We start from the raw sequence: 59,030 nt of genomic DNA on the forward strand, positions 1-59,030 counted from the left end.
CCACACCTGGGAACGAAGCCGGACTGGGCAGGGGCGAAGCTGGGCTGCTGAGCTGTCTCCAGGGACACCTCCCTCCCCAGCCCTGCAGGGGGTTCTGATGGGCCTTCAGGGTCCTCAGGAGATGCAGCACTGGGCGAGGGGGCGGGGCTCGGTGTGGGCAGCTCCCACTCCCACAGCACGCCCAGCCCCGGGCTGGTTGACACTGAAGAAGGTGCCTGTGGCTGCTTCGTGGGAAGATCACGGGAGGCCAGAGAGGATCTAGGCAGGCAGGCGTCAGTGCCAACCTGGGCAGGGAGAGAAGTGGGCGGGTCCCGGGCAGGTGGGGAGGTGGAATCCAGAGCTCTGGAAGGGAGGAATCCGGGCGTGTCCGAGCCTCTCTAAGCAACTGAGGGAATCGTGATGCCAGGTGCTGGGTGGGAGAGCCCTGAGGCAGACCCAGGTGGAAACAGCATGTCGTTCTGGGTAGGTCAGAGAGCCAGGAGCTGGCGGCAGGAAGCGCAGAGGCCAGATCATTTTTAGCTGCACGCAGATTAGATTGAGCTGCTTTTCACGCAGTGATACCAAGTCCTCCTCTGGCCCTGCCTCCTTGACCCCGGCCATAATGAGCTATTTAGGGTGTCCCAGGCCTGGCGGACGCTTGGGAATGTGCAGGCCCGGGCCTCACCAGCGCCACCGTGTGCCAAAGAGAAGTCATAACAGCAGTGAGCTCCCAGACCAACTCAAACGCTGCGAATTCTGAAAAATTTCAAGGCAGGAAGGAGAGGAGGAGCCTCAGAAGAAAGATATGGCGAGGCCCTGGAGCCTGAGAAAATTATTTCAGGAGAATAAAATGGCGTTATTATACGAAGATGCTGCAGAAAGTTCACGGAAAATGGAACTGAAAGATGTTTATTTTGGCAGCAAAAATCCATGTATAGTTTTTACACAGTGTGCTTTTTTCAAAAGTCTATTTTATTTATTTGAAAGGCAGAGTGGGGGTCGATGCTGTTGTGTAGCGGGTAAAGCTGCCACCTGTAGTGCTGGCATCCCATATGGGCACCTGTTCCAGTCCCGGCTGCTCCTCTTCCAATCCAGCTCTCTGCTATGGCCTGGGATAGCAGTGGAAGATGGCCCAAGTCCTTGGGCCCCCACACCCATGTGGGAGACCCGGAAGAAGCTCCTGGCTCCTGGCTTTGGATCAGCGCAGCCCTGATTGTTGCAGCTATTTAGAGAGTGAACCAGAAGATGGAAGACCTTTCTCTCTCTCTCTCTCTCTCTCTCTCTCTCTCTGTAACTCTGCCCTTCAAATATATAAATGACAATCTTAAACAAAAAAGAACAAGAAAGGCAGAATGACATAAAGGAAGAGAGAGAGAAAGAGATCTTCCATCCGCTGGTTCACTCTCCAAATGTCTGTAGCAGCCAGGGCTGGGCTAGGCCAAAGCCAGGAGCCAGGAGCTCCACGGGGTCTCCCATGTGGGTGTCAGGGACTCAACGAACTGGGCCATCACTGCTGCCTCCCAGGGTCACGTTAGCAGGAAGCTGATGGGAACCTGAGCGGCTGGGACTTGAACTAGGCCCTCATATAGAATTTGAGTGTCTCAAATTATGGCTTAACCTGCTGTGCTACAATACCCACTAATAGTGTGCATTTTCATGAACTTCATTTTATTTTATTTTTTAAAATTTATTTGAAAGGCAGAGTTACAGAGAGAGGCAGAGAGAGAGGTCTTCCATCTCCTGGTCCACTCCCCAGATGGCCGCAATGGCCAGAGCTGTGCCAATCCAAAGCCAGGAGCTTCTTCCAGGTCTCCCACCTGGGTGGCAGGAGCCCAAGGACTTGGGCCATCTTCTGCTGCTTTCCTAGGCATATTAGCAGAGAGCTGGATCAGCAGTGGTGAAGCTGGGACTTGAACTGGTGCCCATATAGGATGGCAGCACCACAGGTGGAGGCTTAACCTACTATGCCACAGCACCAGTCCTTCAATCTCTCTCTCTCTCTCTCTCTTTTTTTTTTTTTTTTTTTTTTTTGCAGTAGGAGCCAAGAACTCAATGCAGGTGTCCCACGTAGGTGGCAGGAACCCAGTCACTTGAGCCATCACCACTGCCACCCAGGGTCTGTGTTAGTAGGAAGATGGGACTAGGAGCAGACCTGGGATTAGAACCCAGGAACTCCTATTTGGGATGTGGGCATTCCAAACAGTGTCATTGGGGGGAAAAAAAAGCTTTATTTATTTATTTGAAAGTCACAGAGAGAGAGAAAGAGAGAGAGGATAGCTTCCATTTGCTGGTTCACTCCCCCAAATGGCCACAATGACCAGAGCTTGGCCAGGGCCAGGTCCAAGGCAGGAGCCCAGAATTCCCTCTGGGTCTCCCATGTGGGCGGCAAGGGCCCAAGCACCTGAGTCATCTTCAGCTGCTTTCCCAGGCAACATTAGCAGGCAACTGGATTGGAAGTGGAGCAGCTGGGACCCAAACTAGTGCTCATATGGGATGCCAGCATCGCAGGCAGCAGCTTAACCCACGGTGCCAACTACACCGGCCCCCCAAGCAGCGTCTAAATCCCTGCCCACCCCCAGAACCATTCTGAATTCAGCCGGATGCAGCATATTGCCTTCAGGGACCCCATCTTCTGAAACGGTAAATAACCCTTCCAAGATCCAAGCTTATACAAGGAAAACTCTTCCCTTGAGTTTTCCATTAGTAGCATTTCTGGAATAGTGCACGTAATATTATGTGCTTACACGAACAACAGAGTTCAAGTTATTGGCTTAGATTACTGTGACCAGGGTTTCCACTTCCGTAAGAACCAGTAGGACATTGGAAAGTCACGTAGACAGGAAACAGCTCTCTGTTCAATGGGGCTGTTGCAAGAACTGAAGGACTGGCCGCACCCCAGGCCCCATCCACTATAAAGACCAGAGAGCCCTGATCAATGTGATAACCAAAGGCACCAGCGCACATCCCAGTCCAAATTCCCAGGGACGGCAGATCTCCGTAGCAGCTGCCGCGTGGTTAACCGTCGGCCACCTAACCTCTGCTTGTTGTTCTTTCTGGGCACTTCCACAGAGACCTGGGCTTCCACACCTTCCTCTTTTTTTTTTTTTTTACAGGCAGAGTTAGACAGAGAGAGAGACAGACAGAGAAAAAGGTCTTCCTTCCATTGGTTCACCCCCTAAATGGCCTCTATGGCCAGGGTGCAGCACCAATCCGAAGCCAGGAGCCAGGTGCCTCCTCCTGGTCTCCCATGGGGTGCAGGGCCCAAGGATGTGGGCTATCCTCCACTGTACTCCTGGGCCATAGCAGAGAGCTGGACTGGAAGAGGAGCAACTGGGACAGAATCCGGCGCCCCGACCGGGACTAGAACCTGGGGTGCCGGCGCCGCAGGCAGAGGATTAGCCTAGTGAGCCACGGCGCTGGCCTTCTTCTTCTTCTTTTTCTTCTTCTTCTTCTTCCTCTTCCTCTTCCTCCTCTTCCTCCTCCTCTTCCTCTTCTTCTTTTTTTTTTTTAAGATTTATTTTATTTATTTGAAAGACAGAGTTACAGAGAGAGGGAGAGACAGAGAGAAAGGTTTCCCATCCACTGGTTCACTCCCAAAAGGACCACAACGACCAGAGCTGGACTGATCCAAAGCCAGGAGCCAGGAGCTTCTTCCGGGTCTCCCACGTGGGTGCAGGGGCCTAAGCACTTGGGCCATCTTCTACTTTCTCAGGCCATAGCAGAGAGCTGGATCGGAAGTGGAGCAGCCAGGACTCAAACCGGTGCCCATACAGAATGCCAGCACAAGTGGTGGCTTTACCCGCTACACCACAGCGCCGGCCCCCTGAGTAGGATTTTGGAGAGCTGCCTGCTGTTCTCGAAGGGCAGGAGATGTGTGCAGAGGTGCCTGGAATGGATCAGACCATACACTTGTGAACGGAGACCTCCATACATCAGGTGACCATTCCCGAAGCAGAAACCCTGCTGTTTGCCCTGATACCAGGAAGGTCAGTGCCGCCTGGCCAACTGGGGCATCGGCCACCAGTTTCTACCCAAGGGCAACATTGCCTCTCTGTAACTAGGACAGACCTGAACCCTCGTGGCAAAAGTGCTTGTCCCCCCTGACTCAGGGGTTCCATCCCCAACATCTTACGTGAAAGATACCACGAAGGTAGAAACTGCATCCAGTTGTGGGGTTTGGAGGAGGGGCCCCTGGAATGGGAGTGGATTGGACAGCGTTGTTAGGGCGGGCCCCTGGAATGGGAGTGGATTGGATGGCGTCGTTAGGGCGGAGCCCCGTGATTAAATCCTGACCACACAGACACAGACAGACACACACCCTCCCTGTCTCTGGCCCTGTGATGCCCCCTGCCTCCTAGAAACGGCAGGCAAGAATGCCCTGACCAGAGGCCAAGCCGAGGGGCCCTGCCCGACCTCAGACTGCGAACCTCCAGGATATGAGCAAAGAAACTTTTTCCTTGTCGGCTGCCTCAGGCACTGAGTTCTAGTGATGCCAAGCCGGCCGATTAAGAAGGTTGGATTCAATCCCTAAGGAGCCTGGGCCCCTGCACCCACGTGCGAGACCTGGAAGAAGCTCCTGGCTGCTCTCTTCGGCCTGGTCCAGCCCCAGCTGTTGCGGCCATCTGGGGAGTGAACCAGCAATGGAAGACCTCTTTCTCTCCCCCCTCTCTCTGTAACTTTGAGTTTCAAATAAATAAATAAATCTTTAAAGGGGTGCGGGGCGGGATCGGGGTGGCAGCAGCCAACCCACCCCTAGTCACCCCCTGGGCCCTGAGGGCTGGAGATGATGTGAAAGGGAGGGAGGCCGGGTGCTGGCTGTGCCTCCCTTAGCTGAGGGGCCTAAAACAATTGAACAGAAGCAGACGGCCGAATGGCGGCTACCAGGAGGGGAGAGGAGGTAGGGGAGAGGAGGAACGGGAGGTTCAAAGGGAGCAAAGATTCAGACAGGAGAAACACATTTGATTTTCCCTTTGAGACGTGCCGCAGGATGTGAGGACAGGAAATTCAGCGCCGTGCACGCCAATGGCGCTGAGAGGACAGACCTCACCGGCTCTTAGCGCTTGGAAGCCAAGTATTCGAGGTGCCAGGTAGGTTAACTGGATTTAATCATTGCACAATCATATCATTTTGCAGCCCGTAAATGGACCCAGCGGCCATGTGTCAGGATATCACCTGGGAAAGGCCCCTGGGAGTTAGGCAGGCTGAGGGGACGGCCAGGGAGAGGGTCCCAAGGTGTGCGAGCACCAAGCATCTGAGCAGATGCGGGGACCGAGGCTGGGGTGTGCAGTGCACGGGGCGGAGAGAGGACCTGCTGGCCTGGGACTGGCTCCTGTCGGGCAGACGAGGGCAGCCCCAAAGAGCTCAAACCAGGGCCGGGCACAGCAGGGTAAGAACAGCATCTGCAGGACCCCTCCTGCACAGGCCTGGCCCTCAGCCGGCAGCGCCACCCAGGCTCCCGCACCGCTCTCCTCTCCAGACCTCTGCTCCTGGGAAGGTCGGATCTGGACTAGATGATTTTTTTTTTTTTTGAAAGGCAGAGTTACAGAGAGAGAGGAAGAGAGAGAGAGAGAGAGAGAGAGAGAGAGAGAGAGAGGTCTTCCATCCACTGGTTCACACCCTAGACAGCCGCAGTGGCCAGGGCTGTGCCAGGCCAAACCTAGGACCCTGGAGCTTCTTCCTGGTCTCCCACGTGGGTACAGGGCCCAAGCACGTGGGCCATCTTCTACTGCTTTCCCAGGCATATTATCTGGGAGGGGATGCACAGCGGTGCCCATATGGGACTCTGGTGTGGCAGGTGGCGGCTTATATCCACCAGGCGGCAACGCCGGCGCTGGTGCGGGACGGTCATTCCCTGTTCCCCCAGCCCCATCTGGGAGTCTGAGTCTAACTCCCTTGAACTCCCGGTCCCTGCTTCCTCTTCCTCGCTGAGAGCATCCTGCCGGAAAACATCCTTTTCTCAGACCGCGAGCTGCCAGCATCCAGCACCGGTGGATGCACCTGCGCCTGCCCCGCATCAGGACCGTTCCCACCCAGACGGAGTCACTCTTGTCTGACCCAGCCCACACTCGCGGCCGGGAAGGCTCCTAGTCCGCCCAAGATGAGAGCTGTCTCAAGTCCGCCCCACGCGTCCCACGCGTCCCACGCCTCACACGGACGCATGGATAGCTGTAGCAAAGTCTGTCAATATTCTCTAAAACTGCGTTCAGAGCGGACGCCGGCTCAGCAACAGCCCCTCCACCAATGAGCTGCGGCCGACGCCCGCCTGCAGCCCCCAGGACCAATGGGCTTCCGATCCCTTTTCATGGGAAAAGCTTCCCTCCCCCATTCCTCTCGGGTGCACCTGTGGTTTGCCGTAGCGTGCCCCATGATGGTCCTTTTGTTCATTCCTTAATAAATTAGACTTGGAGATTTTTTTCCCCTCTCTCTGCTGTTTCTTTTCTCCTTTGCCACTCTCCCCAGTAGGACACAGCTGGGGAGCATTAAAAGAACAGTGGCAGAGGGCTACCGGATGCTTGACCTTGGCGCCGCGGCCTCAGGCTGTCACCAGCCCCCTCGCGGAGGACAAGAGAGGCCTCCAGGGGCGCGTCCAGCCGCGCGCGCACCCAGGCTCTGGAGCCACCTGCTTGGGTCCGAGTTCGCTCCATCCCTTCCATGTCCGGCAAGCCACAGCCTCTCCAAGCCTCAGCTTGAAACGGGACGGCACCTGCCTCCCCGGGCGCCTCAGGGAGCTGGCACAGTGCCCCCCGCACTGCAAGCCGGCAGTAGCCGGTCCAGCCCCCAGGCCACCTGCCCTCCGCTGCCCACGCCCCCGCGCGCCCCCACGTGCCTCGCGTAAATAAGCGAGCGCGCAGGCGCCCCGGACCGGCGCCCATTGGCCGGCACCCGGGCGCCCCGGAGCCGGAGACAGCGACGCAGCCCCCCCGGCCGCGGGGGCAGCCGCCGGGTCAGTTGGTCCGCACGTCTGCCGCTCGGTGCGCCCGGGGCCGCCGGCTTCGTCCGCGCCATGGCGCCCTGGCTGCGGCTGCTGTGGCTGCTGTGGCTGCTGCCGAGCGCGGCCCCCGCCGCCGCCGCTCCGGCCTGGGGGCCGCCGGCCCCGGAGCTGCTGGGGCCCGCCCGCTTCGCCCTGAAGATGTACAACCGCGGCCGGGCTCCGGGCGCGCGGGCCGTGCTGGGGGCCGTTCGCGGGCGCGTCCGCCGGGTGAGGAGAGCGGACTGGCCGGGGGACGGGGCGGCGCCGGGAGCGGGGGGCCCAGACCGGCGAGTGACCCTGCCCGCCCCACCCGCCCCTCCACCCAGGCGGGCCAGGGGTCGCTGTACTCCCTGGAGGCCACCCTGGAGGAGCCGCGCTGCCACGAACCCACCGTGTGCCAGCTCCCCGTGTCCAGAAAAACCCTGGTGAGTGTTGGGGCTTCTGCGGTTCCCTGGGCGCGTTGCCTCTGGGTGCTCGGTGGGGTGCCTGTCTCGGGAGCCGTCCTTACCCGTGGGGCCTCTGGCTCCCATCTCGGCTGCTTCTCCCTTCAGCTCTGCAGCCGTGGCCCACAGGGGTTGGGGTGAAGGGTCAGGTCAAGAGGCTGCTCCGCTTAGGATCCGGCTCCCTGCCGAGGGCCCAGGTGCTGGGCCCCTGCCATCCACAAGGGACACTGGGAGGAAGCTCCTGGCTCCTGCTTTTGGTCTGGACCAGCCCTGGCTGTTGGGCGCTCTCTCTCTCCCTCTCTCTCTCTCTCTGTTTCTCTGTCTCTAATTCTGCCTTAAAAATAAATAAATACATCTTTAAAAGGGGGGTGGGGTGCAGCAGGATCTGTGGTGGCAGCCACCACTCCACCCTGAGTCACCTCCCAGGCCCTGAGGGCTGGCGATGTTGTGACAGGGAGGCCTGGGCTGGGCGGTGGCTTTGCCTCTGGGTGCTCGGTGGGGGTGCCTGTCTCGGGAGCCGTCCTTACCCGTCCTTACCCGTGGGGCCTCTGGCTCCCATCTCGGCTGCTTCTCCCTTCAGCTCTGCAGCTTCGAGGTCCTGGACGAGCTGGGCAAGCACATGCTGTTGAGGCGGGACTGTGGCCCGGTGGACACCAGGACGACAGGTGCCGGGAGAGCCCCCTCCCCTCCCCCCATCAGACCTCCTTCAGGACTCAGCCTTGGTTTTCTCTCTGTTCCAACCTCCTCCTCCAGAGGACAAAAATGAGACTTTGAAATCCACGCTCCCGGTGCTGGACAGGGACGCCCTGCCGCAGGTGAGGGGTGGGGCCTGCTGCCTTGTTCCCCTCTCTTCCCCGCGCCCTGCTGCGGGGCCCCCGGGCGGGCTGAACTCCTCTTAAAGACCCTCTGTCTGTCCAGGACTTCTCCGTGAAGATGGCTTCGATCTTCAAGAAGTTTGTCAGAACCTATAACCGGACGTACGAGTCGAAGGAAGGTGAGGGCCGTGGCTGTGCCTGGCCCGTCGTCAGGTCAGCTGGGCATCGGCGAGGGGGGCGGACAGGAAAGGCAAAGCAGCCCTCCAAGAACCCCCGCACCCCGAGCTCGCGTCCAGGCTTTCGGGACTGGGCGGCCACCCCAAGGACCTGGTCCTTGCCTCGCCTCGCAGAGGCCGGGTGTGCTCTGTGGCAGGACCCCGGCACCAAGGCCTTTGCCCCCAAGTCCCCGTGGGGCGGTGTCCTCTGCACCCCGTTTTGGTTACTGCTTTCGCCCCTGCGAAGCCCACCCTGCCTCCCGCTCCCAGCTGCCCGGAGTTCCGGTCTCTGGGCCCAGCTGCCCACCCGTCTTCACGCTCTGCCTGGGGCGAGAGCCTCCTCTCCTGCCCTTTGATCCTCAGAAGCCCAGTGGCGCCTGTCCGTCTTTGCCAGTAACGTGGTGCGGGCGCAGAAGATCCAGTCCCTGGACCGAGGCACAGCTCAGTATGGGATCACCAAGTTCAGCGACCTCACAGGTGGGAGTCCCGGCCAGAGCCCCGAGGGAGCCTGCGCCCCAGGGCCTCGCTCAGGCCCGGCCGGACATCCTCTTCCTCCACATGCCCCACCCCCGCGTGCCTACAGAGGAGGAGTTCCGCACCATCTACCTGAATCCCCTCCTGCGCTCGGAGCCTGGCAAGAAGATGCAACTGGCCAAGCCCGTGGAGGACCCCGCGCCCCCTCAGTGGGACTGGAGGAGTAAGGGGGCCGTCACCGACGTCAAGGACCAGGTTGGCCCCCTGAGAAGTGAGAGCGGGCCGTGGACGCTGCGCGGGGCCTGGGGGAGGCGACGCAGCCCTGACCCCGCCCGTCTCTTGCAGGGCATGTGTGGCTCCTGCTGGGCCTTCTCCGTCACGGGCAACGTGGAGGGCCAGTGGTTCCTCAAGAGGGGGACCCTGCTGTCCCTGTCAGAGCAGGGTGAGCCTCCCGTCCGCTCCCCTGTCCCCAGCCCGGCCCCTGCAAGAGGGCGCTTCGGGACCGGCCTTCTGTCTCCTAGAGCTCTTGGACTGTGACAAGCTGGACAAGGCCTGCCTGGGCGGCTTGCCCTCCAACGCCTACGCGGCCATAAAGAATCTGGGTATGCGTGGGTGGGGGCGGCGGGGCGGCAGGTGCCGCTTCTGCTCTGTGCGAAGTCCGTCCGTGAGGGGGAGACAGGAGCGTGGAGTTATGGTGGGGGGGCTGGGGGGATGGAGAGAGAGAGATCCACCCACTGGGTTACTTCTCAAGTGGCTGCAACAGCTGAGACTGGAACAGGCTGAAGCCAGGAGCCTGGAACTCCATCCACGTGGGTGCAGGGCCCCCCCGCCGTGCTCAGGCCATCTTCTGCTGCCTTCCCAGGCGCGGTAGCAGGGAACCGGGTGGGAAGTGGAGCAGCCGGGACTCAGCCGGTACTCTGATGGGATGCTGGTGTCACAGGCGGCGGCTTCACCCGCTGCGCCACACCAAAACCCTTGCCTTCTTAATGCCGCCCTCGATTGACCGAAGGCCTTGGGCAAGTCAGCCCTTTGAGGACTCGGTTTTCTCCTCTGTGAAATGGCGTTGGGCTGCAGTGACAGAAGGGGGACCGGTGCAGGAGCCTGTCGGGGTCTGGGCGGCGGGAGGAGCAGACGGGTCAGGGCAGCACAAGAGCGCCAAGGTCGGGAGACCCAGGGCTGTGCAGCCAGCCTCAGTGAGGAGGCAGAGGCAGGGTTTGAGTTCCGTCTCCGCCGCCTCTCCTGCTGGTCTCCCCACCCCCGCAACCTCAGTAGCACCAGCTCTAGAATGGTTATATTTCTCAGAGAAGTCGGTAAGGAACCCGAGACGTCACTTCTCCTGGCTGGGAGGTGGCAGTGAGTGACTGGTGGACAGAAGCCCGCCTTTCTTTGCCTACCCCACCCTGTAGGAGGTCTGGAGACGGAGGAGGACTACACCTACCAGGGCCACATGCAGGCCTGCAACTTCTCAGCACAGAAGGCCAAGGTCTACATCAATGACTCGGTGGAGCTGAGCCAGAATGAGCAAAGTGAGTAGGGGGCCGGTGCGGGGGATGGGGGGTCCCGGCCGGCTGGGGCTGTGGCCTGCGAGCCCACCGACGCTCGCCCTCCTTCTCAGAGCTGGCGGCCTGGCTGGCCAAGAGGGGCCCCATCTCCGTCGCCATCAATGCCTTTGGCATGCAGGTGAGCCCCTGGCCCCGCTGCCTGGCCCCGCCTCCTGCAGGCCCCTCCCCCACCTCCCCTTGGAGTCGGCCCCCACTCCTTACGCTCCTCTACATACAGTTCTACCGCCGCGGGATCGCCCACCCGCTCCGGCCCCTCTGCAGCCCTTGGCTCATCGACCACGCCGTGCTGCTGGTGGGCTACGGCAACCGTGAGTTCCACCGACCGTGTCTGTCCATCTGCCCCAGGCCATAGCATCTCTGGCCCTCTGGAGGGGGGGTGGAGGGGACGCCTAGGAGCGCTGTCCTCAGCCCCTGGCCCTGGCTCTGGGCCAGCAAGAGCCATGCACCCCCTCTCCATGGGAATGTTGAGGCCACAGGCGTGTGCATGGCTAGGGACCAGTCACCGGCTGGATGGGGCGCCCTGCCCGTGCCCGGAGCCATGCCGGGCGTCCATGGGGGGCAGGCGGGCCTCTGGCTTTCTGCACTTTGCCTGGTGCCCCCGTGGGTGTTTGACGGTGCCGAGTGCTTGGAGACCCTGAGCCCTCGTGCCCTGCAGGTTCCGCCACTCCCTTCTGGGCCATCAAGAACAGCTGGGGCGCCGACTGGGGTGAGGAGGTGAGTCTCGGCAGCACGGCCCCGCCCACCGGCGCCCCCAGCCCGCCGGAGCGCCCCCACCAAGCCGCCTCCCCCCGCAGGGCTACTACTACTTGTACCGGGGGTCCGGGGTGTGCGGCGTGAACACCATGGCCAGCTCGGCGGTGGTGGACTGAGGGGCCTGCCAGCACGGGACCTGGTGCTGCCCGGAGCAACCCTTCAGCTTGACCACGTCCAGGCCCCCCCGCCCCAGGCACTGCTGGTGAGGAACGGGCGCTGGGTGGGAGCCTCAGGGTGAGCGGAGGGCACTGGGCTGGGGCACCGCCCCCTCCCCTCGGCCCGCTCCCACCCTGAAGCTCCCCCAACTGCGCCTTCGTTGAATTGTGGACATGAGGAGGACCGGCTGGAGGTGGACGTGCCGGCAGCTGGGGCCAGGGCCAGGACCCGGGGCTCGGGTAGGGAGCAGGAGGGAGATGCTCTGACCTTGAGCCCAGCCCTGTCCTGCCTCCCCCAGCTTTCCTCTGTGTGATCTAGAAGTTTTCGGGTCCCCCTGGATTTGGGGACAGTGCCCCCTTCCCCACCTAGGAAACTCGTAACCCCCCTCTCCTAACTGCAATAAAGAGGCGTGCCGGTGGCCAGTGTGGTGTGCGTGCCCGGTCCCCGAGGGCAGGAGGGAGGGCGGGGACCCCTGGCTGGTCAAGGTGAGGGAGCCGATCCTGCCCAGTAGCCACAAGGAGACAGGGAGAGGCCCCCAGATGAATCTTTATTCAGAGCCACGCGGCTGGCCGTTCTCTGGGGTCCTCGCTCCCAGGGATGGATGGGATCGGCCACAGAAAGTGTTCTTTCTGTCTGGAGTCAAGAGCCCCAGGGGTCGGAGTCAGAGGTCGGAGATCAGAGGTCACTCTCCCCGTAGAGGGCGCTGGAGAAGGCCACGTAGTCCAGGGCTCCGGCTGGAGCGCCGGCACCCTTGTAGGGCGCCATGCGGCGGATGCAATATTCAGCCTGCTCGGCCGGCAGCTCCCGCCTCAGCTCCTCGGGGGTGATGTAGTTCTGGGGGACAGGGAGGAGGCAGTGAGGCCCCCCCAGGTCCTGCTCCCTGACCCAGGCCGCCAGCTCCTCCCCCGCCCCGGGCCCACCTTGTCTCCCGCCAGGATCTTGAAGGAGGCCACCACTTGCTCGGCCGTGTCGGTCTCGGCCGTCTCCCGGGTCATGAAGTCGATGAAGGCCTGGAAGGTCACGACCCCGGCTGCGTTGGGGTCCACCATGGTCATGATGCGTGCAAACTCCACTTCTCCCTGCAGACACAGAGGCCGGGCGCCGGGCCCATGGGTGCTGGAGCCAGGCGGGCCCCCGGGGTCCCTGCTGAGCACCGCCCAGGTGCTCCCGTCCTCCACACGCCGCAGTCAGTCCTGGCTTTGGGAAGCCTTGGGTGCTGGGCCCCAGGTCTGCTTCCTGCCTGGCAGAGCCCCAGCGGCTTGCGGGTCCCGATGTCTTCCCGGGGCCACGCTGCTCTCTATGCAAGCTCAGACCTTAGGGTCACCCAGAACGAGGCCCGAGGTCCTTTGCGTCTCTGAGTCTGCGGTGGCCGGGGCGGGGGGTGGCACTCAGGACGGACTCACCAGGTCGTAGCCCATGGAGATGAGGCACGCGCGGAAGTCGTCCGGCTCCATCATCCCGTTCCGCTTCTGTCGGGGGCGAGTGGGTGTCAGGCAGGGTCCCCAAAACCTCCCGGCCCCCGTGTCGCTCACCCGCGGGGCTGGGCCCCTGCTGACCCGGTCGAAGTGGTTGAAGGATGCCCGGAACTCGTTGAGCTGCTCCTGGCTCAGGCCCTTGGCGTCCCGGGTCAGCACCTGGTTCTCCACCTCGTTGATGGTGCGGGCGATGGAGGTGAGCAGCTGCTCCCAGCCCACACGGATGTGCTGGACAGAGGGGACAGGCCAGTGAGCGGGCGGGCAGCCGGAGCCAGGCCACCAACCCAGCTCCACTCCCAAACCACCGCGCGACCCTGGGCCTCTGTCCCCAGCTGGACACCGCGCTGCGTGGCCCCCAGCAGCCCTCCCTGCCTTGAAGCTTGACGATGTATCATACATAGATGGAGCGCGCTGGTCGACCAGCAGCGGCCAAGCTTGGCCTGGCTTTAGACTGCTTTGTGCCTCGGCACAGGCCACTTCCTGTCGCTGGGTGGCAGTGTCTTCAGGGGTACACTGGGGGGCTTGGCCAGGCTGGGCTGGGCCCCTCTGAGCAGGCGCGCACGCACCTCCATGCTGTAGACGGTGTGCTTGTTGTCGAAGACCAGGCTCTCCTGCAGCAGCTGGTGGTCGCCCTCCAGCCGGTCGATGTTGCTCTTGTAGTTGATGATGTTCTGCTCCTGCTGCCGCAGCCCAGCCATCTGCTCCTCCAGGGAGCCGGCCAGCCCTGCCGCCAGCCGCCCCACCTCCTGCAGGGGGTGCCCAGGCAGAGAGCATGAGGCCTCCGACACACTCTGACCCAGTCCCGACCCCACAGCCCTGCTCGGTTCCCTGCCCGAGCCCGTACCTCCACCTTCGCCTGGATCCAGGGCCCCACGGCGTTGGCCTGGGCTGCAAACTGTCGCCGCAGCCTCTCGTTCATCTGCTGCCGGGCCAGCTCCTCCTGCAGCATCTGGTCACGGCTGGGCACCAGCTTCCGCACCTGGGGAGGAGAGTGGTCGTGCCAGGGCCGGCTCCAGGGGCTGGAAGATCACCGGGAGCAGAGGTGGGCTTGAGCCCCTCACACTCCAGCCCCAGCTGCCGTGAGCCAAACTGTTGGGGCCCTATGGGTGATGTACGGTCGAGTCACTCAACCTCAGACCAGGCCACAGTATCCTTATCTGTACTGTGGGGCCACGGCATCACTCGTAACTAACACGGGTGGCTTTATGAACTATGTCCACACATGAGACTTCATTCGGCCCAGAAGTCGCCTGGGAAGATCTTACAGCCCGTGTAGCCACTCTCCGGGCGAGGCGGCCTATCCAACACCACTCGGAGCCCGGGGCAGACCCAGATCTGAAGGTGGGGGCACTGCTCTCCCTGATCTTGGGACACCTGAGGTTTCTGGGCCCTTGCGAGTGTGTGGCGGAGGGTGGCCAGGCCCAGGGTGACACTGACCGTGTCCCACTTGCTGTTGATGTCCTGCGGGCTGAGGCTGATGTAGGGGTTGGTGGAGCTGGGCCGCAGCCCGTACGTCTGGCAGATCTTCTGGATCTCGCCCTGGATGCCCAGGATGGCGCCTCGCTCCCGGTCGGCCTCCGGCAATGTGGCTTTGAACTGATCGTGTGCGGTCAGCAGGCTCTGGAGGCCACAGGCAGGAAGCATCTGTCAGGCCGTGGAAGGGGCAGCAGCAACCCAGGCAGGGCTGGCCCAGCGGCAGCCCAGGCCTTCCTACCTCTCTGGAACTGGGGTTCTCCCCCCCCCTTCCCCAGGAGCCCAGCGGAGTGGGTGGCAGGGTCCCAGGCACAGCCTGCCACGCCCCGGCGCCTGGGCGCCCACCTGGGTCTCCTCCACCGAGTGCACCAGCCACACGTCCTGCAGGTCCTCTATGGCGCCATCCAGCCAGTTGTTGAAGGGCGCTGCCCGCCGGGCGAACTCCAGCTGCAGCTGGTCGATGGTCTCCAGGAGCTTCTCCATCCGCTAGGGCCAGGCCAGGGCGGGGGCCAGGGTCAGCGTGTGGCCTGCCCAGGAGGCCTGGCCTCCCCGCACTCCGCCCAGCTCCCCAGCCCACGCCCCACCTCCAGTGCATCCCGCCTCTTCTGGGTCAGCGTGCCCAGGTTGTCCCACTGGTCGCAGATGGCCTGGCAGCGGCTGTTCACCGAGGCCGCCTCGTGATAGTCCAGTTCACTGGGGGTAGCAAGACGGGGGCAGGCGTGGGCCCAGAGCCCCGCCAGACTGCCTCCTGCCCGCCCTCGGGGACGGGAACCCGCGCTCCGGGTGGTGCTGAAGGCAGAGGGAGCCTGGGCAGGTGTGGGGTCGAGCGGGGTTTCCTAGAGGGCGGCGCTGCGTTTTCCTGGGGGGGGGTCCTCAGCGCTGGTTCCTAGGAGGGGCTCGGTGGAGAGGTGGGGCCTGGGGCTTCGGGGGCGGGGCAGTGAGAGAAAGAGCAGGTTGACAGGAGAAAGTGGCCGGGGGTAGCAGACCCAGGCCCGGAGGTGAAGGGAGAGGCCAGGCCGGAAGACTGTGGTGGGCAGAGCGGGGTCCGAGAGACGGGGTGACTCGGGCACCCCCGCGGGTGCTGGCAAGGGGGAGCATCGGGGAGCAGGGCGGGGCCCCGCGCGAGGTGGGGGCGGGCCACGCCTACTTGAGCTCCTGGGCCAGCGCGGCGATGTGCTCCACGCGGTCCTGGTGCGCAGCCAGGTCACTCTCAAAGGCCTCGTGGCGCCGCAGCAGCGCCCGCACCTCCTGCAGCGAGGCCGACTCGTAGTCGCGCTGGGTCAGCATGTCCTCCTTGCCTGCTCGGAGACGGCGCCGTCCGGTCAGGCGCAGGGGGATCGGCCCGGCTCTGAGCGCAGGTGACCACACCTGTCCGGCCCACCCTGGGGGTGGGGTCGCTCGGGGGCGCCAGCGGGGTGGGGTTAAGTGGCGCTCGGTTCTGTGGCAATGAACGCAGCACCGCGCCCCCTGACCCAGCACCGCCCGTGCTGGCCCTTGGTACTGTCCAGGAGTTAGTGGTCCCCGGCGACCTCACTCACCTCAACGGCTGCCCAAGCCCCGCGAGCCCCTGCCTCAGTTTTCCTCGCTCACCCCCACTTCCTCAACTCCTGGCACAGTGAAGATGGTTTGGACGAGCGAATGATGACAAGGTGCTTGCAAGTGACCGTCACCATGAGTATGCAGATAAAACCCAACAGCACAGGAGCGACAGGGACAGAGGAGAACTGAGGTTTCCAAGCTCCGAGACCACCCGGGTCACACAGCAGTAATGACTCCTTACGCCCATAATCCATCACTAGTGTTGCTTGCTGTTTCTAAGCGGGAATCGTTCACGTGCAGGACTAAAATCCCGGCCAGAATACGAGCCTACGTTTGGCCTCGTGGTTGAGACACCTGAGCCCCTTACCAGAGTTCTGTTCCCAGCTTCGTGATCATAAAGACCCCAAGAGGCAGCCGGCGATGGCGCAGGTTCCCAGCTAGGGACCCTGGCCCAGGCTGTGGGCATCTGAGGAGTGGACTATGGGATAGGAGCTCTCTCTCTGTCTCTCAAATAAGTAAATACTTATACAGAGTGATATACAAGGTTCTTCAAACATTTCATGGAAAATGAAAGATAAGTTTATTTTGGTACAAAAATTTTGAAATTCAGGAATAGAAGGGGTATTCAAAAAGTTCATGAAAAACATATTATGAAAAAATTATGCATGGATTCCAAATTTTTTCTTGCACCAAAACAAATCAATCTTTTAATTCCACTTCCCACAAACTTTTTGAAATTCCCTCCTATCTGACTCAAGCAATATTTCATGTGTCAATGTAGTTTGAATATCAGATAAGTGGTGTTAGGGTCAGGGCTGGGCTCCACTGTGGACACCTGCTACATACATACATAAAATGCTAAAAGACAGACTTGTCACAGCAGGCTTCTAGATGGCCAGAGCCAGGAAGGCGGTGGGGGTGGGGTGGAGTTTGTGCAGAAAGAAACCGGGCGCCCAGAGAGGACAGGGGGACCAGAGCAAGGACGACCACTCGGGCCTGCAGCTTGCCCGCACCCACTCCTTCCGGGTGCAGGTGGCACGGGGGGACCTACCCCGGGTCCAGGTTTCGTGCAGGGAGGCCTTCTGCTGGAACTTCTCGGCCAGGTGCTGCAGCCTCTGCAGGCGCCGGATCTCCGAGAGCAGCCAGTCCTCGTAGCCCTTCTCCACCTGCTCCAGCCCCCGCCACGCGTTGGCGATGTCCTGTGGGGCAGGCAGAGGCGCCCTCCGTCACGGCTGACCCATTGCACAGACGGGGACGCGGAGGCCAGGGCGCCCAGGGCTCACCGACACCAGCTTGCCCTCGGAGGGCATGAAGGCGGGCCGGTGGCTGAGGCGCAGCTTGGTCTGCAGCGTGTTGAAGTTGATCTCCAGCTGACACTTCTCCTGCACACGGGGCGGCTTGTGCAGGCGCCGGTAGTCCCGGAAGTCCTCCAGCTTGCGCTGCATGGCGCTCATGCTGGGCTCGCCCACTCGGTTCTCCAGCCATGGGACCGTGCGGCGGATCCACTCCAGCAGCTGCAGGGCCAGGCGGAGGCAAAGCGGGGCGCTCTGAGCCGCCTGCGCCCCTCATGCACCCCTCTCCACCCACACTCGGGCTGTGGTGGGGAGGTGATTGTCACCGCCATGGAGGGCAGGAGGGGGTGGTCCGCACCGGTCTGGGAAGGTTAGCTTCTGAGACCAGGGCCAAGTCTAGCACAGGGCCAGGTGACTGCCTACTAAGGAGGGAGTGAACGGATGCGTGACTCCGTAATCGGTGAGTGAGGAGCAGTGTCGATCAGCAGCCCGGATGGGCAGACGGACAGCGGACGGTGGAGGTGGGCAGGAGGAAGCTGGGGACAGCCAAGGAGGCTCTGCAGGCCCACGCGGGGGCTGGCAGGCTTGGGAGGGACTTCGGGGCCGGGGCGGGGGTCTCACCTCGCTGGCCAGCTTCTCATACTCCTCCATCAGCTTCTCGTTTTCCTGGTTCACAGCCAGCACCTTGCAGATCCTGTTGGCGGCTGTCTCTGCCTGTGGTGGGTGTGGGCAGGCCTGGTGGTGAACAGACTGCCCCGGAGCCCCTAGCCCAGCTCTCTGGGAGAGCCCTGGAAAACCGGGGGTCCGGCCAAAAGGGGGAGGAGGGGCTGCCTGGCTTCCAGGTCAGGGGTCTCTGCTCCCTCAGTGCCCCCCACCAAGGGCCAGCCCCTCCAAACTCTTCGCCACCACCACCGTGGGCCCTACCTGCTCGGCCCCAGCAAAGGCGTGGTAAAAGCAGGACACGTAGGTCATGATGGCCTTCTCGTCTGGCTTTGGGGTGTTCACGATGTCTGGGGGGGGGCAGCGAGGTGTAGGATGGCCAAAGCCAGGGGCAGGGAGTGAGCTCAAGCGTCTGCCCACCCCCCGGAAGGAGAGGCTAAAGACCTCCAGTCTTGGCCACCAGCTACCACCTATGCACACCTGTGTCTTCCTCTTCCCTGATTACCCAAGGGCCCAGCAACCTGCTCCTTTGGGGTTGAGCCCGGTGGAAGGGATGGGTGAGTGAGTTGAGCCTGTGGCCCCGGGAGGGACAGTCCACACGTGCCTGGTGCCTGTAACTCCACCTGTGTATCTGTCCCTCTTGTCCCCATGCCCATGGGCTCCTTAGGGCCAAGACAAGTTCTCTTCCACCTGTGGCCACACAGCCAGGGCCATGTCCAGAGAACATTTGCTGCTTCAATTAACTAAACACCTCACTTGGGCACAGGGGCCAGAGGCAGGATGGGCTTGGGGGAGCTGCAGTCTTGGGCACCAACACAATGCCAGGCCACGTGTGGGATGGGGCAATGAGGCAGAGACGGGAGGAGGACGAGAGAGGGGGTGATGGCAGGAAGACTGGGACCAGGGAGTGGGGTGGAGGCCGAGCATTCTGGGAGGAGGGAGGAGCAAGCACAGGTGTGGAGGTGGGGCCGGGCCCCCTGCCAAGGCAGCGAACTCCTCGTCTGGATCAGGCTGGCTCTCACCTTCCGCATCCAGCATCTTGGGGATGTCCAGGTATTTCTCCGCCACCTCGAAGGCCGTGTTCAGGTTGCCGATGGGGTCATCCTAGACGGGCGTGGCGGGGAGAGGTCAGAGGGCAGCTGAAGGCAGAGCGCGGGGTGCTGGGGCTGGAGGGGGCAGAGGCCCACCTTGCGCAGCTTGGCATAGTCGATGAGGTCGGGGCGATGTCGGTGGATGAGGGCACAGAGGGCCAAGCCATCCTTCCAGCTGCACAGAGAGAAGTGGGGTCAGGCCTGGGGGCCAGCAGAGGCCCTGCCCCCTCCGCCCAGGAGCACCCGCTGCAAGGCCGCAGGAAGTGCAAGCCCCCCGGCTGCTGCGTGGACCACCTCCTCCAGGTTCACCATGGTTCCTTCACAGCCCTGCACTTAGGCCAGGCCAGTTTCTGGATGTCGTTGGCCTCCAGGTTCCCTCTGGCTGCAATGTACCCTTCTGGGGAGGTCACCAGTGCTCCTGCCACCAGGAATTCTCTTGTCACCCCCCTCACCCCTGGACTCGATTCTGTTAAACATTTACTGAGTCCTTCCACTTTCACACACTGTTTCGAGAGCCGTGGGAGCCGAAGTTGTGGTGCAGCAGGTTCAGCTGCCACCTGCGACGCTGGCATCCCACAGGGGCGCCGGTTCAAATCCCCAATGCTACCACTTCCCATCCGGCTCCCTGCTAATGTGCCTGGGAAGGCAGCGGAGGATGGCCCAAGTGCTTGGGCCTCTGCCACCCACGTGGGAGACCCGGATGAAGCTCCTGGCTTTGGCCTGGCCCGCCTGTTGCAGCTATTTGGGGAGTGAACCAGTGGATGGAAGATTTCTCTCTCTCTTCCTCTTGTGTTCTCTCTCCCTAACTCTACCTTTCAAATAAATAATCTGAATAGTAATAAAGAACTTGGCTATGACCTCTTCCCTCGCTGCAGGCTGTGACAGGTGTCAGCCCCGTGGCCCTCGTGGGCCTGGGAGGGCTCTTCCTGTGCCCCAGTGCCCGGCAGAGGCCTGGGCAGCTGCCCGACCTGGTGTGGAAGTTCTGCACGTTGACGTTGCGGTACGGTGCCGTCTTGCGCTGGCACCACAGGAGCAAGCCTTCCTTGGCCGAGGTTTCTGGTGGGAACGGGGCAGGGGCGTGAGCTGGGCGGGGTCTGGTGAGCTGGGCGGGGTCTGGTGAGCTGGGCGGGGTCTGGGCCGGCCCTCCCCCCCCTCCTCCTCCTCAGCGCTCACCCTCCACCGAGATGTCCTGGATGGCGAAGCGCAGGATGATGGTCCAGATCATGCCCAGGGTCATCTTCAGGTTCCCGTCTACGATCTCTGCAGGGCACGGAGGGGGCGGATGCCGGCTGCCTCGGCTCCCCCGCCCCGGCTCAGCCCCCGGGCCCTCGCGCCCACCCCACGGCTGGCACCACAGAGCGGCCACTGTTACTTAACGATTCAGCAACCCCGGCTGGGTGCTGGACTTGGGGTTCACTTGCTCTGTTCAGTGCCCATTACGGAGGTGACGAAACAGAGGCTGGTGCAAGCGTGCAGCTGATGTCCAGAGAGCCCCCCTCCTCCCCTCACCTTCAGCCCCAATGGACACCAGCTTAACCCCTTTGCTGGCGATGAAGTCCAGGGCCTTGTTGACGTTGGCGATCTTGTGGAAGCGCATCTTGCCTTTGTCTGGCCTGGGCAGCCTCTCTCCTGGGTGTAAGAGGGCAGGCCAGAGGTCAGAGGTCATGCAAAGCAGCTGAAGGCATTGTCCCCAAACTCCTTCTAGCCCCTCCCCTCTGGATGGAGTCCCCTCCAGCACACTGAGGTCACCACTCCCCCAGCAACCCAGCGATGGCTCCCCCAGTGACCACTCCTCCAGCGATGGCTCCCCCAGCGATGGCTCCCCCAGCGATGGCTCCCCCAGTGACCACTCCTCCAGCCATGGCTCCCCCCGCAATGGCTCCCCCGGTGACCACTCCTCCAGCGACGGCTCCCCCAGCGATGGCTCCCCAGCGACGGCTCCCCCAGTGACCACTCCTCCCGCGATGGCTCCCCCAGCCATGGCTCCTCCAGCAATGGCTCCCCCAGCAATGGCTCCCCCAGCAATGGCTCCCCCAGTGACCACTCCTCCCACGATGGCCCCCCCCAGCCATGGCTCCTCCAGCAATGGCTCCCCCAGCAACCGCTCCCCCAGTGACCGCTTCCCCAGCGACCGCTCCCCCAGCCACAGCTCCGCACCTGAAATGACCTCCAGCAGCAGCATGAGCTTGAGGCCGTTGCGGAAGTCCTCCTCGATGTTCTCGATCTGGGTGCCCGCCTTGCGCAGGTGCGAGTTGCACCAGGCGGTGAAGGTCTGGGGGCAGAGGGCGATGCTCAGACCCGCAAACTGGGGCTGAGGGACGTGGGGCGCAGCTCTGTCTCCCTGCTCAGGGCCCGTCTCAGAGCCTGCAGGCCTGGATTCAGGTCCCGGCTGAGCCGCAGACCTGCCGCGCTTTCCCTCCCTGGGCTTTGGCTCTGCCAGAAGGGGAGAGCTGGGGTCCGGGGCCCATGCAGGACTCAGCTCAGACTTGGTCCCAGGGTGCCGGTCTTAGAAGACTTGAACAACCTCGCAGGCAGGGGGCCAGTGCAGGTGACACTGCCTTTGTAAAATCTAGAGAATTCTGCCGGCGCCGTGGCTCAACAGGCTAATCCTCCGCCTTGCGGCGCCGGCACACCGGGTTCTAGTCCCGGTTGGGGCACCGATCCTGTCCCGGTTGCCCCTCTTCCAGGCCAGCTCTCTGCTGTGGCTAGGGAGTGCAGTGGAGGATGGCCCAAGTCCTTGGGTCCTGCACCCCATGGGAGACCAGGAGAAGCACCTGGCTCCTGCCATCGGAACAGCGCGGTGCGCTGGCCGCAGCGCGCTACCACGGCGGCCATTGGAGGGTGAACCAACGGCAAAAGGAAGACCTTTCTCTCTGTCTCTCTCTCTCACTGTCCACTCTGCCTGTCAAAAAAAAAAAAAAAAAAAAAAAGAAAAGAAAAAAAAAATCTAGAGAATTCTGGGTAGAAGCGCATCTGGCCCTGAGGGCTCTGCCTGACTGTGCACCTGTGCTATTCTGATCCCAGCTGGAGACCTCCCGGGGCCCGCAGGAGTCTGGCCATGCAGGCGCTAGCAGGCTTCAGCCTGGCCTGGTTTCTGGAGGTGAGGGCCTGCTCCTTCCCTGAGAGCTGGGCGCGGCCTCAGGCTCCAGCTGGGACAGCAGGGGTGGCACAGGGTGCCGGTAGGGAGGGGGCGTGACCTGAAGCCGGGTGCAGAGGCTTCTGGCCGCCTGCTGGGCCTCGGCCCCTGAACCCTGCCATTAGCCGGAGAGCCCTTGGCTAAGCCCACAGCTGGACTCTCACTCTTCATGATCTGGAGTCAGCCCCTGCCCTCTCTGGGGCTCGGTCTCCCCAGCCGGACAATGGAGGGGGCAGACTCCGTGACGTCCCGGGTCTTCTTCCTCTGGCTGGCAGGATTCTAGGATTCAGGGCCCTCCTCCTCTGGGAGGGGGCCCTGGAAGCCACCTGGAACGCTCCCTCCGCCGGACATGGAAGTTCATGCTGTGAATGCTTGAGAGGCTGTCATTGCTAAGGGCAGGGAGTGACCCTCCTGTCACTGGAGGCATGTAACTGGATCCCGCACACCACTCCGCCTGAGCACCGGACGGGGCAGCTGGATTCTCTAGTTTCTTCCAACTCTGGGGTCTGAGTGCTCTGGACTCGGATAGAGCAGGGACGCCCAGGACACAGGCTGAGTGGGGCCGAACATGACTCTTGATGAGGGGGGGACCCTGCCAGTCAGAGTCGCGTTGGTCTGAGACGTGCTGGAAGAGGCTTGGCAGGGAAGGAGGCGTGCCGTCCAAGCCATGCAGGGAGCTCCCAGGGAAAGCTGACGGTGGCCAGCACAGCCATGGAACAGCGGGAACCGCACAGGCAGGGCAGGGCAGGCGAGGTCATTCCCAGCAGGCGCGGCCCCACGGGCAAGTGCTCAGTGGTGAGAGACGGTTGCTGTGTTTGGGGCGACAGCTCTCCAGGCCCTGCCGGGATGAAGCTGGGGCGCGGAGGAGGTGTCAGTGGTGAGAGGCAGGCCGGAGGGGCGGCAGGGGCCAGGTCATGCACCACCTTGGGTGCTAAGCTGCGGACTTGGGACTGGAGCCTGAGGGCAAAACAAGGATTCGGGGCCCAGGAGAGACAGCGGGGTTTGGGGGAGGAGGCTGCCGAAGCTCCTTCTGGTTGCAGAGCGGCTCGGCAGGACCAAGGACGGGGGCGAGGCCAGATCTGGGGGCGAGATAGGGGCTCCTTCTGAATCCTGGCACCTACGATGGTGTTGGCATGGTAAGATCGCCTTACCAAATATCCATTAAGTGAATGAGTGCTTTGGGGTGAGGGTGAATAGAGGACCCAGGTGGGAGACACCGGGCCACGGGGTGCCCTTGCGTGGAGGAGTCCCTGGTGAGAAAGAGAACCCAGCAGCAGGACTGGGCGGGGCTCAAGCTGAGCCCAAGGGCATTCACTAAATAACCAGTCTTGGGCGCTCCAGGGGCTGCTGGCTGGAGCTCGGATGCCGCGCCCCTGCGGAATGAGTGGAGGTGGTGGGCGGCTGTAAGCTGGGAAGGGAGGCTGGCCCAGAGGTTTTAAGTGACAAAGGCAAGCTGCAGACTGTCCTGTGTCCTGCGAGGGGCGAGCAGACCTGGACCTGGGAGAGGCCTGGGTGGCTGGGGGTGGGGATTGGAGCTGTCGCAGGACAGGTGGCAGCTGGAGCCGGGGCAGGGATGACATCACCAGGAGATTGCCGGAGCCACAGCCATGCTCAGAGACAGGTGCAGAGGGAGCCTGGGGGGAGGTGTGAAAGCCGGGGCGCCCCAGCCAAGCCAGCTGAAGCTCCCAGCCCCTGGGGTCATCTCCTGCCAGCCCACCAGGCGGAAGGGTGCGAGGGCTCTGATTGTCAGGTGTGGGATCCTCGGCCAGCACCGAGCACCCTGCCTTTCCTGGACTCACACATGACGAGGAGCAGGCTCCATGGCCCTGCGGTGCCCTCCCTGCCCCTGCCTGCCTGGCCTGCCACGCCCCAGCAGTAGTTTGCTCTCTCGGGAACCCAGGTGTCCTGCCTTCTCCACTTGGGACAGCCTGGGAGTGAAGACGGCCCAGGGAGGGGCGCCTGACCGCCCTACAAGGCAGGGCCCAGGCAGCAGCTGCCCCTGTGCGCCTGGCCAGCTCCCACAAGGTGCTGCCTCAGCACCAAAGTGCCCATCTGGCCAGAGAGTCGGGTTACTGGTAAGGGGACCCGGGACTCCCCCCCACCCACACCTTGTGGCCTTTTCAGCAGATTCAGGGCCCCCAGGGTATCTTGGGAAGCAGTGGGGGTGGGGCAAAGAGCAAAGATCTCACTGGGGATATATATGACTTGGGACCTTTCTCTGTCCCCTTGCAGACCTCAGTTTGCTCAATTGGCACATGAAATAGAGCGACGGCAGCCCCCCCCCGCCCCGAGAGAACACACAGGGGAGGGTGGGCTGGCTCTGACATGGGTCCCCCCCCCCCCCCCCGTTCATTTCTAGCCTGGCCGCCAGCCCTGGGTGAGGTCTGGGACTATCTGGGGAGTGGGGTGGGTGCCGGGAGAAAGAATGTTCTTGTGGATGACCACCCCACCCCAGAGCGGGTTCCTGGGCTCTGGCCAACCCTTCTCACCAGCAGAACTGGGGCGGGGGGCCCCGCGGTGGGGGGAGAAGAATGCTGGACTGGGGACCCCAGGAGCGCTCCTAACCCCTTCTGCGAGATCCCAGCCCTCTCTTCAAGCCCTGGGGGACAGCAGAGGGCCGCCAGCAGCGTCCAGGACTGCTGAGACGACCCGGGCACAGTGCGGGCCTCGGTTGTGTTGCCACGAAATGGGTGGGCACTCACTTTCCGCTGCTGCTTCTCCCAGGCCGGGTCCAGCAGCAGGTCGCGGTCCCAGTCCTCCTCCTGCTCCATGTACTCGCCGCCCCCGCCGCCGCCCGCGAAGGGCCCCTCCCGGGCCCCCAGACCCTCGGGCTGCATCACCATCATCATCCTCTCGTTCGTTCGGGCTCCTGGCTCCGCGCGCTGCGGGGCACGCGGGCCGCGTTAAGTAGGGCCCGGCCCAGCCCAGGATCGGATTCGCACTAAATATGGGGGCGGAGGGAGGGGCCGGATGGGGGCGAGGGCGCTCGGGTCGGGGCCAGGCAGGAGGCAGCCCTGGGGCCGGAGACAGCGGAGCCGGGAGGAGCCGGGGTGGAGCTCTTGGCTGAGACCCGGGGTTCGCGTCCCGGCTCGGCCACCAGGGCGCTGTGCGGCCTTGGGAAAGCCGCCGGCCTCCTCTGTTTCCCCCTCGGTCCGATGGTGATCTGTCTCAGCTGCTGCTGCCCTCTGGGCCTCCCCCGGCGCCGCGCTGGTTGGAAACGGAGCCCTCTCCCCATTTCACAGTCAGAATCACGGAGGCCAACGCTTTCTGGGGTGACGGAGGGAGACACCGAGCACGGCGCGCGGCTCGCAGCCAGCTGGATGCGCCGCGGCCGGGCTATTAATACCGGGGCGGCTGTAGGGCGGGGGGAATGTGCTGAGCCGGGAAACCCCGACGCCGCCGAGGCTGCAACTCAATCCTCCCGGCGCGCCCGCAGCGGCCCGGGCTTGCGGCCCCTGCGCGGGCGCGCGGCGCGGCGACTCGGCGGTGCCCCCAGCTCCCGAGCCCGCGGGGCGGCGGGCGGCGCCTGCCCGCTCGGCTGCCCAATCACCTCCCGGCATCCGCGGCCGCTGCCTTTGATTGGAGCGCGCCGCATCCGTTACGCGCTCCTATTGGTCGGGGTAGACGTCTGCCTGCCGCCTTCCCCGCCCCAATACGGAAGCGGCGGGGTTCTCGGGGTCCCGAAGCGGGTGGGTCCGGGCCATGGGGCTGCCGTGGGCGGCTGGGCGCGCCGAGGGGGCGCCCGCGCGGCTACCGCTCGTGCTCACGGCGCTGTGGGCCGCGGCCGTGGGCCTGGAGCTGGCTTACGTGCTGGTGCTGGGTCCCGGGCCTCCGCCGCTGGGACCCCTGGCCAGGGCCCTGCAGCTGGCGCTGGCCGCCTTCCAGCTGCTTAACCTGCTGGGCAACGTGGGGCTCTTCCTGCGCTCGGATCCTAGCATCCGCGGCGTGATGCTGGCCGGCCGCGGCCTGGGCCAGGGCTGGGCGTGAGTGGGGCGCGGGGTCGGCGGGGAGCCTCGGGCAGGAGGGAGGGGACCGCGGGGCCCGGAGACCCCAGGACCCGGTTGCGGTAGCATCCGGGTTTGTTAGCCAGAGGCCGCCTTTAGAGCCGGGGGAGGGAGAGCCGGGGTGAATGCTACTCGCTCACTCGCGGATATTCGCCGGGCACCTGCTGCAGGCGCGGGGTCCTGAGCCCCCGGCTCATTCCAGGCCAGGCGAGCCGAGCAGGGGGCCGGCGGGGGCGGGCAGACGGAAAGGAGGTTCGGTTTTAAACAGGTGACCAGTCAGTGCAGGTCCTGCGTACGTCGGATCAGTGTCACTGAAGTCAATTTCTCTGTGCTGGTGAACGCCTAGAGCTTTGTCCATCTGTGGTTAGGAATAGCAAAGATATTTTAGGCTTCAAATAACAAATAAAAACAGACGGTCAAGGTGGGCCTCCCGGAGGAGGCGTCTGAGCAAACGCTGGGAGGAAGTGGGGGGGGGGTTGCCAGGTGCGGACAGAGGATGTAAAGGCAGGTGGGGGCCAAGTGGCCTGAGGGCTTTGGTGGGCGCTGCAGGGCCTTGCCCCAAGGAGGGGCGTGTCTTAGACTGCAAGCCAGTCTGGCTGCGGGGTGAGGCTACGCTAGGAGGGGACCAGTGCGGGGGCCAAGGTGGTGGGTGGCGGGAGCCGCTGAGGCCAGCAGAGCTGCCCCCGGGGAAGCCGGTTCAGCCTGCGGTTACCTGCAAACAACCAGCGGCTTGGCGAGGCGGGCGAACGGCCGTGCCCTGCTCCCCCGGGTGGGCTCGGGGTGGGCTCGGGCCTGAGTCTGGGTCATTGTCCGCAGGTACTGCCACCAGTGCCAGAGCCAGGTGCCGCCGCGCAGCGGGCACTGCCCTGCCTGCCGCGTCTGCGTCCTGCGCCGGGACCACCACTGCCGCCTGCTGGACCGCTGCGTGGGCTTCCACAACTACCGGCCCTTCCTGTGCCTGCTGCTCCACGCCGCGGGCGTCCTGCTCCACGTCTCCGTGCTGCTGGGCCCCGCGCTGGCAGCGCTGCTGCACGCCCAGGCGCCCCTGCACACGGCCGCGCTCCTGCTGCTGCCCTGGCTCATGCTGCTCACAGGTGGGGCGCCCCCTGCGGTGGGAGGTGGGGTCTGCAGCCCTGGGGAGCCAGCCTGTGTGGGGTGTGGGAGGGGAGGATAGCCAGGGTGCCCAGGACAGGAAACCCAGTGCCCAAAGACAAGTGCAGGTGGACTTCAGCAAGGTGGTTAGGGAGGCCCGGCGCTGTGACACAGTGGGTTAAGCCACCGCCTGCAGCACCAGCATCCCATATGGGCGCTGGTTCGAGTCCCGGCTGCTCCACTTCTGATGCAGCTCCCTGCTAATGCGCCTGGGAAAGCAGCAGAAGCTGGCCCGGAGTGCTTGGGCCCCTGCATTCGAATAGGCGACCTGGCTCCTGGCTCTGGCTTGGCCCAGCCCTGGCTGTCACTGCCATTTGGGGAGTGAACCAGCGGAGGGGAAATCTCTCTTTCTGCCTCTCCATCCGTCTCTAGAACGCTGCCTTTCAATAAATAAACAAATCTTTAAAACAAACAAGCTTCCGTGGGGGCGCTAGCGGGGTGCCAGCTGACCCCAGCCTCTGGAATCGGAGCAGCGGTTCTGGTCCCTGTGGTTCTGACCCAGCTTTCCTGCTGGTGCCCTGGCAGGCAGCGGAAGGCGGTCCAGGTACCGGGTCCCTGCAGCCACTGGGAGTCCTGCGTGGAGTTCCGGGCTCCCGGCTTTGGCCCGGCTGTCTGCGGTGACCATCTGGGGAGTGGACCAGAGGGTGGGAGATCAGAACCCCTCTGTCTCTCCCTCTCTCTGTTGGTCTGCCTTTCAAATAAATAATAAAACTTTTGAAATGTTTGTGGAGACTGAGATGGAAAGATAAGTGTATTTGGTGCGAAGCATTTGGAAACCCATGGTTTCTTCTCACAATCCACGCCTCCCATAAACTTTTTTTTTTTTTTTTGACAGGCAGAGTGGACAGTGAGAGAGAGACAGAGAGAAAGGTCTTCCTTTGCCATTGGTTCACCCTCCAATGGCTGCTGCAGCCGGCGCACCGCGCTGATCCAAAGGCAGGAGCCAGGTGCTTCTCCTGGTCTCCCATGGGGTGCAGGGCCCAAGCACCTGGGCCATCCTCCACTGCACTCCTGGGCCACAGCAGAGAGCTGGCCTGGAAGAGGGGCAACCGGAACAGAATCCAGCGCCCCGACCGGGACTAGAACCCGGTGTGCCGGCGCCACAAGGCGGAGGATTAGCCTGTCGAGCCACGGCGCTGGCCTCATAAACTTTTTTTAAGGTTCCCTCGTATGCATGGATTTCAGAAAAAAAAATTTGTACCAAGATACATATTTTAAGTCTATTTTCTATGAACTTTATTATTTATTTGTTTATTTTTCAGCCAAACTGGAAATGGCTGTGCTTTAAAATTTTTTTTTTATGTATTTATTTATTTGAAAGGCAGAGTTAAAGAGAGAGAGAGAGAGGTCTTCCACCCACTGGTTTACTCCCCAGATGGCCACGACGGTCAGGCTGGGCCAGAGCAGTGCCAGCAGCCTGGAGGTCCATCTGGGTCTCTCTCGAGGGTGCAGGGGCCCGAGCACTCGGTTCGTCCTCTGCTGTTTCCTAGGCACATTCACAGGAAGATGCCTCGGAAGCAGAGCAGCTGGGAGTCAAACCGGTGCTCTGATGTAAGATGCCGACGTTACCCGTGGTAGCTTAACCCGCTGGGCTACAATGCTTGTCCCCATAAACATTGCTTTGGAAAAAAAAAAAAAAGACTGATTTATTTGAAAGGCAGAGTGTCAGCCAGAGGGGGGGAGAGAGAGAGAGAAAGGGCGAGATGGAGAGGGAGATCTTCTGCTGTTGGCTCACTCCCGTCCTCACATCCCAGAACAGCCGGGGACTCGAGCTGGCACTCTGATAATGGGACGCCAGTGCTGCCAGCAGTGGCCTAACCTGCCACATCACAGCACCGACCCCTCCACAAGCTTTAGAAGTCTTCTTGTTTATTTATTTGGAAGTCAGAGTTGGGGCTGACATTGTGGTATAGTGGGTAAAGCCACTGCCTGCAGCGCCAGCATCCCCTATGGGTGCTGGTTCGAGTCGTAGCTGCTCCATTTCTGATCCAGCTCCCTGCTAATACACCTGGGAAAGCAGCGGAAGATGGCCCAAGTAGTTGGGCCCTTGCACCTGCGAGGGAGACCCAGAAGACACTCCTGGCTTCCATTGTGGTCATTCAAGGAGTGAACCAGCAGATGGAAGACCTTTCTGTGTCTCTCCCTCTCTCTGTAACTCTGCCTTTCAGATAAATATACATATATGAAACAGAAGGGGATATATATATATATATATATATATATATATGTAAAGAAAAGGTGACAGAGAGAGAGGGGAGGTGGTCTTCCATCCCCTGGTTCATTCCCCGATGCCTCCAACAGCCAGGGCTGGCGTGAAGTCTTCTTGCCCAGAGCTCTGGCTGGCAGAACCAGGGAGGGGTTCCAGGAGTCCTGGGGTCAGGAGGGGGTGGTCTCAGTGACGCAAGCAGCGGGGTGGAGGCTCTGCAGGCAGCGAGGCTGTCTGTGGGAAACCGTGAGGATTAAGGGGGGGGGGCCCTGAACGCTGGTGCGGGGAGATGGCCGCGGTGTGGGGGGCAGCGGGGAGCTGGTGCAGGTTCCGGGCACCGGAAGGCCCAGTCGTGGAAGCCAGGAGGACGGCCGTGGACTTGGACGACGCCTGGGCTGCCAGGTCCTGGGTGACGCATGCATTGCCCACGTTTCCGCTCCTTGTCCTCTCCCTAGCTCCCTCCCTCTGACCTCTCCACGGTCCCCCGTGACCTTGTTCTCCCACGGCCACCCGCCCACTGCCCCGTGCCTCCTCATCCTGTCCCAGCCCCGCTCTACCCTAGGGACCCCCTACCCTGCAGCCCAGGCCTGGGGCTCTCAGCATCCTTCTGTCCACGCTGGCTTTCCGGCCAGCCCTCCTCGCTGTCCCCTGCCCTCACTGTGCCTCCCGGCGGCCCCTCCCGGTGGCCCGGGCTGCTGCCCCCCTCACTCTGGGCCCTGCAACGTCTTGGGTGCCTGGAGACCGTGCCAGTGCCCAGTGCCCAGGTGGCTTCCTCCTCCTACTCCCTCGTCCACACCCCAGTGTGCTCAGATCCCAAAGCCACCCACGCGTCGCCCTGCTCTGCTCCCCACCTCCCCTCCCTCTCCCCCTGCTGCCCGGCTGCTGTAGGCCGTCTTCACACCCCAGCGCCTCCCCTCCCCTCCCCTGTGCCTTCCTGCTCCTCTGCTCCCACCCCTTTCCCTGCTGGCAGCGGCCAGAGGCTCACGGTCCCCCGTGGCAGGCCCTGTCCACCCTGCTGACCTCAGCAGGCCCACACTGGGCCTGGCCATCCTGCTCTCCTGCACGCTTGCTCCTCCAGTGGCTGACGCTCCAACTTCCTCGCTCTCTGTCCTCCAAGATCCATCTCGGAGAGGACGGGACATCAGAGGGTGTGCCTGGGACCCGGTCTCGAATCGCCACCCCTGGCTGAGTGTCCCCCTCCTTCGCCGGAGGCTTCATGCTGTGTTGACCACCTTGACCCCTGACCCTCCATTCTCAGCTTCCCTCGGGGTTCCCCACCTGCACAAACCCCTTCACCCCACACCCTCCTCCTCCTCTCGGCCTCCCTTCTCGCTGTCCGCCCACCCGTGGGCAGGCTCCCCGAGGACTTGCTCGGGCTCCCGGCCACTTGTCCTCACCTCCCACCCACGGCTGCAGCTGCTCCCCTGGCGTCTCGCCCTCCCCAGGGCTGCCACGGGCTGCAGGGCTCTGTCTGCAGAATCCACACGACGAGGCCAGGTGTTGGGCCTCGTGGTGGCGATGCCTGCGTCCCGTATGGGAATCCCTTGTGGGTTAAAGTCCTGGCTCAGCTCCCGATTCTAGTGCCCTGCTGGTGGGCGCCCCGGGAGGCAGTGGTGGTGGCTCGGATGAACTCCTGGCTCCTGGCGTCGTCTGGCCCAGCCCCAGCTGTCGCAGGCGCTTGGGGAGTGGGCTCACGGGCGGGAACGCTGTCGGCCTGCCTCTAGCCTCCCTGCCTCTTAAATCTTAGCATTTTATTTTAAAGAAGATTTTGAGAGGCAGAATCACAGAGAGAGAGAGAGAGAGAGAGAGAGAGAGAGAATCTTCCATTGCTGGTTCACTCCCCAACTGACTGCAAAGGGCTCGGGCTGAGCCAGGCCAAAACCAGGAGGCTGGACTCCATCAGGGCCTCACACTCCTGGACCATCCTCCACTGCCTCCCCAGGAGCATTAGCAGGGAGCTGGAACGGAAGTGGAGCCACAGGGACTCGAACTGGCGCCCAGATGGGATGCCAGCACCACAGGCGGCGGCTCGACCCCCGTGCCACAACCCCGGGCCCTAAACAATATTTTACAAAACCCACAGGCTCCTTCTGAGCCCTCCCCTTATTTCAGGAGACCCTGCAGGTGCAGGAAGCACCCCCCCCCCCAAGTTCTCCCTGGACCTCACCAGCAGCTGGGGCCTTGCGCATCTGCCTCCCCTGCTGGGTGCCCTCTGTTTTCTTTTGTCTGAGCCCCAGAGACCCCCCCCCCACTTCCTAGTCTCTGGGCACCATTCTCCTCTCCCTCTCCACTCCCGCGTCAGGGATGGGTGCTGGCACGTCTGTGTGTGTCTGTGTGTCCTGAGCTTTGCAGATCCACGGCCGTGCTTGGTCCCCGGCCTGCCAGCAGAGGGCTTCTGCCCTGTATTGAAACAGCGTCCACTTACTCCTTGCCCTCTTGGGAGGGTGCACAGCACCCCAGGCCGCTCTTTGTGGGTAAAATTCACACCGGGTAAAAGTATGCATTTTAACCAGCTTACAACGGACAACTCAGCGGGTTTTAGTAGCTTGGCAGTGTAGTGCAGTGGTGAGCACGGGTCACAGACACACACACACACACACATATACACAGAGTGGTACAGTGATGAACACCAGCTCTGTCTCTCTCTCTCTCACAGACACACACACACACACACGTACACACACACACAGTGTAGTACAGTGGTGAGCACCAGCTCTGTCTCTCTCTCTCTCACAGACACACACACACACACACAGAGTGTAGTACAGTGGTGAGCACCAGCTCTGTCTCTCTCTCTCTCACAGACACACACACACACACACACAGAGTGTAGTACAGTGGTGAGCACCAGCTCTTATACACACAGACTGCAGCAGTGAACACCATCTCTCTCTTACACACACACACACACACCAGCTCACACACACAGTGCAGCAGTGAGCACCAGCTCTCTCTCTCGCTCTCTCTCTCTCTCTCTCTCTCACACACACACACACGCCCCGCCCTTGCTACAGCCCCTGCCCTGCCCGTTCCCCCATAGGCCCCAGCGCCTGGCAGCCGCTAATCCCATCTGCCTGCTCAGGACACTTCCAGCCTGCGCCCTCTGCCGCCGGCTTCTCGCTCAGCAGGGGGTTTCCTGGCATCCTGTGGCTCCTCGCTGGCCAGGTGCTTGTCCCCTGCTGAGGCCCAGGTGGTCCGTGGCGACCCCTTCCCAGCTGTAGTCACCTAACTGAGAGATGGCCCCCGCAGGGACGGATGTGCCTGCCCCGCCCCCCAGCCCGGCACTCACAGGGCCTGGCACGTGTCCAGCGAGCTGGTGACACGTGAATGGACACCGCGTCCCAGGCAGGCACCGGTCCACCCGGTTCACCAGCCTGTTCCTGTGACCCACAGGGGCTGGCCAGCCAGTAGCCAGTGGGGGAGGGCAGCCGGGCCGGCCGGACCCTTGCCCTTGACCTCTCTGCTTTCTCCTCACAGGCAGAGTGTCTCTGGCCCAGTTTGCCCTGGCCTTCGTGATGGACACGTGCGTGGCGGGGGCGCTGCTGTGTGCGGCCGGGCTGCTCTTCCACGGGATGCTGCTGCTGCGGGGCCAGACCACGTGGGAGTGGGCTCGGGGCCAGCACGCCTACGACCTGGGCCCCTGCCACAACCTGCAGGCCGCCCTGGGCCCTCGCTGGGCCCTCGTCTGGCTCTGGCCCTTCCTGGCCTCCCCACTGCCCGGGGATGGGATCACCTTCCCGACGGCGGCGGAGGTGGGACTCGCCGCTTCCTGACCCCAGGAAGGGCCCGAGCTGCACCGGGACGAGGGGTGGGGGAGGGGGAGGCAAGTTGGGCCTTGATGCCTGCAGTGGGCAACGCCAGCTCGGCCTTGGCCTTGATCTTACCCCTGCCCCGCGCAGGCCCTGCGGCTCAGGGGCGGCTGGCACGCGGCGGCCAGGCCGGCCTCGCTGCCCTTCTGCCCGGCTAATCAGCTGCTGACTTCCCTGCTCACTGCCCCCACCCCCACTCCCGTGCTCACTGGGTTTCCGGTCCGTCCCTAAGCTGGGGCTGCTGTTTCTGGTTGCCCCGACTGTCAGGCCTGAGGGTCCCAGGGGCCAGGGCTCCCCTCCTCGGGCAGCTGCTGGGATCCGGCTGTGGGAAGTCCGGCACTTCGCCAGCTTCACGCAGCCTCCCAGCTAACCGGGACCACTGGGCAGCGTTTCCCCTCAGTCGGTGGGTGAGAATCTTACAGCTCCGTGAGATCCTGGGGTCGCAGTGGAGGGGGCGGGGCCAGAGTGAACCCAGCCCCCCAGCCTGGGAGGCAGCAGGTTATGGCTCAAGGAGTCCGGTGTCTGCTCCACTCCAGGTCTTTGCTTTCGGCTTCACTGTGCGCAGCTGCTGGCGGGGCGGGGTGGGGTGGGGGGTGCCGAAGCCCCATGACGCCTGCTCCTCCTGCTCCTCCAGCTCCCTGGTAACCATTCCTGCATAGACTGCAAGCAGCCGGCTCCGTGCGGCCGGCGTAAACCAGAGCTTTCTCCTAGAGTCTCTCTAAAATGATAGTAAAGAGATACACACACACGCAGCCAGGGAGGGAAGCGAGAGGGGAGGCAGCAGCAGGCCCCCCAGAACCCTGAGAGGCTCAGGAACCCCGCCAGTGGCGGGGAAGGGGAGGCGAGGCCGGGGGCCCACGGTGGGGATGAGTGGGAGCAGGGAAGGGGCAGCTCCGGTGCCCTCCTCCCCCCAGACCCCCCCTCACCCCCAAGGGTCTCCCTTCTGGGGCGAGAAGGGGTGGAAGAGTTGTTTGCAGGAGAAGCAGGGTTACTGGGGGAGGGAGGGGGGAGGGCCTGGGCCCTGAACAGGGTTAAGTCCACAGAAAATGCGGGGCGGTCCTCCTTCCAGCGGGCTTGACCGAGGGCCCCCTTGTTTGAAATTAGAGAGATGCCCCATGAGCCTCCCATTGGCTGCTTCACTCCCCACATGCCCGCAACCACCCCGGGCCTCCCACCCGAGCGCTGCCCCGAGGTGCACGTGAACAGGAAGTGGAGAAGGCACTTGGACCCAGACACCCTCCTGTGGACCTGGGTGTCCCAACCCTCGGCTTAACCTCAGGGCCAGGCGTGCCGCAGGGCCCTCATAGCAGGGAGGATGGAGCTCCGGGGTCGCTGGCCAGTCCGCGGTGTCTCAGCGATGCTGGGGACTCGGTGTGCCAGGCTCCCGGTGCTGCACGGCAGCACTGGCAGACCTGCCCGACGCCCGCTCCCTGCCATCCCTCACGCCCCGGGATATCTTCACGATTTTCATTCCATGGTGAGGAGCTGCAAGATTATTTGTAAAACAACCCCTCCCCGGCCCGTGAGGGTCCCGGCTGAGCCCTCCCTGGCGGGGGGAGGGGGACACTGGCCGTGCCAGTTCCCTTGCTTTGCTTTTCTGACATGGGTTTGTACTGCTTTTGCATGGTTTTGTATTTTACACGAACGGACCCCCCGGGTTTACTCTCCTACGCCTTGCCTTTGCCTTTTCACTTCCTGCTGTTTCTGGGATGTAGCCGATTGTGTGTGGCTGCGGGCCACTCCTGTCCCCTGTCCACGGGTCACCTTAGCCACCCCATTCCCTTCCCGTTGAGAAGAATCCACCGAGATCTATTCTTGACCCCTGCTCTTCCGGATGAAGTTGAGGGTCAGCTTGTCCTCAGGGCCCACCAATAAAAACCCCGCTGAGATCACGAATGGAACCCACCAGAACCTGTAGGTCAACTTGGGGAAACGGGTACCTACAGGAAATAGAAGTTTCCAGTGGTGTGTCTCCCCTCCTAATGTTTTCAATAAAGTTATAGACACAGATTATGCTTCCCTCCTTAGACTTATTCTCAAGTACCTGATCCACATTCATGCTAGTTATACTGTCGAGCGGCTTATGGAAATGCTCCGTGACCGGCTCATAGCACACTCACTCCCCTGCAGTCTAAGCCACCTCGCGTACTGTGCAGACCTCTGCCTCCTGTTTCTCTCGGCCCTGTCTAGGTGAGGTCGCTACACAGTGTGCAGCACAAGGAGCAGGCACCTTGTGTCCGACCTCAGAGGGAACACATGCAGTGTTTCACCACTAAATGTTTGCCACAGGTTTTAATAGATGCCCTTTAGGGGGCCGGCGCTGTGGCTCAGCGGGTTAACACCTTGGCCTGAAGTGCCGGCATCTCATATGGGCGCCGGTTCTAATCCTGGCTGCTCCTCTTCCGATCCAGCTCTCTGCTGTGGCCTGGAAAGGCAGTGGAAGATGGCCCAAGTGCTTGGGCCCCTGCAGCCGTGTGGGGGACTGCGGGACATGAGCGCAGCCATGGCGCGGCCAGGCCAGGCCCCGGAGCTCCGCATGCGCAGCTGCCCCTGGGTGCCCCCGCTCGAGCTGCGCGGAACGGAGCCGCGCGGAGCTGAGTAAGATGGCGCCCAGAGGAAGTAAGATGGGCAGAATCCAAAGTTGTTTACCACTAAAACTAATTGGCTGCGCAACATCAGGGGAGGTAACAAAACTAGTAACAAGTGTATAGACATAGGGCTAGTCCTATAGAAATCCCCCTGTAAGGTGATTTTTGAAGTGATTGGTTGGTCCTTAGCCCTGCCCCAATGACTCTGCAGTTTTGTGCTATAAAAGGTACTGTTACGCACAAAGTAAATGAGTCCTTGCTACTAGACTTTATACTTGGGTCTCCGCTGCGTCTGACTGTCTCCGGGATCGGGAGGCTGGGGAATGGGTGAGCGGCGCACTTACCTTTCCTCGGACCCAGTCCATCCTGTACAGGTGGACTAAGACCCTGCAGGGGACCTGGAGGGGGCTCCTGGCTCCTGATCGGCGCAGCTCCAGCCGTTGCGGCCATCTTGGGAGTGGGCCATTGGATGGAAGACCTCTCTCTCTCTCTGCCTCTGCCTCTCTGTAACTCTGCCTTTCAAATAAATTTTTTAAAAAAGATGTCCTTTAAAAAATATTTATTTAGTTGAAAGGTAGGCAACTGAGAAAGGCCAGGAGCCAGGAACTCCATCTGGGTCTCCCACGTGGGTGTCAGAGGCCCAAATGCTTGTTGGCCCATCTTCCACTGGCTTCCCAGTCCCACTGGCAGGTGGAGCCAGGTCTTAACTGGCACAGGTATGGGATGTCTGCATCAGAGGCAGAGTCTTAACCACTGTGCCACAGCACCAGCCCCCGGCTTTTTAAAGATGTTTTGGTCTTGGTCATTTTACAGTTTTACTGTCATGTGCCCCAATGTGGAGTTCTTTTCATTTATCCACTGGGATTCACTGGGTTTTCTATGAGTTGTTCACTGCTTCTAAAAAATTCTGTCACGGCCAGTGCTGTGGTGTGTAGTGTGTAAAGCCGTGCCTGCAGTGCCGGCATCCCATGTGCACTGGTTCGAGTCCCGCTGCTCCACTTCCAATCCAGCTCTCAGCTGCGGCCTGGGATAGCAGAAGAGGATGGCCCAAGTCCTTGGGCCCCTGCACCCATGTGGGAGACCGGGAAGAAGCTCCTAGCTCCTGGCTCCTGGCTTCGGATCAGCGCAGCTCCGGCTGTTGCGACCATTTGGGGAGTGAACCAGAGTAACTCTCTGCCTTTCAAATAAATAAATCTTTACAAAATAAGAAAAGAAAGTTCTGTCATTATGTCTTTATTTTTTCCATCCCTACAGGAACTCTTCTTAGATTGCCCCATACCCCCAGTGCCGCCCTTTTAAAGATGTGTGTATTTGAAAGGCATGGGACAGAGGGAAGACAGGGAGAGGGAGATCTTCCATCTACTGGTTCACTCCCCCAAATGCCCGCAGCAGCCTGGACTGGGCCAGGCCAAGGCCAGGAGCCAGGAACTCCATCTGGGTCTCCCTCATGGGTCGCCAGAGGCCAGGTATCTGAGCCACCATCAACTGCCCCCCAAGCACATTAGCAGGAAGCTGGATCAGAAGTGCAGCAGCCAGGACTCAAACTGGCACCTGGACATGGGATGCTGGTGTCCCAAGCAGTGGCGTAACCTGCTGCAACACGATGCCTGCCCTGTGTCTCTTAATATATCATAATTCACTCCCCAAATGGCTCAAGAGCTGGAGCTGGGTCAAAGCTAGAAGCCAGGAGCTTCGTCTGGGTCTCCCACACAGGTGCAGGGGCCCAAGGACTTGGGTCATCTTTCACACACCAGCAGGAAGGTGGACTGGAAGTGGAGCAGCTGAGACCTGAACCAGCGCCCATGCAGGATGCTAGCATCGCAGGCAGCGGCTTAACTCATTACGCCCCAACCAGCCCCAATAACCCAGATTTCTAATTCTGTCTCGGGACATTCTGGAGGGTCACTACATATCTACCTTCCAGTTAAGTTTTTCTTCAGTTGCTTAAGTAATCTACTGAATATATATACATATATTATAATATATAATATGGTTATACCAACTCATCCATTGAGTTTTACGTCAAATATTTATCTTTTATTTCTGGAAATCCTATTTAGTTCTTTTCCAAAATGACTTCATCCTTTCTTATTTATTTATTTATTTTAAAAGATTTATTTGAAAGGCAGAGTTACAGAGGCAGCGGCAGACAGAGGTCTTCCATCCACTGGTTCACTCCCCAAATGGCTGCAACAGCCCGAGCTGAGCTGATCTGAAGCCAGGAGCCAGGAGCTTCTTCCAGTTCTCCCACGTGGGTGCAGGGGCGCAAGCACTTGGGACCATCTTCCACTGCTTTCCCAGGCCATTAGCAGAGAGCTGGATCAGAGGTCAAGCACTGGTTATCAAACCAGCACCTACGTGGGATGCCACGCTTCAGGCAGTGGCTTTACCTGCTGTGCCACGGCACCGGCCCCTGGCTTGACCTGGCTTGACCCACTGTGCCACGGTGCTGGCCCCTGGCTTCACCATTTTATATACCCGCTTGCTCTTTACTTAGATATTAGGTTTCTTGTTTGTTTATTTATTTAATTTATACTGAAAGCATAGTCCGTATTCTGTGTTTGGTAGTTCCAGTATCTGAGGATCTGAGTCCTAGGGTCTTGATTGTGATGTCTCATTTTCTTGCCACTGTCTGTTTTGACTGAGTTCCTTGGAATTTGTTATCAGTGGGGATCTTTTTTTTTTTCTTTCCTTTTTTAAAAAAAGTCTTTATTTACTTGGAAGTCAGAATTACAGAGAGAATGGGAGAGACAGAGAGATATCTTTCATTCACTGGTTCCCTCCCCAGACGGCTGCAATGGCCAGGGCTGGGCCAGGCGAAAATCAGGATCCAGGAGCCCAAACACTTGGGCCACCTTTCGCTGCCTTCCCAGGCACATTAGCCGGGAGCTGGATCAGAAGTGGAGCAGGGGCTGGTGCTATGGCATAGCGGGTAAAGCCGCTGCCTGCAGTGTGTCCATATGGGATGCTGGTTCGAGTCCCGGCTGCTCCATTTCTGATCCAGCTGTCTGCTGTGGCCTGGGAAAGCAGTGGAAGATGGCCCAAGTGCTTGTGCCCCTGCACCCATGTGGGAGACCTGGAAGAAGCTCCTGGCTCCTGGCTCTGGATCAGCACAGCTCCGGCCACTGCAGCCATGTGGAGAGTGAACCATGGGAAGGAAGACTTACTTCCTTTCTCTCTGCCTCTCTGTAACTCTGCCTTTCAAATAAATGAATAAATCTTAAAAAAGAAGAAGGAGAAGGAGGAGGAGAAGTGGAGCCAGGCCCTGAACTGAGCCTAAGTGGGGCGCTGGCATCACAGGCAGCAGCTTTACCTGCTATGCCACAGCGCCAGCCACTGGGGACTCTTGAGGTTGGGTTAAAAGTAAACCCCTCCAGGGGAGAAGTGTTAGCTGCCTGATGGCAAACCAACCCCTCACCACCTTCAAGTTCTTCAGGGCCAACCAGTGTTATCAGTGCAGGCTGCACACCCTTATTCAGGGCTGGCCTTGTGGTTTCAACGACCCCAGCAGAGGGTTTTCCACCTCCCACCAAGCACTGAGTCTGGGGCCGGGCAGTTTCCCTGTCTGGCTCAGGTAAGAAGGGAAGCAGGGAACAGCTTATTCGTAGTTCACCTTGACACTGAGAACAGAGATAAAATATAAAAGATAATCTGAGAAGAGATACAAGAGGGGCTGGTGCCATGGCTCACTTGGTTAATCCTCCGCCTGCGGTGCTGTCATCCCATATGGGCACCGGGTTCCAGTCCTGGTTGCTCCTCTTCCAGGCCAGCTCTCTGCTGTGGCCCGGGAAGGCAGTGGAGGATGGCCCAAGTGCTTGGGCCCTGCACCCGCATGGAGACCAGGAGGAAGCACCTGGCTCCTGGCTTCAGATCAGCGCAGTGTGCCAGCTGCAGCGGCCATTGGGGGGTGAACCAACGGAAGGAAGAACTTTCTCTCTGTCTCTCTCACTCTATCTGTCCAAAAAAAGAGAGAGAGAGAGATACAAGAAATATATCTTTAAAAACATACTGAAAGTAAGGACCAAACAGAGTTGAGAATTAAAATGATAACCGAAAATTTTGTAATAATCCAAAGAGCTGAAAGAGCTCAAACTCTCCCCAGGAGACAGGGAGGAAATGAGAGATGAGAGGAGCATCAGGCGCAACCCGTCCTCTCTGGCATCACCACTTAGAGGCTGGGCTTCACCGAATTCCCAGGAGACAGAAAGCAGAGAGGAGATGGCTCAAGAAACAGCGGCACCCAACGGAAGGCGGCAGGGCCCACCCAGCGCACCACACACGGCACGCGGGGAGGCGGCGGTGATGCCGCGCTTCTCCGGAGGTGAGCACTCAGCCCGGCGTGACCTTCCGAGGCTGGAGGACAAGGGAGCACTGCCTGCAAGGACGCCAATTCCACCTGGGGATTCTGTGGCCCAGCCGGACAGGCAGCGTCTTCAAAGTGTTACCTCCAGCGACTGAGCTAAAGGGGGGACCCACGGACAGATCTCACTCAATGGGGCAGGCACGGAGCTCGGAGAGAGGGGCCTGGGCACGGGGCCCAGCGAAATCTCCCGGGAGCCGACGTGCTCAGGGTGCAGGGCGGGAGGGAGAGTTCGCCACTGGCACACTGGGAAACCAAGCGCCGGAAAAACCAAAGTGATTACTCCCTCTGCAGAAAAAATGATTTAATGCAAGCCCAGCTCCTGGCTGCGCAGCGAGCCCCACAGTAACCTGAACAGTGAGTGCGGATTCCCTGGAGACTGGGGGGGCACAGTCACAGGACAGCGAGACCCTCCTCTACCCCACAGGGCGTCCGAGCAAGGCCAGGGGCTGCCACGCAGGAGCAGGGCGCACCTTAAACATCACTGGCTCGAAGGGCAGCCCGGGCCGCTGCAGGGAGGAGGGGCTGCTAACTCATTACCAAACGGATGCTTTTTCTGAAGAGGCCACCGCTCTTCATCCTCAACGCGCCCAACGTCCTGGAGCTCTCACGGGCCCGCGCTGGGCACTTGCGCTGCTCTGTATCGGCCTGCCCACGTGGGCCAGTCCCACTTCTGAACAATCAGCACCCAGCACGCCCTGGAAACCCACTGTAGTGCCGGGCGCCTGCGCTGCTCTGTATCGGCCTGCCCATGTGGGCGGTCCCACGTCCGAACAATCAGCACACGGCACGCCCTGGAAACCCACTGTAGTGCCGGGCGCGGTCTCCCCCTTCCGCAGTATGAAAAGCCACGAGAGAACCCAGAAGAGACAGGTCCGGGTCACGTGGTTCACAGCGTGGCTGGGGTGAAAGGGACCGTAGGGCCTTCGGCTCCACACATGACCTGCCCCGCCCCTGCTCACACGGCTCCGGCCGCCGGGCCTTCACCTTCCATCTCTGCTGAGCAGGGCATGGGGGGGACGTGGGCTGTCACTCGAGTCCTGGGTCCAGGGCAGTGGCAGCTGTGGAGTCCGCCCCCGCCCCCCCCAGCCGGGTGTCGCCTTTCCGGAGTCGCCCGCTCTCCGGCAGGGCGCGAGCTCACCGGCACAGGGCCAAAGCGGGCTTAGATCAATCCGGTCCAGCCGCCTCACTTTACACGTGGGGAAGTGGGGCCCACAGACACTGGGTTACTTCCTGCCGCATTCCCGGCCACCCTGCTCGGAGAAGACACAGGTCCTCAGCTCCCAGGTGGCCCAGGAGGCCTGGGACGAGGCCCACACAGACTGGCCAGGGGCTTGGACCGTGGGCCTCTGGCCCTTTGGGTCCACACAGAGGCCTTCATCCCATCCTCGGCCTCACCTGAGTCCTCTGGGCTGGGCCTTTCCTCTAATTCTCACCGTGGCTGCTGCCCAGGGAACCTTCCACCTCAGGAGCGATCCGGGCTCCCGGGCTCCCGGGCTCCCGGGCTCCCCGGCTCCCGGGCTCCGCCCACGCGCCACCCTCCAGGCCACAGAAGCGCCCCTCCTCAATGCCCTGGCCCCTGCGGCTCTGTCCAGCGTGGCCTCCGTCTCCCTCGGTGCTCTTTCTGGGCACAGGCATCCAGGTCAGGAGCCCGGGGGTCGGGCACCTGTGCCCCTGGCGGACAGGCCTGAACCCAGCTGCAGAACAGCCCTGGGGCAGAGCTACCCCTGGGGCCTCTGATGGGGGAAGTGAAGGGATCCTGCTCAGCGGGGGTGGGGAGATCGTGAACCTCGAGTGACAAGGGGGCCCAGTCTCATGCTAGAAAAGCCTCCGACCTCCCAGGCCAGACCCTCCCCAGCGTCGGCCGTGGCCGTCGGTGCGCCTGAGGAAAGTGGCGAAGAAGGGCCGGCCGCTCCTGATCGCACAGTGACCACTTCAGGCTCCTCCTGGGCACCTGGGCGCGGTTTCTGGAAGGGTCAGGAGGGCCAGGCAGCAGGAGCCCGTGGCACACAGCCTGGGAGGGCCGCGGGAACATGAGCCGAGCTTCCTGGGTACACACGGAGCTGCTGTGACCAGGAGCAGGGGCGTGGGGAGTGGGCCTGGCGCTCCTGGACCTGCCCGGCCCGTGGCAGTGGCTGGGTCTGGCTGGCTCGGATTCCACACAGGCTCCACCATCAGTCTGGGGCTCAGGCGGCCGCCAGGCCCTCACTCACAGGCATGTTGATGTGGGCACTCAGCAGCGGCGTGCTCTGGCCTTCTCGAAGCACCAGCACCTACAGAGGAGATGCCCGGGGCAGTTGGGGGCACGTGCCTAGGACGCCCGCCTCTGCTCCCTGTGATGGCCAAGCCTGCTGGTGTGAACCACGCTAAGACAGGCCACAGGGCAGGCTGGGAGGCCTCTCCTCCTCGGTCCCCCTCACCCCGGAGCCAGTGGGGGCTTCATCCACGTTGCCCCTAATGGTCCTCCCCAGGGTCCTGCCCACCCCCAGGCTGCACCGCCGGGCCACTCACCTTGATGATGTCTGAGATGCCCTTGCTACTGAGGCTCTCCACGAAGGTCTCCAGGGGATAGCTGAGCCCTGGCACCAGCAAGGGGACCTGAGTTTGGGAACAAAGGGTAAGAAAATCTGCTCTCAGGGCTGGAGAGTGTTTGACGGCCTCCAAGCACCTCGCCCAGTCCCAGCTGTGTTGCACGCCCTGGTGTGGGCAGGGACACAGCCGGTCACAGGCCACAGGCACGGGGGGAGTTGATACTCCAGGGCCCCCAGGGCGAGTCCGTGCCAAGTCTAATCCTCAGGACCCACGGTCCACACTATTCCTTTCACACTCCGGAGTCTTTCTGAGTGTGGGGTCTGCGGTGGGAAGGTGTGGCCTCCGGGACACACGTGTGGAATCAGGCCCGCAAGTCACGTGGAAATGGCGTCTGGGTTAACTCGCCATTCAGGCAGTGGGTTAGTTAGCACAGCTAAGTCTGCTGTCAAAGCCACGTGACCCCCGTGTCCCCCCAGGGCTCCGCAGTGCTCGCTCTCTGACAAGAAGGCCCTCCAGCCGTGGCCCTCCACCCGGGACTTCTGTCACCAACGTTAAGAAACAACATTCTCTGCTTTCTAACTTTCCAGTCTCAGGCATTCAGCCAGAGCCACAAACAGACCAAGGCAGGGTCACAGCTGGGCAAGTCTCTCCTGCGGCTGCCGGAGCAGGAACCCAGGCTCCGGCTGTTGGCCCAGCTCTTTCTCCCTGGTGCCTGCCACAGTCTGGGAGGGAAGCAGCGGAGGCGGGGCCTGGTCTGTAGCTGGCTGGCCTGCAGCCACTCACCAGCCCCGCCCACTCCCTTGCCTTGGTTTCCAAGAAGGGCCCTGCCCGGCCTCGGCACTGCACAGCCCGGAGAGGGGGCCCATACCTTGAAGAAGGCCCGGGGCAGGGCGTAGAGCATCTCGTCGTACAGGAAGCAGACCAGCAGCCCCACGATGGGTCGCGCTGTCGAGGTGTTCTGCAGGTGGAGCGTGAGCTTAAAGGTGGGGCCCAGGCCCTGGACCTATGGGGGGGGGGGAAGGCCCTTAGAGCCAGTGGCCTTGGCCCTGGCCTGCTTCCTCATCAAGGCCCTCAAGCCACTCTCCTCAACTGTCCAAACACTGTCCATCCAGCCCTCCAAACGCTGAAGCCTCTAGGGTGTGCAGGCTCAGCAGAGGCCACGCGGCAAGGCAGAGGCAGGGCTGCCCGGCCTGCGGGCCCCGACTCCTTCCCGTGTGCCCCGGCCCGCTCGTCCCGGGGCCTCCACTCTCACCCTCCTGTTCGTTTCTCTCCCTCAAGCTGTGGGTGGCCCTGAACCCCTTTCTCCGCTATACCCATCCACTTTCTGAGGAAAGTGGACAAGCCCTGGGGTGGACAGCCCCTGAGAGCTGGCCGGAGCCCTGCTGCCCTGAGGTCACCTGTGACCGAGGGCGTGGGGGCTCCTCCTCCTCCCTCCCGCCTGTGACGTCTCAGGATGCCTGGGGCGCAGAGGTCAGAGTGGCCTCTTCCTGTCCCACAGTCCGACGGCCTGCGCTCAGGCGGTTACAGGAGCGAGCAGCTTCCCCGCTGTACGGGGCTCGGGGGAGAAACGTCCCCAGGTGACTGCTCCCTGCCCCAGGCCTGGGGGCTGTCAGAGGCTCGGCACGGACCAGGGACTGCAGAGTGTGTCCCTCTCAGTGGCCACAGGACAAGGCAGCCCAGGAGCGGGGGACGGGGAGGGCAGCTCTCACAAGGGGGACACGAGGCTCGGTCCCGGGTCTGCGGGAAGGGCAAAGGCAGCATGGGCTACACAGGCTTGGCACCAGCCACAGCGGCTCACCTGGGTGGCTGGGGAGTGCCCACCCACCTGCCTTCTGCCCTCTGGCCCCGACTCCCACCTGTGGGTGCTCACCACAGCAAGCAGCTTGAGCGGTTCCCGGGCTGTGGCAGACACAGGGCTCAGGCTGGACTCCAGGGCCTGCACGTAAGCGCGAGCCGCCCGGAGGCGCAGCAGGTAGAGGTCCGTCTGGAAGGCCCGGTGCATGGCTGAGGGGGGGACACAAAGGCTGAGAAGGGAGGGGGAGGGAGGGAGGGCAGTGGGCGGGGTCTGCAAGGCCCAGGCTTCTGGTGACACTGGGCACCGGGAACACAACCCCGCCTCCTCTCTGGTCCTCCTACCACTCGCTGCCCACAGATCTCCTTCATCGGCTTTCTGTTTGGCCGTAAAAGCTGGTCTTGGCCTTGGTCATCTTCCGACCCACCGTCTGCTTCCCCTGAACGACCCAGGTCCTGCCCTGGATCTGACCACCCGAGAGGCCCGAGGGCGGGGGCTCCGTGCTCAGCTCCGGCCGAGCATGGGGCCACGCTCGATGTCACATGCTGTCTCCAGCAGCAGGGTGGATGCCCAGGCCTCTCTCCTGCCCCTAACTGCCTCATGGGTCCACCCGCGCGTGCCACCACAGCTCAAGGCACAAGGCCTGCCCCGTTGGCCGAGGCCTCCTGCTGCCCAGGGCACGGGGGACATTCGTCCAGTTCTTCCTGCCCGGGGCACCGGGGGAGGAAGAGGGAGCGCTGGGGCTGGGCCTCACCGGTGCCAGCCTCCCGCTCTCGCAGTGTCTGATCCACATAGAGCCGGGTCTTCCGGGGCACGCTGAGCTTCGTGGCCTGGGCTGGCGGGGGGCCCGCCTCCCCTGCCCCCTCCACAAACACTGCCGTGCGCTTGAGGATCTTGATAATCAGGCCGCCGCCTGGGGAGGGGACAGATGGAAGCAGTCGCCCCCCAGTCCAGTCCCACACTCCCACTCTTCTTCCCCTCACAGGGCCCGTCCTGTATGCGTCTGCAAGGGAGAGCGAGCCTGCAGGGCCTCCTGACGTCACTTCCTGCATTTGTCTTACTTATGGACTCCTGTGACATTCCAGCGTTGCCGCAGGGCCCGGATGCTGGGGTGGACCACAGGGGCCCTGGTGTTATCAACCTGCTGAGAGCCGCCTGGAGGTGGCCCAGCGGACAGCCGCGCATCACAGGCCTCGCCTACCACGCTAGGTCCACCCCTGCTCCACACCCTCCCTCTCCCCCCCCAGGATCTGGCCTGTCCCCTTCACCCAGGCCCGACTCCCCTCACCTCGAGTGGTCATGATGAGGGTGTTGTCTTCCCGCCCGTAGCGGCCAAAGCAAAGACTGGTCACTGCATCCTATGTGGAGACACCCGAGTTTAGTCGGGGACTTGTCTTGGAGGGGGAAGCAGGACGGGGACAAGGGCTCCTCTGCAAGCCTACGGCCCAGCCACGCTTCCGGGAAAAGCATCCCTCATCCCCACTTTCGGGGTTGGGCTCCCACAGGTCTCCCGTGGAATCTTTCTAGTGCAAGTCTTTCTTCCCAAGCTGTCCCTCACAATGCTGCCTCTCAGGACCACAAACACATGGCACTTCCAAAAGTTTGTGGAAAATAGAACTAAAAGATGCGATTTTGGTGCAAAATAGTTTTTAATTCCATGCATAGGTTTTTTCATAAAATATATTTTTCATGAACTTTTTGAAGACCCCACACATATACATGAATTAAAAAATTGTTCTGCATCAAAATATCAAAATAACCTTATCTTTTTTTTTTTTTTTTTTTGGGAGACAGAGTTGAGAAGAGATCCCCACCCACCGGATCACTTCCCCCAGATGCCTGCCACAGAAGGGCTGGGCTGAAGCAGGAGTTTAATTCTGGTCTCCCCCATGGGTGGCAGGGACCCGACCATTCAGCCATCACTGCTGCCTCCCAGGGCGCACAGTAGCAGGGACCTGGGTCAGGGCAGAGCCAGGACCCGAACCCAGGCCCTCTGGGATGGAATGCCGGCGTCCCAGGCAGCAGCCTCACCGCTGTGCCAAACACCTGTCCCTAAACCCATCTCTTTGAATTTCATTTTCCATGAACTTTTGGAAGGACCCTCACATGTTTACTCTTTGCTAAAACAGAACAAGCCGGCAGCTTTTATCTCCTTGTCAGGACATTTCAGGCCCCACACGTCTGAATCCACGTGTCTGTTCCATCAGTCTTCCCTTCACCCTTCGCCCTGCTCTCCCATCTGCTGCCTGCCCAGTGCCCTGGGCCTTTCAGCTGCTCTTAAATTTTACACTGGGCCATGGGACAATTTCAATTTAAACACACACACACACACAATTTCATATGTGATATACTCCGAATTTTCTCTCTCTTTTTTTTTAATATTGCTGGTTGTGATCCAGAGCTAAAAAACTCTGGTCCAGGGCCGGTGCTGTGGCGCAGTGGGTTAACGCCCCGGTCTGAGGCACTGGCATCCCATATGGGTGCCAGTTCCAGTCCTGGCTGCTCCACTTCCCATCCAGCTCTCTGCTATGGCCTGGGAAAGCAGTAGAAGATGCACCCGTGTGGGAGACCCGGAAGAGATTCCTGGCTCCTGGCTTCGGATCGGCACAGCTCCAGCCGTTGTGGCTGATTGGGGAGTGAACCAGCGGATGGAAGACCTCTCTCTCTCTCTGCCTCTTTTCTCTCTGTGTAACTCTGACTTCCAAATAAATAAATTAATCTTTAAAAAAAAAAATACTCTGGTCCAAACCCATCAAACTACCTGGATTCTTTTTTTTTTTAAATTTATTTTTAATTTATTTTTTATTTTTTTGACAGGCAGAGTGGACAGTGAGAGAGAGAGAGACAGAGAGAAAGGTCTTCCTCTGCCGTTAGTTCACCCTCCAATGGCCGCCGCGGCTGGTGTGCTGCGGCTGGCGCACCGCACTGATCCGAAAGCAGGAGCCAGGTGCTTCTCCTGGTCTCCCATAGGGTGCAGGGCCCAAGGACTTGGGCCATCCTCCACTGCCTTCCCGGGCCACAGCAGAGAGCTGGCCTGGAAGAGGGGCAACCAGGACAGAATCCGGCGCCTCGACTGGGACTAGAACCCGGTGTGCCGGCGCCGCAAGGTGGAGGATTAGCCTAGTGAGCCGCGGTGCCGGCCAACTATCTGGATTCTTAAATCACGAAACGCCACGCCTCCCAGCCTTTCGCAGGCTGCTCCCTGTCTCAACGCTCTTGCACGTGGCCAGCTGAACTGTCACATGCTGTCACGTGTCCTGAGTCCCAGTCCCCTTTCTCCCTCTCCTTTCCCGTCACTGCTTTGCCAGCACGTGGCCGGCCTGTCCGCCTTGCGCTTTGATCTGCTGTCTCTGGCTCTCACCTCAGGTCGTTCACTCCTTGAAAACAAGGACTAAGTTATTCTTCCATCCATGTCCACACTGACGTGTACACATGAGGTGCTCAAAAGATGTGTTGACACACACGACTGTGCGCTAGGGAGCAGCAGCCAAGAAGTGCCAAGGTGGGCTGGGGATGAGGAGCAGCCAGGGGCAGGTGCGGAGGCAGGGCTCACCGGGGCACGGATGACGTTGAGCAGGGCCTTGTCACGGTAGATGCGGACCTCGCCGTTGGCCAGCCCGGCCATGACGGCCTGCAGGCCCCGGGAACGCTGTTCCAGGAGGTTCATGGTCAGGATGGCTGCGGGCATCTGCACCGTCCACAGCCTCTTACCCTGGCAGGGAACACCAGCGTCTCGGTGGGAGCGGGGAGAGCAGTCCGGGGCTACAAGTGTGGAAGGAAGGGGTGGCTGGGGTCGCCAGGGTAGGGGTGGGAGAGGTGCCAGCGCTCGGCCGAGGCTGTACCTTGTGGGTGAAGCCGTTCAGGCTGTCTTGGGTGGTGCCCACCACGAAGACTTTGTGAACTCGCACAAGGCCCACGGGCTGGGCGCTCAGCTCGATGCAGTACCTGGGGCGCTTGGAGTCTCTGTGGAACCAAAGCACACTGTCCCGTCTGGGAGAAACCCTCCTGCCCTCCTGGGCTACGTCCCCGGACTGACCTGGGCGGGACCCTGGCCCCAGGTGCTTCCCCTCCTGCCCTTACGTGGGATCTGAGAGCTGGCACTGTTCAGTGAGCTTCCTCACACGGCCCAGCCGGCGCCAGCGCGGGAGGCAGTCTAACTTATCAGAGCAGCACGAGGGCGGCCTGCGTACGCGCACTCTTCCGGCTCCCGGCCTCTCCTCCTTGGTTTCCCTTACCCAGGAAGCGGGAGCAACGCCTGCCTCCCAACCACAGGCGACAGCGCACTGCCCTCTCGCCCGGCAGTGCCGGGGCCAACGTAAATCCTGTCGGGTGACCTTGAGCGCCTCGCTCCCATCTCTGGGCTTCCTGCCAACGCGGCCTCCATGCACACAGGCATCGTTTTACAGTCTCAGCAGACACGTCATTCTTTGGATCTAAACCCCGTAATGGCTCTCTGCTGCACTTCAGGTAAGATCCAGGATCTTCACCGTGTCCTACCGGTCCCGCGTGAGCTGGCCCTGCTCCCCCTCATCACTGCCCGCCCAGCCCAGGGGACACACGCCCATGTCTTCCACTTGAGGCTGCGCCCACTTTCTGAGTCCCTGGGCCTTGCTTAACCTTCAAGTCCCCGCCACAGCCGGTGCTCCCAGTCACCCTCGCCCTGATTCCCCACTGCCTCTGCACGTTTCTTCCCCGGCTCCCATCCAAGCTGCAGGAACGCCTTGGTCTGCTGACTTTGACACCCATCTTCCCCAGGAGGACAAGCTCCGTCTTCACGGCGTCCTGCCAGCAAGTCCGCTCCCAGTACCTCACAGTGCCGACGCATCGCAGGTACTCAGTAAACGCTTCTTAAATTGAAAGATGAATAGTGTATGGAACGCTAAACTAATGCACAAGGTAGCGTCGTGTGCACTCCACAGAGATGCAGGAGATGCAGGAGACTCACCAGACTGCACGGCTCGCGTCACAGCCTCCCGCCCCGCCCCGCCCCCTGACAGCCTGCCCTGTGGGCCTCCAGACACCCCCCTGCTGCTGGGCTCGGCCCCATCAGCTCTTCTCACCCCCAAATTCCAGTCCCAGACCTCATGTGCACCTTGCAAGCCCCTGGAGACCACCAGGTTTCTAACATCTCCTCGGGCTGGGGCTACCTTCTCAGGATATAGATGTTTCCGTCGCGGCAGGCGGCGGCAAGCCGGAACTCGACATCAAACTGGCCGGAAACCTCCAGGAAGACGGGCACGCTGGGAAGGTTCATCTGCAAAGGAGAGGTCCAAACACTCCCATCCGTCTGGGCCCCGGCTCTCCTGCCCGGAAGCAGCTCCTCCGAGTTGGTTCCTGTCAAAGTCCCCTCTCCACACTGACACCCTGGGGGTCCCAGTCTAAACCTGCACAACGTGGCTGGAGGGAAATGGCCCGGCAACGAGAGCCTTTGAGGCCACAGCTGTGCGTGAACTACGACGCCTCCAAGGCTGCATCCCGAGGAAGCCCGGATAACCGGGGCCGAGGGTTTGAGCACAAGCCTCCTGCAGTGGTGTTCACCGTGAGAAGATGGAGACAGGGCAGTAACCCACAGCACATCCACACAGCCAACGTCGGCCGGCCTTCAGAAAGGCTGACGTGCACAGACGGCGATGCTATGCTGCCAGGAGGGGAGAGCAGGGCTCGTGCACTGGCTTCTGTGTAGATGAACATACAGTGTCCCTGTCTCTGTCTCTGTATGCAAATGCCCAGGAAGACAGACATGTGTCGAAAGTGTGACAGCAGGTATCTGTGGGTGGTGGGATCCTGGGACACATTTCTTTTTCTTTATGCTTATCTATGGTTTATTTTTTTCCTCCCTACAATGAACACGCATTACCCTGCAGCCTGCGCCCCGAGCCAGACCCAACACTGACCTTGGCCAAGACGGTGAAGGCCTCGGGGTCAAGCACCAGGAGCTCCTTGTTCTCAGTGCCCAGCACCAGGCAGGACACGGCGTCCTCATCAGCCAGGTTCTTCTTCAAGGTGGTCATGGTGGTGATGACCGTCTGCAGGAGGACTCCAGGGGTCACCCAGAGAACCCACACACAACACCCCCTCCCCACATGCTCCCGGGATGCCGTGGGCACAACAAAGGGTGGAGGAGGAAGAGGAGGAGGAGGAGGAGGAGGAGGAGGAGGAGGAAGAAGTGTCAGAGATGGGACAGAATACTTATGTACCAAGGTGTTTAGTCACAAACCTAACTTCCTAACAAAAGACGGTTGTGGAAGTCAATTACATGCAGTCATTACAAATAAACCACATTTTTGCGGCCGGCACTGCAGTGTAGAAGGCTAAGTCTCCGTCTGCAGTGCCCGGCTTCCCATATGGGTGCTGGTTCGAGCCCCGGCTGCTCTACTTCTGATCCAGCTCCCTGCTAATAATGCACCTGGGAAAGCAGCAGAGGATGGCCCAAGTCCTTGGGCACCTGCCCCCACGTGGAGACCCACAAGCAGCTCCAGGCTCCTGGCTCCTGCCTTTGGCCTGGCCTAGCCCTGGCCATTGCAGCCATTTGGCAGTGACCCAGTGGACTGACGATAACATCCTCTGTCTCTCTCTCTCCCTCTCCTTATCTCTGCCTTTCAAATAAATAAATAAACCTGTAAAAATCAGTGAATACAAAACCACGTTTTTACAGAAGATTCAGTATATGGGGAACGCTTCTAGCTTAGTGCTGTGGTTTGAACAGGATTTGACTCCCCAAACTCCTGCAGGCAGCTGAACCCCCAAAGTCTCGTGTTAACGGGTGGTGGATTAAAGCTGGAGGCTTGATCCAATTACGACATCTGAAATCAGGTCGTGACTGGATTAGGTCAGGCTGCTGGCTGGGGCCCACAATCAATCTTGATGGAATGTCGGGGACCACGTGGGGACAGGTGAAAGCGTGCCCCCTGCCCCTCTCTGCTTCCCAGCTCGCCACGTGCCCACGCCACCCTCCAGCCTCACCAAATGTCTCAGCCAACAGGGCCGCAAACTCTTGGACTGTGCGCCTCCTAACCACAACCTGAAATAAACCTGATGCCTAAGTGGCTTCTCCTAGGTATTTTAGTTAAAATAACAAAAAGCTGACCAATAATGTATAAAGAAAAAAAATAGGTTAGCATAATCCCAGCTTAAAAAACCTTAGGAATGAACAAGGACGCCAGCGGCTACCTCTGGACAACGGGATCCCGGGGATGTTTAATTCCTCACAGTGCTACAGCGGGGACATACACCTCTTCTAACAGTGGGGGGGAGCAGTGCTGGGGCGCAGCAGGTAAAGCCGCCGCCGGCAGTGCCGGCATCCCAGATAGGTGCCGGTTCGAGTCCCGGCTGCTCCACTTCCAATCCAGCTCTCAGCTATAGCCTGGGAAAAAAGTAGAAGATGGCCCAAGTGCTTGAGCACCTGCACCCACGTGGGAGACCCGGAGGAAGCTCCTGGCTCCTGGCTTCAAATGCAGCCATTTGGGGAGTGAACCAGCAGACAGAAGACCTCTCTCTCTCTCTTTGCCTCTCTCTAACTCTGCCTTTCATATAAATAAATACATTTTTTTAAAAAAAGTAAAAGGACAAATGAACCAAGTCCTTGGACCCCTGCCACCCATGTGGGAGACCTGGATGGAGCTCCGGGCTCCTGGTCTGGCCTGGCTCAGCCCAGCCGTTGCAGTCATTTGGGGAGTGAACCAGCAGATGGAAGATCAGTCTTGCTCTCTCTCTGTTTCTCTCTCATTCTGTCATTCCGCATTTCAGATCAATCAGTCAACCTATCAATCAATAGTAGAACAGCTCTGGGAGTCAACTCCCCTGGATGGAAACCTCTAAAGCTCACTAATGCATGAGTTCATCCATAAAGTGACTGAAATTATAGCCCAGAAATGTGACATAAATATAACCAATCGCCTGTCTAATGACCTGGATGTGAATGGTTACGTAAACTGTGATCGACATAATGAATAATTAATTAAATAATCAAGGGGCACTAAGAAGGGAGGTGCAAAAGACTATTTAACACTCAAAACATAAAGCTCCACGCTCAAGAGAAGCCGGACATAACGCACATTGTGAAGGGAAGGCCCCAGAAAGCCGAGAGTGGGTGTCTCTGGGTGAAATCATGGTGTCACTTCTCTGTCTTTCATATTCATCTTTATTTTCCAAGTTCTCCATAATAAAAATGTACTTGTTTTTTTTTTTTTACACAGTTAGACAGAGAGAGAAAGGTCTTCCTTCCGTTGGTTCAGCCCCCAAATGGCCGCTACGGCCGGCGCGCTGCACAGATCCGAAGCCAGGAGCCAGGTGCTTCCTCCTGGTCTCCCATGCGGGTGCAGGGCCCAAGCACTTGGGCCATCCTCCACTGCACTCCCTGGCCACAGCAGAGAGCTGGACTGGAAGAGGAGCAACCGGGACAGAATCCGGCGCCCCCACAGGGACTAGAACCCGGTGTGCCGGCGCTGCAGGCGGAGGATTAGCCTAGTGAGCTGCGGTGCCGGCCCAAAATGTGCTTCTTTGACCCTCAAGAAAACAGAAGCCACACACAAGTCCTATGATGCTCTGTGTCTACATTTTGGGAGTTGTCGCTGTTAACCAGAAACACAGGAGGCACAGTGGCCTGTGGCTATTCGCAAGGAAAACTGCAAAGTGAAATGGGGCAGGACTGGCTGTAAAGTTTACCACCGACATTACGTGGTCTCTTTCTCACAGGGAAATGAAAAAGAGAGAGGGCATTACCTGCCGTTTGATGGACTTGGACTTGTGCTGGTTCACGAATGCTTCCATTTCACTCAGCTCCAGCTGCAGAAACCTGGGCACACAGACAGCTGACCCCACGCCCTGGCCTAGCCGCCCTCCTCACCCACCCGGAGCGCCAGCCCTCCCAGGACCCTCACCTGAGTGACTGCACAGACAAAGGCACTTCTGCTTTCTCCCTGCAAGGGAAGTGGCCCCGGAGAGATCGATGGAGGAACAGGGGCCCTGGGGGTCAGACGGGCAGCTCTGGGATGAAGGAGTGGGGGAGGGGAACGCGGGGCAGGTGGGCTCTCACCGGATGCCCTCCAGCATCTCCTTCAGGGTTAAGGGGTCAATCTGGTCCTGTAACAGCGCAGGAAGAAGGGAGAGCCTATGAGCTCCAGGGCCATGCGGGGGACACCCACACTTCCTGCTCAAGTTCAAGTTCAGTGCAGTCTCAGGGCCGTCCTCTGCAGCAACGGCTCCCAAGCCCCTGGCTCTCACCCTTCCAGTCCTCCCCCTTCTCTGGTCTCTCAAAGGTGGGCAGGGGCGTGGCTAGTGCAGAGGGAGTCTCTGGGCTCTGCTCTCCAAAGGGCCTGGCCGAGTGCCCCACGGGGAGCCGCCACTCAGGGGCTGAGTGTGGCATCCTGCCTTCGGTGGCCCTCCCGCCTCCAGCCCACCAGGCACGCCCGTCCCCCGGGAGCCCAGGCCTCTTCCAGTGGCTGCCATCTTCGCCTTCCCCATGTCCCTCACCTCCTTGGCTTGACTCCAGAGATCTTGTTCCACGGGGTTTAGAGGCAACGGGGGCAGGCTGAACTTGAAGTAGGGTCTGAGGTTCTTATACACGTAGACGCAAGGGCCCGAAGCGAGGGCCAGGGCTGGCGCCCGGGGCTCGTGCTGCTCCATGAGGAAGGTGGCGGCGGCGGCCGGCAGGGCGGGGAGCGGGCTTTCCGTCAGCACTGCAGGCCCTTTGAGCACCTTCAGGCGGGGCTGCCGCGCGCCGGGGCCCAGGTCGCCCACCACCAGCTGCGGAGAGAGAGGGGCTCACTCCAAGCTCACTTTGCCATCAGGCTCACCAGCGAAGCCACCGAAGCTGGTGAATCTCCCGAACTTCGATCCTCCTGCCTGCAGAATGGGAACACCGGCCTCAGGACTGCTACGGCGAAAATCAGATGCGATAAAGAACCACGGAGCCTCGTGTGTGCCGGAGTCGGCAGCAGCTGATATTTCTATTATTCATTCAGCAACACTTCTCCAGCACCTGCTCCATGCCAGGCACGACCCTAACACGGGGCTGTGTTTCGGGAGCGGTGGGGATGAGGACATCTGTATCTGGGCTTCCAACAGCACAGCAAGATGTGTTCTGTGGACCCAGAGAGAGAACCCAGCGCCTCGGCCCCGTGGTTTCCCAGCCTGTAGTCCACCCTCGAAGCTGCTGTCACGAAGCCCATTTTTCCGAGCGAGGCCTGCAGGCCTGTCTGATCTGGTTCTAATCTGCTCTCCCACACCTTAACACTGCTATGCTGCAGCCAGAACGGACTGCCCGAGTGCCCGGGCGAGGGTGCCCTGAGTGCCAGGGACCACGCCAGAAACTGCGTCCTTTCACTGCCCCTCCCGGCCACCTTGCAGGGTGGGTACTGGAAGCTCCATTTTCCAATGGAGACACTGAGTAAAGTCAGAGTTGTTAAGTGGTAGAACTGGGACTGCAATGTAGCCCCGTCTGAATCCAGAGCCAATGGATTATTGTTTTATACTGGCCTCACCTTTTTCTTTCTCTTTTTAAGATTTTATTTATTTGAAAGGCAGAGTTACAGACAGGGAGAGAGAACTTCCATCTGCTGGTTCACTTCCCAAACGGTTATAATGGCCTGGGCTGGGCCAGACTGAAGCCAGGAGCCAGTGGCTTCTTCTGAGTCTCCCACGTGGGTGCCGGGACCCAAGCACTTGGGCCATCTTCTGCTGCTTTCCCAGGCGCATTAGCAGGGAACTGGATCGGAAGTGGAGCAGCCAGGATTTGAACCGGCGTCCATACGGGATGCTGGCATTGCAGGCGGCAGCTTTATTCGCTATACCATGCCAGCCCCAGCCTCAGCTTTCTAACTTTAAATTCATTCTTTCCAAAAACGCTATGAAGTCTCTACTGTGCAGCTTCTTCTACGTGCAACGTCTTCCCTGTCCTCTCTTCCCAGCCTTCTTGATGGACGTCACTCATCCCACAGCACGCGGTCATGTCGCGGTCATGTCGCTGTCTCCTGGCGCCGTCTGATTCGTCACTCTCACACCGGTGCCCCCATACTGCTGTCTTGGCTGTAAGCCCAGTGCCCAGCACCGCTGGCCCCTCCAGCACCTTCCCCAGCCGGGATGCACGGGCAGCAGGGCCGGGATCTCCTCCACCCGTGTGCTGAGTCAGCTCTTGGTTCCGTCTTCTCCACGCCCGTACATGCGGTCTGACTACACGCTTCTCCCTGCTCACGATCAAACCGCTGATAGGAATCGGGAGGCGAAACCAGAGTCCTACTGCACCATCCACGCGAGGTGCGGTTCCAGGACCGTGGTCCAGCTGCCCGCGCACTATCCCCCGGGGGACTCCTGCCCACCATGAGGGCTGAGCTGTGGTGGAGAACACTGCTCGGAGTTGGACAGCTTCCAGCCTGCCAGTTAAACACCAGCAAGCTTACCCAGCCGCTCTGAACCATCTTCCCTTTAGCAGAAGGGGAATAAACACCATCTGCGCGGCGGAATGTGCCCTGCCCGGCGGTTAACCCAGAAATGGGTACCAAACACATGTTAACTTCCTTTCTTTCTTTTTAGCCCGATATATTCCTTAACCTCGGAAAATACAGACTTCTAACTTTTTATTTCTTTGCTTACATTTTATCTTTAAAGTTGCTTAAATTGTAACCTTTTATTACAGAAACATTTCAAGCATACACAGAAGTAGAACGGCCTCATATAAGGAAGCCCCATACACTCGTCAACCACGTCCAACACTTCTCAGCTAACGGCCAACCTGAAAAATCCACGCTCTTTGGACAAACATAAAACCCTGACTCCTGGGGCCGGTGCTGTGGCGTAGCGGGTAAAGCCGCCGCCTGCAGGGCCGGCATCCCATATGGGTGCCAGTTCGAGTCCCGGCTGCTCCACTTCCAATCCAGCTCTCTGCTATGGCCTGGGAAAGCAGTAGAAGATGGCCCAAGTGCTTGGGCCCCTGCACCTGTGTGGGAGACCCAGAGGGAGCTCCTGGCTGCTGGCTTTGGATCGGTGCAGCTCCGGCCATTGTGGCCATCTGGGGAGTAAACCAGCGGATAGAAGACCTCTTTCTCTCTGCCTCTCCTTCTTTCTCTGTGTAACTGACTTTCAAATAAATAAATAAATCTTAAAAAAAAAAAAAAATAACCCTAGGCCGGTGCCGCGGCTCACTAGGCTAATCCTCCGCCTTGCGGCGCCGGCACACCGGGTTCTAGTCCCGGTCGGGGCACCGATCCTGTCCCGGTTGCCCCTCTTCCCGTCCAGCTCTCTGCTGTGGCCAGGGAGTACAGTGGAGGATGGCCCAAGTGCTTGGGCCCTGCACCCCATGGGAGACCAGGAGAAGCACCTGGCTCCTGGCTTCGGATCAGCGCGCTGCAGTGCGCCTACCGCGGCGGCCACTAGAGGGTGAACCAACGGCAAAAGGAAGACCTTTCTCTCTGTCTCTCTCTCACTGTCCACTCTGATTGTCAAAAATAAATAAATAAATAAAAAATAAAATAAAGCTTGTGATAACAACCAGCCCCTACCCTGGAGTCTGTGGCGATGTTGGGACTTATTTAAAAAAAAAACAAACAAACCCTGACTCCCCCCCCTTCCTTTCCCTGGGATGCTAAGCCCCGCCTCCCGCACGAATCCTCGCGTTCACTAAGCTCAGAGGCTCTGCTGGGGCAGAATCCCAAGCGGCGGACTACTCTGCTCTTTGGGAAACCAGTAGGTTCTCCTCACTCTCTCCACACAAAAGTACGGAATGGGCCCTCAGGGCGCTCGTTCTCGGTGCACGTGGGCTCCGGGGCCCCCAGCGGCTCTGCCCCCGCTCCTCCGGCCGGGGCGGTGGCCGCACTCACCTTGTACTCCCCGTCGCCGTGCAGGTCCGCCAGCGCTGGAAAACACGGAAGGGCCACGGCCTCAGCCCAGGGCCACTGTGGGGCTGCCCTGTCTCACAGCCCCGGGCTCCCGAGACTCACCCAGGCAGGCGGAGAAGGTGTGGATGTTGGCCGTGGGGTCGTCGTGCGCGTCCAGCCACTTCGAACTGGCTTCAGTGCCGGCGCTGGGCGCGGAGCTGGGGAGCGGGTTCCAAGGGAGGAAAAGAAGACGGTGAGGGGCTGGTTTCTGAGGGTGAGCTGTGCAGGGCGCTGGGCCGGGCCGCACACAACGTCTGGGCCCGAGTTCGGGCGCCGCCACCGGCGCGCCGCGGGCCCCGAGCCGGACACCACCGCACTTCCTGGGCCTCCGAAGGCCCAGCCCGGCGCCCCCCTCCCTTTGCATTTGTGGGAAAGCAGGCCTAGAAGACCCCCCACCCCCACCCCAACACAGCCGGGCCTTCACCTCTCAGCTCGGCCGCCGTCGCAATCGGATGAAGCGGCAGCAGCCATCTTCGCAGGCGTCGTCATGGCAACCGGCCCCGCCGCCGCGGCGCAACGCCCAATCGCGCCCGGGCTCGGGAAAGCGCGCGCGAACAAAGGTTCCGCGGGCGAAGCTGTCCGCCAAGCCGGAGGGTACCCCCGGGGCAGGATGCGGGGCTCCCGGCTGGGGTCGTCCTGCCCAAGCCCAGTCCCCCGATTCCAGGCCTCTGGACCCTGAGCGATCTCTGGGGCCGAGACAGCGCCTCCTGGCTTGCAGGCCTGGAGCCGAGCGTTCAGAGCGGGGAAGAGAACTCCTGCCTTCTCCAGGGTGGTTAACCCGGTTAAAGGGGGCCTGGTCCTTTGCTGCTGCCCTGGAGGCCCAGGCTGAACCTGTGTGCCTTGTTCCCTGGAAGTGGCAGGGCAGTGCGGAGGGCTCTGAATGACGTGGGCGGCTTCCCACTTTAGGCGTGCAGAACCTTTCCAAGTGCGGGGAAAGCCACAGAGGAGGGCTGTGTCCACACGGGGACGGGCCCAGGTCCTGAGGGGAACACGGGCTGACCATGGCCCCCCACTCCCTCCCCTCTGCCGGGAACAGGGCTGTGTCCACACGGGGACGGGGCCCAGGTCCTGAGGGGAACACATGGCCCCCCACTCCCTCCCCTCTGCCGGGAACAGGGCTGTGTCCACATGGGGACAGGCCCAGGTCCTGAGGGGAACACATGGCCCCCCACTCCCTCCCCTCTGCCGGGAACAGGGCTGTGTCCACATGGGGACAGGCCCAGGTCCTGAGGGGAACACATGGCCCCCCACTCCCTCCCCTCTGCTGGGAACAGGGCTGTGTGTCCCCACGGGGACGGTCTGTGCATCCACACGGGGACGGGCCCAGGTCCTGAGGGGAACACATGGCCCCCCACTCCCTCCCCTCTGCTGGGAACAGGGCTGTGTGTCCCCACGGGGACGGTCTGTGCATCCACACGGGGACGGGGCCCAGGTCCTGAGGGGAACACGGGCTGGCCATGGCCCCCCACTCCCTCCCCTCTGCCGGGAACAGGGCTGTGTTCCACACGGGGACGGGCCCAGTCCTGAGGGGAACACAGGCCGGCCATGGCCCTCAGATCCCTCCCCTCTGCCGGGAACAGGGCTGTGTCCACACGGGGACGGGCCCAGTCCTGAGGGGAACACGGGCTGACGATGGCCCCCCACTCCCTCCCCTCTGCTAGGAACAGGGCTGTGTCCACACGGGG

The 59,030-nt window shown here is 61.0% G+C and overlaps 4 protein-coding genes across 8 annotated transcripts; 2 read left to right on the plus strand and 2 right to left on the minus strand.

The window, feature by feature from the left end:
* The first annotated feature begins 6,967 nt into the window (after positions 1–6,967).
* Positions 6,968–11,789, plus strand: CTSF (cathepsin F). Its single transcript, XM_062195777.1, has 14 exons — positions 6,968–7,177; positions 7,276–7,374; positions 7,973–8,057; positions 8,146–8,207; positions 8,311–8,386; positions 8,786–8,899; positions 9,006–9,151; positions 9,242–9,338; positions 9,418–9,498; positions 10,303–10,422; positions 10,512–10,576; positions 10,676–10,766; positions 11,114–11,172; positions 11,253–11,789. Exons 1-14 carry the CDS (start codon positions 6,983–6,985, stop codon positions 11,325–11,327), a joined length of 1,365 nt encoding a protein of 454 aa, XP_062051761.1. The 5' UTR covers positions 6,968–6,982; the 3' UTR covers positions 11,328–11,789.
* Positions 11,790–11,907: 118 nt separating this feature from the next.
* On the minus strand, positions 11,908–25,419 carry ACTN3 (actinin alpha 3). 2 transcript variants are annotated; one of them, XM_062197744.1, is made up of 21 exons: positions 24,736–25,419; positions 21,055–21,169; positions 20,407–20,526; positions 20,071–20,157; positions 19,866–19,953; positions 18,994–19,072; positions 18,829–18,910; positions 18,071–18,156; positions 17,768–17,860; positions 17,138–17,368; positions 16,906–17,053; positions 15,463–15,613; positions 14,900–15,008; positions 14,661–14,801; positions 14,280–14,462; positions 13,687–13,821; positions 13,409–13,588; positions 12,924–13,070; positions 12,771–12,836; positions 12,288–12,446; positions 11,908–12,201 (listed from the first exon to the last, which is right to left on the minus strand). In XM_062197744.1, the coding sequence occupies exons 1-21, from the start codon at positions 24,880–24,882 to the stop codon at positions 12,043–12,045; spliced, it is 2,706 nt and encodes a 901-aa protein (XP_062053728.1). In that variant the 5' UTR covers positions 24,883–25,419; the 3' UTR covers positions 11,908–12,042. The 2 variants fall into 2 exon arrangements, with proteins under 2 accessions (XP_062053728.1, XP_062053727.1); XM_062197743.1 differs by having other exon boundaries at positions 12,771–13,070.
* Positions 25,420–25,732: 313 nt separating this feature from the next.
* Positions 25,733–35,112, plus strand: ZDHHC24 (zinc finger DHHC-type containing 24). Its single transcript, XM_062195778.1, has 3 exons — positions 25,733–26,016; positions 26,854–27,131; positions 32,873–35,112. The coding sequence occupies exons 1-3, from the start codon at positions 25,736–25,738 to the stop codon at positions 33,166–33,168; spliced, it is 855 nt and encodes a 284-aa protein (XP_062051762.1). The 5' UTR covers positions 25,733–25,735; the 3' UTR covers positions 33,169–35,112.
* Positions 35,113–37,922: 2,810 nt separating this feature from the next.
* Positions 37,923–57,844, minus strand: BBS1 (Bardet-Biedl syndrome 1). Of its 4 annotated transcripts, XR_009866354.1 has the most exons (18): positions 57,770–57,844; positions 57,409–57,503; positions 57,289–57,323; positions 53,948–54,220; positions 53,511–53,557; positions 53,356–53,394; positions 53,198–53,270; positions 50,371–50,502; positions 49,624–49,730; positions 48,319–48,439; positions 48,030–48,188; positions 45,765–45,834; positions 45,231–45,389; positions 44,555–44,688; positions 43,553–43,687; positions 42,664–42,750; positions 39,483–42,425; positions 37,923–38,483 (listed from the first exon to the last, which is right to left on the minus strand). XR_009866354.1 is itself a non-coding variant. In XM_062195779.1 (17 exons), the coding sequence occupies exons 1-17, from the start codon at positions 57,832–57,834 to the stop codon at positions 42,339–42,341; spliced, it is 1,818 nt and encodes a 605-aa protein (XP_062051763.1). In that variant the 5' UTR covers positions 57,835–57,844; the 3' UTR covers positions 39,209–42,338. The 4 variants fall into 4 exon arrangements, 3 of the variants coding, with proteins under 3 accessions (XP_062051763.1, XP_062051765.1, XP_062051764.1); XM_062195779.1 differs by lacking the exon at positions 37,923–38,483 and having other exon boundaries at positions 39,209–42,425; XM_062195781.1 differs by lacking the exon at positions 37,923–38,483 and having other exon boundaries at positions 39,209–42,425; positions 43,553–43,642; positions 44,541–44,688.
* Positions 57,845–59,030: the final 1,186 nt, after the last annotated feature.

This window comes from Lepus europaeus, chromosome 7 (assembly GCF_033115175.1).
Source record: "Lepus europaeus isolate LE1 chromosome 7, mLepTim1.pri, whole genome shotgun sequence".
NCBI lineage: Eukaryota > Metazoa > Chordata > Mammalia > Lagomorpha > Leporidae > Lepus > Lepus europaeus.

What these genes read in the sequence shown, in the direction of transcription:
- ACTN3 (XM_062197743.1), bottom strand. Translation starts at nt 24,882, where the DNA reads ATGATGATGGTGATGCAGCCCGAGGGTCTGGGGGCCCGGGAGGGGCCC. An exon ending in ATGAGAAGCTGGCCAGCGAG is followed by an intron (nt 17,369 to 17,767) that starts GTGAGACCCCCG and finishes CTGGCCCTGCAG; the next exon opens with CTGCTGGAGTGGATCCGCCG. An exon ending in ACTCGGTGGAGGAGACCCAG is followed by an intron (nt 14,463 to 14,660) that starts GTGGGCGCCCAG and finishes TGTGGCCTCCAG; the next exon opens with AGCCTGCTGACCGCACACGA.
- BBS1 (XM_062195779.1), bottom strand. Translation starts at nt 57,834, where the DNA reads ATGACGACGCCTGCGAAGATGGCTGCTGCCGCTTCATCCGATTGCGAC. An exon ending in GAGATGCTGGAGGGCATCCG is followed by an intron (nt 53,395 to 53,510) that starts GTGAGAGCCCAC and finishes CTTCCCTTGCAG; the next exon opens with GGAGAAAGCAGAAGTGCCTT. An exon ending in TCAACGTCATCCGTGCCCCG is followed by an intron (nt 45,835 to 48,029) that starts GTGAGCCCTGCC and finishes GTCTCCACATAG; the next exon opens with GATGCAGTGACCAGTCTTTG.
- ZDHHC24 (XM_062195778.1), top strand. Translation starts at nt 25,736, where the DNA reads ATGGGGCTGCCGTGGGCGGCTGGGCGCGCCGAGGGGGCGCCCGCGCGG. An exon ending in GGCCTGGGCCAGGGCTGGGC is followed by an intron (nt 26,017 to 26,853) that starts GTGAGTGGGGCG and finishes CATTGTCCGCAG; the next exon opens with GTACTGCCACCAGTGCCAGA. An exon ending in CTGGCTCATGCTGCTCACAG is followed by an intron (nt 27,132 to 32,872) that starts GTGGGGCGCCCC and finishes TTCTCCTCACAG; the next exon opens with GCAGAGTGTCTCTGGCCCAG.
- CTSF (XM_062195777.1), top strand. Translation starts at nt 6,983, where the DNA reads ATGGCGCCCTGGCTGCGGCTGCTGTGGCTGCTGTGGCTGCTGCCGAGC. An exon ending in TCACCGACGTCAAGGACCAG is followed by an intron (nt 9,152 to 9,241) that starts GTTGGCCCCCTG and finishes CGTCTCTTGCAG; the next exon opens with GGCATGTGTGGCTCCTGCTG. An exon ending in GCGCCGACTGGGGTGAGGAG is followed by an intron (nt 11,173 to 11,252) that starts GTGAGTCTCGGC and finishes CTCCCCCCGCAG; the next exon opens with GGCTACTACTACTTGTACCG.